The sequence below is a fragment of the Gracilinanus agilis genome, chromosome 4, assembly GCF_016433145.1.
Source record: "Gracilinanus agilis isolate LMUSP501 chromosome 4, AgileGrace, whole genome shotgun sequence".
Lineage (NCBI taxonomy): Eukaryota > Metazoa > Chordata > Mammalia > Didelphimorphia > Didelphidae > Gracilinanus > Gracilinanus agilis.
Genome location: NC_058133.1, coordinates 454,956,912 through 455,029,000, shown reverse-complemented (window position 1 = coordinate 455,029,000; position 72,089 = coordinate 454,956,912).

The following is a 72,089-nucleotide window of genomic DNA, read 5'->3' as shown; positions in this document are numbered from 1 at the left end:
ATGTAGGAGTGCCAATCATAATCTTAGAGAAAGCAAAAATAAAAAAGAGTTTTAATTAAAAGAGAGAAAGAAGGAAATTACATCTTAATAAAAAGTGTCATAGGTGATGAAGTAATATCAATGCTAAACATATTTACACTAAATGGTATAGCATCCGCATTTTTAAAATAAAAGGTAAATGAGCTACATGAGGAAATAGACAATAAAATTTAGTATGATTTTATCAACTTTCCCCTCTCAGACCTAGATAAATTTAATGAAAAAAATAAACCAGAAAGAAGTCAAAGGTATGAATAGAGTTTTAGAAAAGTTAGTTCAGTGGATTGAGAGCCAGGCCCAGAGATGGGAGGTCCTGGATTCAAATTTGACCTCAAACACTTCCTAGCTGTGTGACCCTGGGCAAGTCACTTAACCCCCATTGTAGCCCTTACCACTCTTCTGCCTTGGAACCAATACACAGTATTTATTCTAAGACAGAAGGTAAGGGTTTTTAAAAAAAAAAGAAAACAAAAGAAAAGTTAGACATAATAGATCTCCAGAGAAAGCTGAATGGTAATAGAGAAGAATATGCTTTTATCTGAGTGGTAGATGGCACCTACACAAAAATTAGGAAATGAAAAACTTCATAATTAAATGCAGAAAACCAGAAATATTTAAATGGATCTTTTTCAGAAAAAAATGAAGTCAAAATGGTATTAAAAAATACTGTAGAGAGATAGATTAAAAATTAATTTGAAAATAAACATTCTAAAGAATAAGTCAAAAACTAATCAAAGTCCTTTCTTGTAAATAGCAGGTCTAGAAGCACAGCACTAGAACCAGATAGCAGGCAGTGTACCTAGAAAGCATTCCCTGGAGCCCAGGAGGCTAGTCAAGGTCATGAGCCTCCTGGGCAGCTTTACTTCCTTTCCTCTGTCCCTTTGGAAAGGGAGGAAGCCTAGGATGAAAAATTGTCCCAAAAAGTGTCTGGAAGAGAAGTCCAGCTAGGGAATACAGCCAAGGCTATGATGTTTGAAAAATGTAGACATTTAGGATGAAATTACCTGACTTGAGGAGTTTATCAGAGGAAAATAAGAAAAAAAATTAGCTCCTGAAAAAGCTGCATCAGCTGCAAACTTTGACTGAAGGGAAGACTGAATGTAGCTACAACCCACAATTTTAACCTGACTTTGAGTTATGGTATGGCCACCGCTGTGGGTCTTATTCAAGGAGCCGGATCTGTTCCTGTATCCAGAACAGAAGTATTTCTATACCTGTAAAATCAAGGAAGGTGATATGCAGCCCCAATTTGAAATTATGCCTAAAATTACCCTAAGAATGCTATTGTGCATCGTTCTACAAATGCCTATGATACTGAGCTACTCAAGACTCATCAGTGCAGCTTGGGGAAGCTATTTGCCATTGTGTTTTAATGTGAGACTGATTTTTTTTGGATTTTCTCAAGCAGCCATTCACAAATGGATCCAGAGATGTACAGGAGCTCATGAATATGACAATTACCAATGGGTGAATTTTGATTTTTGCAAACCTTAGGATGGTCAAGTCCCCCAGGGGTTGACAGAGATGCTAGTATGAATTTTGGTGTCTTTCAGGGAAAGATTTTTAAAGATCACAATGATTCATTCTGTCAGGGTTCTGAATATTCTGAATATCCCAGAGTTCCCATGTACATCATTTGTGTCATTCTATCAGTCCATATTTCTGACACATAAGCCCCTGCCAGCCTTTAACCTATAGCACAGTAAGTCTCTATTCCAGAGCAGCCCAGGCCAGTTCTCAGACTGAACAAGGCAGCAGGGACTATACCAGGATTATTGCAGTGAAATTTTTAACTTAATATAAAACTAAGAACATATGAATGTAGCAGAACCCAGCTACAGTGGTAGAAGCACTGACATCCTTTATTAGTGTATTATAGAAAATCCTTGGTGAAGACTATCACAGCATTTATCTTGTGTAATAAACTGTTCTTGTCAAAAAAAAATCTTTAAAAATAATTTCATTAAAGAAAATGAGAACAATGAGACACCATATCAAAATTTATGGGATGTAGCCAAAGCAGTACTTAGAGGAAAATTTATTTCTCTACGTATTTACATGAAGAAAATAAAGTAGAAATAAATGAATTGGGCATGTTAAAAAAAGATTAAATAAAATTGGAAATCCTGAAAATCAAAGGAGGGATTAATAAAATTGAAAGTAAGAAAATCATTAAAACAATATAAGATGATGAGCTGGTTTTATGAAAGAAAAAAATTAAATGGATAGGTCATTGGTTAATTTGATTTTTTAAAAAACACAAAATTACCAGTATGAAAAATAAAGAGTGAATTCAAAACTGATAAAGATGAAATAAAAGCAATTGTTAGAAGCAATTTTCTGACCATATAAGTAAAACAGATGAATATTTACTGAAATATAAATTACATGGATTAACAAAAGAGGAAATAGAATATTTAAATTTTTATCATGTTAATGAATATATGAAATATTTGCATTTTGTACTGTCTTAAATAGCTTTGGTTATTGTTTCAAATAAATATAATAATCATTATTTTGATGAACATGTTATCAGTGTTATCTCTTAAAAGGTAATAGATTTTTGGTAAATTGGCCTTAACCCTAAAATTGTTCTTCATAGTTGACCTGAAGCAAGTAATTGAAAAATGACAAATAATTTGTAAAGACAATAGGCAATATGAAGGACCAAGTTTTTTTTTTGTTTTGTTTTGTTTTGTTTTGTTTTTCCTGGCTGGCTATCACTTTAACCAAGAAAATATTCTGAATGAAGTTAATATTTTTCACACTGCTTTTACCACCCTTTTTTTTAAAAAAATCTCTCTCATCTATCTGTCTGTCTGTCTGTCTAGCTGACTGTCTATGAACAGATAAATTGACAGCAAAACCTACAAGGAACTTTACCATGTATTTATTCTATCTTTATGTATTATCTCACCACATATGTAACTATTGTCTATTTTTCCCCTTTATAGAATGTAAACTTCTTGAGAGTAGATACTCTATCTGTATCACCTGAAAGGGTACTTGACAGATAGTAGGTACTGAGTGAATGCTTTTTGATTCATTTTGATGTTCAGTGAAATAAACCCGAATTGAAGACATCAAAGTGTTAAATTCTGTGAACTCTTTATTGTTATTAGTTAACAGCATCAGAAATTTAGAGTTGTAAAATTTTATAGTCCATTAAGTCCAAATTTCTCATTTTAAGGGTGAAAAACCTGAGGCCATATGAGATTATGAGACATGTCGAAAGTTTCATATGTGGTAGAACAATATTAAATGAAAGATCTCTCATTTCTCACTCTATTTCATTTTCCAGCCTTCCAAGGAACCTCAGAAATAAGTTCTCACAATAGTAAAAGTATAGTTCTGTAACCTGTTTCTTTTCTTAACTTTTCATTGTTGAAATTATCAGGTCAAAAACAATCTATTTTTTACATCCATTAAACTACAGTTCCATTATAGAACTAGTCAGAATATTTTTTTTAATGTACTACTGTCCTGATGTAATTCCTGAGTTGTTTTGTTTTTTCAAGATGCAAAACATCTTGAAACATTAGTTACATTGATAACCAGATATGGTCATTAAATATGAATGCCTTTTTCACACATGGAAACTAGCTGAAGAAGTGATAGATTTGGATTGAAAACACTAACACACACACACACACACACACACACACACACACACACACACACACAGACATGCTCAGAGCTTACACCGAAGCTAAGCCAGAACATTCTAGCCTTTGAAATTATTGTCATTATTATTTCTTATTAGATAACATTAAATTAAGAGCAAAACTAATATTTAGGAAGATAAACGATTTGTAGATCATTCAGTTGCAAATGGTTGCACGCATTGACTGAGAGTTTATTATATACCCTAAGAAGAGTGTGAAATCATGAGGGTTTGGAAGGTTTAGCAGGGGGAACACTGGACCAAGAAAGTGGAGAAATGACAGCCCTGTCACTGACATTAGGTAGGACCATTATCATTTGTTCTTTAGTGAGAATTAGGATTAATATAAATACTATTGAAAAAGAACCCCGCCCTCTAGTGGTGTTTATTAAACCTCAATTTATGTTTATATTTCTTTTACACTAAACCTTAAAATCAAATCAAATTAAGTTTTGACTCGCAAAATAGATTACAATACTACTGATTTGGTCTGATGAAGGCAGTATACTTATCAATAAACATATAATTTGTTTTAGATAATGTATTTCTATTAAAGTTCTAGGATCACATTAATTTGTTTTTACTGTTTTTCTTTTATCACAGTATTTACCCATATTGAGTTCTTCCCTCTAATTTACTTTTTAAAATTAATTTCTGTCAAATGGAATCTCCTCTATTTTATACTTATGCTTTTTTAATCCAAATGAAACATTTAATATTTCACTCTATTAAATTTTATGTAAGTAGATTTTGACCCATTCTTTTTAGTAATTTATTTTTAAAATTTAAAAAATATTTATTTTAGACCTTCATCTTCCATCTAGGTTCCAAGGTAGAAGAGAGTGGTAAGGGCTAGACAATGGAGCTTAAGTGACTTGCCCAGGATCACACAGTGAGGAAGTGTCTACTACCAGATGTGAACCCAGGACCTCCTCTTTCTAGAACTGACTCTCAATATTCTGATTCATCTAGCTGCCCACTTGTTATTTTTTTTAAAAAAAATCTTTATTACATTGGAAAGATTCTAGTGTTTACTTGGTCAAACCCCTTAATTTTATAGATGAGTAAATGAAAAACCCTTTAAAGTTAACTTGCCTGTAGTCACACATCCTTCCACTGGAAGGCTTGGTATTAGAAGGCATATTTCTTTGCTTCTAGTCCTGACTTTACTTTCTATAGCAGTAGTGTCAAATTCAAACTAAAACACAGATAGTAAAACACACATAAGGATCCTTATGGATCCACAAATGACCTAGAAAATGACATTGAACATTTTTATATATTTTGTTCAACATTTCCCAGTTACTTTTTTTTAAGCTGTTTTTTTAGCTACTGTTGCTGCTCTATTTCCCGGGTCCTGCTTCTTCTGCTGGCAACATTGCTGTGCCACTGCTCTCATTGCTGCTGATTTTGGAAAGATTCCCCATCACATAGCCCCAGCCTTAGCTTAGGTGGGGACAAGGTATAGAGAGAGGAGCAGCCAAGATTTGCCTAAACCCATCATCTTGATGCAGTCAGCTTGCTAAGGCAGCTTCCTGGTGAAGCAAAGCCCAGAGAGGGACGAGGGACTCCTGGCTTGTCAGGCCACTGTGCTTTGGGCTATGAGGGTTGTGCCTGGCGCCAGCTCACAATCCCACTAGGGAACCCCACCTGACCCAGTCCATGGGGCCTAGCCCACACCAAGGGTCCCTGTGCCTGGCTCCCAGTAGGCAGTCGAGGATTTTTGGTTTTGGTGTTATTTCTTTTTCCCAGCACTTACTTCTGCAAATGTACAATTACCTCCTCCTCCAAGGTGACCTCTTTTGCTCCACTCACTAGTTCTGGGATACTCTGAATCCTGGCATAACAGACAATACATGCCAGTGTAGCACTTGACCTATGAAAAAAAAGTAAAAGTGCAAGCAATTTAAAAATAAATTAAATATGATTGAATAGATCAAATTGAATAGAATAATTGAATAAAATATTGATAAAATGAAATTAATAATATTGAAGTAAATTGAAAAAAATCAAATTAAACCAAATTAATAAAATTGAATAAATCCAAATTAAGTCAAATTAATTCAATGCTATTTTAATTAATTGAATATGCTAATTCAGTGATTCATTATTTAAAAATAATAACTAAAACATATATGATCATTATTATTATAAATTTATATTGATTATTAGTACTATTGCCCTACATCAATTACTATTGTCTTGCATTGATTTTTTTATTCATCTAATTTATCTAATCTAGTTTGGTTGCTTTCTACAATAAAAATTAAAGGGTGCTGTATTTAAAAAAATTATTAGGGAATTGGAAAAGTTTTAGAATTCTTTAATTGTTTGAATTCCTTAGCAGCAATAGTCAGAATAGCTTCCTACTAAGCACTAGCAGAAAGAGACTATTATAAGGAATTACTGGGACAAAATGGAAATCATCTTGATTGACATCATTGGTTGTAGACCTCAGAATGCGCCCAGGTGGCGTGAGCCAAGGCCAAAAGACAGTTGGAACCAACTCTATAAATACCCATCATGCACAAAACAACTCAGCTCATTCTGGAGCCTTCTTTGGTGGAGGGAGGTTCAAGAGGGTGGGTAGGCATCTGTACCTGCAATCTTGCTTCCTTGCCTGAGAGACCTAGAGAACTATCATACTTGTTGTCAATAGAGCTGAGAGAGAACAATATTACAACCATCTAACAAGAACATCAATAGCCTTCCCTGCCCTTTGGTTTGGCTCTGGCCAGGTCAAGCCAGGGATAGTGAGAGGGTGAAGAAGATCCAGCCTACCATTGATCTAGCAGCATCTACAATTTCTGATCATCTACTTTCTATTAGCTTAGATTTAGCAACCCTAAAAACTCTTACCTCATTCCTTGTTCCTGACCCCTTGCTAAGTGCAAAATAAACCTTGTTAATAAGTTCAACCAAAGATTGGAGTACCTTTCCTAATTAGTGACCATCCCAGACTATTAAGAAGGGGAACCTTAATTCAAGCAGTCAGAATTTCAGCATTATCCATCTAGCATTAACACCAGCCCATGTCAACAACAAACCCAACCCCAAGTCAAGAGGCTAGAGGAGTTGTCAGCACACTCCCAACTCCTTCTTGGTTACTTGACTTGGGCAACTGTTAAGGGAGACAACTTGGCAGGCTCAGTCCTGCAAATCTGTCAGGCTGAGCGGAGCACAGCCCTCTTCTATTGTCCAGAGCTACAAAGCTGCTGTGGCCTTTTTGTGCTTCCCCCCTTGTTTCTCTCCCTTTATTTATCAAGACTAGTGCTACAGCTACTGCCGAACTCCTCAACAGCATCTGCTAGAGCAGAAGCCCCACTCAGATTGGGCAAAAAGATCCAGGAATTATTCCAAACTGAGTAAGACAGAAAGGCTAGAAATTTTTTTAAATTCATGGACAAAAGACCAGACACTATGGGAAATATTGCAACAAATCAGAGGAAATCAGGCAAGATTCCTCCAAATTCACCCCTGTGAAAATTATTGAGCTCTTTTTATGAACCAAACTTCCTAAAATAAGGTGGTATATCAAAGAAGGTAGCAAAGAGATTGTGTAAAGCATGGGCAATAAAATCCTTTAGCTAGCCAAGATTTGGTTCATTTGTTTCATTTTAAGTTTTGAAAGAATTAAAACTGGCCATTGACAAAACTTCAAAAGAATACAAAAGAATGCTTCTTTGAGCACACCTCCTTTTTAACCAACCCCACTACCCCAGCAAACAGCTTAATAGACTCACTGTCCCCCAGCTGTGAGACTATTCATTTTCTATATCCTGGCCATTCTGGCTTGACTCCTTTAGCTCCTCCTCTCTAAATCCTTAGTTGAATCCAACAAAAAAGACTCCCTGTCATCTTCCCAGACTGCCTATGAGGAGGTTTCTCCTCTTCCTCATGATCCAGACCAAGACTTGACTCCTTCAGGCCCTCCCTATAACATACTCCACTTGCCTCTTATCCCTCTTGTCTCCTTTCCTCCCAACCTACCTCTTTACCTTACCATCTGACTGTGACCTCACCTACCTTTGTTCTTGCTGTACCCAGTTATTGCCTTACCCTGACCACTTTCTCTCTTGCATTGCTCAATTTTTCCCTCTCCACTACCCAGCCACATTATGGTCTCCCTCTCTCTGTCCTCTTTCTTCCCACCTTCTCCCTCCTTCTCTTCCTCCTCCTTGATCTCTTTCTCCCCTCCCTTCTTCCCCTGACCAGCCCCTCTCAACCCATCCAGTGACCTCCTCTCCTCCTTACCCCTACCTCTGCTTGGTCTCCCTTGCCCTGCCTCTTCCCCTCCTGTTCAATCTCTCCCCCACTTCCCCACCCACTCAGCTCCAACCTGAACAACAAACCACACTCCAGTAACTCACAGACCACTTAAATACAGGCCTGTTCTCTCTAAGGGATGTTCCCATTTATGATAACTGAGGGAACTTAGTAAATATCAGACATCATACACAATTACTCCCAAAGATATTGAGAGATTTAAGGGAAAAGATCTCTGGAGGATTCTTTCCTAAATTCTTTTTATTTGGGTACTGAGTTAGCTGAAAATTGCACCCTAGTAAAGCCATTTGTTTGTGAGTTACAGAGAAAGTGATGAAATGGGAAAGTATAATACTGAAGATGCCTTCATTAATGGAGAATTTCAAATCACCACCTAACAAATCTGACTCTTACTATTCAGTACTCATTCTATAAACATACTAGGAATTTGCTTCCCTAAAACAGGAAAATTCATTAAAATCATAAGTTTAGAACTGGAAGGGACTTCAGTTGTAATGTATATAAACAACTTTCTTTTATAGATGAGGAAACTGAGGGCCAAATAGGCCCAGGAACTAGCCCAAGGACATATACCTTGTGAGTGGCAGAGGTAGAATTCAAATCAAGGTCAATTGAAAATAAATTTAGTGCTCTATCTACAGCACTAAACTGCTTCCCTTGATGCGGAGATTCTTTTCTGTGATGAGGGACCAAACAAAAGTGGACATTCAAGGGTAAAGGCAGAATAAAAATCTCCTGGAAGGCAGAAGATATTTCTCTGTACATTGTGGTTAAGGACTCTATTTGCTAAGTTTTCCAATTAATTTAAGAAAATAGTATCATCCTAGGCAGCAAAAGGGGAAAATTCAAAACAGAAATGATAAAGGGATACCACCTGAGGGTATTCAGAAGCTACAGTCTTTCAGGTAGGAAAAAAAAAACTAAAAAAGAATGGTTTTGATACCTGAAAATAATTCTAAACTCTAACGAGCAAATATTGTACATGTGAATCTCATTCAAACTTTGAAAAAGTTGGCCTGAGAAACAGTCAGCAGGATAGTCTCAGGAGTCAAAGCTTCCTCTTTAGAGAAACAGAAGAGCTTCGTGGAGCCTTGAAGTTGGGTGGCTTTTAACACAAAGATGAAACATAGGCTTTGATTCTCAAATCTGCCGACTGCATGGGTAGAAAATTAATGTATCAAGCTATTTGAGCAAATTTTCTTGGAATTTATTCAACTGAATGTAATACTATTGTCAGGAATCATTTTTATTTTTACTAGAAATAAGTATATGAAGTCCTTAAGGATTGTGTCTTTTGCATTTTGGGTATGCAGATGAATACATTATGGGAACTAATAATATTCTAATTGATGGTTATTCAGAAAACTAGAATTTCTATTTTTATTTAATCCCTGAAGGAAAATATTCCCTTGCAAAGGTGTGAAGGACAAACTTAATTATATGTGATATATACATATAGATATATATGTGTGTGTATGTATATATACATGTATGTGTGAGTGTATTCCTACTGTAATCTCAAACTAGTAAAGTCTTTCACTGATACAAAAATCAACTTCACAATTATAAATGAAAGAGGCATATATAAGACCAAAGTTTTCTGAAAGAGATCTGCTAGACTGCAAGCTTAGTATGAGGTATCAATGCATGTGGAAGCCAAAAAATTTAGGTAAATCTCAGACTGCATTAAGAAAGGCATTGCTTCCAGAAGCAGGAAGGATAGAATTGGACTTGATTGTATTCTCTTCAGACCTCACCTGGAACATTGTGTCTATAGTTTTGGGTGCCATGACTTAAAAAGGATGTCAATAAGCTTGAGAGTGTCCAGAGAAGGGCAATGTGAATAGTGAAGAGCCAAGAGTCCTTGTTATATGAAGACTGACAGAAAGAAATAGGGATATTCGCCTTGGATAACAGAAAACTGTCAGAGTAGGAAAGTTAACTTCAAAAAAATCAGAAATTCTTTTGTTTGGAACAGGTATTAAACAGATTGGTAAATTTAGAGATAGATGAAACCTTAAAAGATTATTGAGTATAGTCCCCTTCTTTTACAAATCAGTTATTTTGTTTTTATTTTAGCTCTGGTTAGGTTAAGTGACTTCCAGGCACTCACTGATAGAACTGGGATTAGAGCTTAAGTTTTCCGATTCCCAGTCTTGTAACACATCATCAGAGGGCAGAGCCAGGAAAAATAGGTAGAAGTTGCAGATGCAAATATAGGTTTTATGTTAAGGGAAAAATAAAACAAAGGTGGAAAAAACATATCCAGACCATTAAAGCAGATTCCTAATGTAGGATGGGAAAGAAGGAAACAAATATTTAATGTCTCCTTTCTGTTAAGCATTTATTTCATCCTTATACCAACCTCGAGAGGTAGTGCTGCTAAAGTATCCCAATTTTATAGTAAGGAAATTGAGACAAAGGTTACATGACTAACCCAAGGTCTTACACCTAATGGGTACATGAATTTAAACTCTGGTCTTCCTGTTTCAGAGTCCACTATTCTATCTGCTGCCCCACTTATTTGCCTCAAGAGGTAGTGAGTAGCCTAATTGGAAACCTTCATGAAATAAAGGTCACTGAGGTCCCTCCCAACTCTCAAATTCCATGATTTTATGATTATTCATGTAGAGAAAATCATTCGTCTTTCCCTCAAAAATCAGGCTGCTGCATCTTTCTCAAGGTTTTAGAATACTTTTAAAGTTTGGGATGTCTCTTCCTGAATACCACCCTGATGCACTTTATTTCCCTCACTGTTAGTAGTTCAGATTTACTTGAATTTGCTTCTTTGTAGGGTTACTTGCTTCAAAGATATAGAGGACTACTAAAAAAAGTTTAAATATTTCTCCCCCCCAAACTTGGGGACACATTCTCCCCCATCTCACCTTGAATTATCAGGAAAGTAGAAACAAATTAGCTTTTTCTAGGAAGAATTGATCCCACCAGTTTCAGATATATAGCAATTTCTGGATGTGTCCTTGTCTCAATTTCTCCTAGGCAGGGTCACAAATGTTATTCTTAAGGGTCCATACTGTTAAGAGCATCAATGCCTCAATCTACAAAACCAGACTCTGGCATGATGGGACAGAAGTCTCTAAAAACTGAAAATTGGGACTACAGGCTCCACATAAGCACCAGAGAGGTAAGGAACAGCGCGGAATGAGCCTCACCAATTTCATGCTTAGAAAACAGGGATACTGTCATCATTTGGCATCACGTTCCCTGGTGCTTCCTTTTATTTCACAAAAATCTTTTCCCTGAAATCCACTCTTACTTAATATAGCAGTGGCAATAGCAGCAGTGGTGGTAGAAGCAGCAACTCTGGGCTTTTCTCATAGGAAAGGAAATTACTTACTTTTTGCTTCTTGGGAGATTGCAGCTCTCCAGGAAAGATTGTTCTCTTTCAAGATGGACGAGGCTTCTAAAGTTCTTAGATTAGAATAGAGAGCAGATTTTTGTCCTGCTTTGTAGTCATCCATCTCGGCTTTTCTTCAACTGTTTAGGTCAAAGTGTAAAATAAGCAGATTGGTAACTAGATGATTTCTGGGATCCCTCCTAGCTATAGATCTATGATCTTATGTAATCTGTTGCTGAACTAATATTTCAACTGATAGATATCATTTGATGAATATTTCACTTTATTTTAGATTGTCATATAGGAATAAAGAAAGAAAATTTAACTTTAGCATGAATGTAGGGAGAAAAGTCAACTAAGTGAGTCTCATAATTCTCTGAGATTCAAATGCTTGGAGCTAACAACTTGGAATTACAAAGTATAGGATACCAATGTATTTTATTTACCCATACAGTTCCTTTTATCCATGAAAACATCATTTTCTAGAGACAGCAAATTTTGCTGCAAAGTCTCATTCTGCCTCAAATTCTTCCAAACTATGACCCTCGTCCTCTTTTAAAAAATCTAACTTTTTGTTGTTGTTGTTGATGTTGGAGTAGAAATACTCAGTTCTTTATATGTTATTTAATATCTAAAAAAATATAATTAGATTGTAAAGGGAAAGAGGAGAAAGAAACAAGCACTTATTTAATGCTTCCTATGGGCCACGTGTTTACAAATATCTTATTCAATCCTCACAACAACCCTGGGAGATATTATATATAAAAAGATATGCCTATATCTATATGCAGACATAAATATATTATACCTGTTTGACAGTTGGGGAAATTGAGGCAAATAGAGATTAAGAGTCTTGTTCAAGCTTAAACAGCTAATACATTTCTGAGATTGGGTTTGAATCCAATTCTTGATTCCAGGCCTGGTACTCTGTGTACTATGGTGCCACCTAGCAACTAGTCCATTTTTTCTTTCTTCAAAATCTCCTTTGACACAAATATCATGAAATTGCTGCTCATTAAAGATATTGAATGTTGGAAGAACGAAGGATATGTTTATATCCATCACTCCATTTTCCATTTGTAGTTCTGCTTGATTTCAACCCCATGAACAAAATCTCCCTCTTAAGGTAAGCTCGTCGCTCTAGATCACACCATTAAGCTGCAAACTCAAGTCTTGAATAACTCAATATCTTCCCGACACCTTCAGCTTCCTCTCCCCTCTTAGATGGGTAGATTGGAGGGATGAAGAGCAAATTGCTAAACTCTTTCTAACGCTTCCCTTTAAAGCAGAAACTGAACGTCTAGCTCAATCCATTCTCCATCTGTAGATCTACTTGCTGTCAGCTCTATGGAAATATTTCTTAATCCTCCATGCAGGGTACACATTGTTGTCACCCCCATCCTTTGCAGTTTCATTTTGTGTGTCATATTCCTCAATGGACTGTATGTTCATTGAGGACAGGGAATATATTTCTTTTTTCTTATCTGTATCTCTCATGCTTGATATAGTGTTGGGCACATAGTAGATGCTTAATATATATATATATATATATATATATATGTATATATATATATATACAAACTGTTTGATTGGTTTTTGTAGGGTGCCATGTTGTCTCCAGTGTATGTTTTAAAATATTTAAAACTTTAATATATACATTGGATGTTAACACATGTTTCTGAAGTACATTATGAACAAAGGACTTTGCTCCAATAATCCTGCAATTTAGGTATGCTATTAACTTCATTTCCCAGATAAAAGTCTAATGATCAAGTGAATATAGACTCTATCCACTGTGCCATCTAGCTGCCCAATACTGTGTTCGTATTGCTTGGTACAACTGACACTTGATCATGTTAACTGGACTTATGAAGACATGTTCCAGAAGTTAATGTCCAAAATACATTATTTGATCTTAATAACTGAGCATAAGTAGATTTTTCTTTTGTTCTCTCTTTTAAAATCTAAATTAAATTTAGCTTTTTTTAGCTTTTAATAACTATTTTTTAGATTGCTTATTAATATAATTTTTAATAATTAGACATTTTGGTATCCTTATTCTCTCCCTGCTCCCTTCTCTTCTCCTCAAGATGGTAAATAATATGATACAGGTTATACATATGTTATGATCCTACAATATATATTTCCATGTTTGCCATGTTTTGGAAGAAGAAACACAATACTTACACTAGAGAAAAATTAATGGAGGAGATAAAAGAATGATAATGCTTCAATTTGCATTCAGGCATAGTTCCTTCTTTGGAAGTGGTTAATCTTTTTTCATCATGAGTCCCTTGGAGTTTTACTGAATCCTTATGATGTTTATAACGGTTGCCATTCACAGTTGATCTTCATATATGAAGCCATCCAGAAGCTCCATGAAGATTCCTAATGGGTTGGACACTCAGAAAGGGGAACCAAGGACTGAGTGAAAATGGGTAGCAGGTTAAAAACTAATGGAAAGAGAACATAAGGCAAGAATAAAGACACGCAGACATAGAAAGTTTTGGGATAAGGTAGACAGACATGGAGTAAGCTCAGGTGGTCAAGAGCTTAGATGGTTCAGAGCTCTGATGGTCAAGAGCTTCTTTCTCAACTGTCATATAGTTACTTTTATTGGGGTTATAACTGTATATGGGGGGAAGGGGAGGGCCAAGTGGTCTGATACATACATAATCATCAGGAGATACAAACTGTTGGAACCTGAAATAACAGGTAGAGCAAACATCTAGATCAGGAATCCATGAGACCTAAGGTCTTAATACAAATGCTGATTGATTGAAGGTAAGGCAAGGAGACTGACATAACTGACCAGTCTTCCAGAGTGTAGCCTTAGGGAAGGGCTAGGAGTTTGGCAAGGTTGAGGTTCAGTTTAACTCAAGGTTACAGAAATCAATCATAAGCAATACAAGAGCTATTTTTGAGCACTCTTAAAATAATATCAAGATTAATGTAAACCTGGATTGCTACAATATACATTTAGCTTCAAAGGCATCGTTCTTCATTTATTTGACTACATTGGACAAAATTTTAAAATTATATCCTCAAAAAAGTATCTATTGAATGATTTTTTAAAAAAAGATTCCAAGAATATGTCCAAATTTTAATTTTATAACCTATTCCTACCTCTAACCTTGACTCTAACTCTAATACTAACCCTATTATGTATGTTATTCTTACTCTTTTCCTGGAGTTTATTGCACAAAAATAATCCTTAAATTTATAGTTTTTGATATAATAAAATGCAATACTTCAACATTTACAAAGTCCTTATTTTGTGCAAGGCATTATGCTAACTATAGGATAATAAAACCAAAAATAGATGTTGTCAGTCTTAAAGGAACTAATTTTGTATTGGAGGAATACAACATGTAAATAAATATGTAAGTACACACTAATTACAAAATAAAACAATTTCAAGAGGATGAGAACACTAGCTGTAGATCAGAAAATTTTCATGTAATTTGTAGTACTTGGCTTGTGTTTTGAGGAAAATCAATAATGAATTGAATTATTAGCAATATCTCTATATGAAATCATTCATTTTCTTAAACTGAGTTGACTTGAAACAGTCCATTTTCTAAAAATAAAATAATTTATTCCTAGACCTCAAGGCATGTCTTAGGACCTTTTGTTCTTTGTTAAAGGCTTTAAAAAGATTAAGTCTTTTATATATGTGTAAATAAGAACACTTTCTCTAACACATTTTAAAGCAAGGTTTGTACCCCAAGGTGAACTTCAGCCACCTCAAGTACAACCTGCCCTATTCCCTGTAATTAATTAATGAGGAGGATTTGAGATCCCTAAGTACACCTCCCCTTTCAAAATATTCACCAACTGGGACTGCCAGGGGTGGTCCAAATGTCCTGCCAGTCTGAAAGAGGGCACATCCCATTATAAGAGAAGGTCAAGGCTTAAGGAGCATTCTTAGTATAAGAGGCAGATGTAAAGGACCCATCCTTTGTTAATGGATTGCATGACCCTAATTGTAATCATTTTATTCTCACATTATTTATTTTTAAAATTCCAAGTGCTACAGTTTTTAAGAAAGCAATGAGTTTTTATCAAAGTTGGGAAAGGAGTACATTCTGAAGAAAGGGTTCATGCAAACAAAGGCACAGAGGTAGGAAATGGGAATTTTTATAAAAATCTTAAGAGCAGATTGACTTGAACAAAAGAGGAAATAATGTGATAAAAGATTGGTAGGACAGGTACATGTCATGTTGTAAAGGGTTATAAATATTGGGCTAAAGATTAGGCATTTGGTCTATGGGGCAAAAAGGAATAAATGAAGATTCTGAGCAGGTAAATGGCATAGTCAGACATATCTTAAAATATCTTTGTAGCAACTCTGTGGAGGATGAGTTGGATATAGGGAAAGACTATAAAGACACCACTGTGTTAGTTAAGAAAAGAGGTTATGAGGACCTAAAATAAAGCAGAAACATAGTAAAAGAGAGGGAAAAAAGACAAATGGAGGAAAAATTTGCAAGATATGAAAAATGATTGGTTGTAGGTAGCAGAATAAGACAGAAGGGAGAGTCAAAGATTTTTTTTGTCAACTTCTTTGCATTAAATTCAGTTCATTTTCATTTTCGGTTCATTTTTTTTCTATTTTCCATAATATATGTATCCATCATTATCCTCTTAGTGGTTCCATTTCTTGTAACTATCTTGAGGGACTATTTATTTAAATTTGGAATGTATTCAAATTTGATGCTACTTCAGTATTTGGAAAAATATTCCACTAATTATTCTTTCATTAATAATTTATATAGTGTCTTCTACATGAATAATATTGCTTCTAGGCACCTCAGGAAATAGAAGGCCTATGAGATCCCTACTTAGCTTTTGAAAATCTTAAGATCTCATTGAGGGAGACAAAACATACTAAGTCTAAGTGGACATGAATACATGTCAACGTGATTATAGTCTCCATTCTCTGACTTCTCACGATAGGGTAAAGGCAACTTTGGGTTCTTAAAAGCATTATTAATGAGGCACAATTTCTGACATGTTTCGCCAAGCAGAGAAGACTTTGCATTCCAGTCTGGGCAGTGGATGATGTTGGTTATTAGATTTAGACCAGTCTATATAAATAACAAAAATCCACAATCTGATTATGTTTTGGATTAGGTGGATACCATTTTATATAGCCATCTATTAATGAAGTTAGGGATTGTAATCTATTTCAATGTAAAGAGGTGAAGTTACGGATCATTGGGGCATTGGATTAGGAACAGTATAGAACAGTACAGAATAAAAGGCATAAGGGAAGATGAGGAAAATAATAATAAATTGAAATTATTAAATTCAATATGTTCACAGTAACTTTTAGAATATGTCTAATGGTTTATCAATGAGTCTATTTTGAACACTTCTGGTATGGAAGGTTCATTGTTTCAAAAGGTAATATATTCCAGAATTAGCTAGTACTGATGAAAATTTGTTCCTCATCTTATGATGAAATCTGTTTCCCATCAATATTCCCTCATTCATCATGCTCTCTGGAGTTTTATAAAATAAATGAAAAAGTTTTTTTAATATAAAAATTCTTCAAATATTTGATTACAACTCATGTTCCTGGTATTCTTTTTCTCAATCTAAATATCTTGATTTCCTTTTAAAAAACTTATATAATATGATTTTGATTGCAGTTCCATGTCCTTGTTATCTTCTTCTGAATATGTTCAAATTTTATGTCTTTTTTTAAGTATGCACAGAATTGGATGTACTATGGTTGTGGCCTGAAGAGTTCAGACTATAGAGCAATTATTCTGGATTTTTCTATTATATGCCACATTTTAAATGAGTTAAATGATGCCTGACCTTGGAATCTTAAGATACTAGGGCACATATTGTTGTTATGGGACAATGGCTGCTTACCTTGCAGGATTTTCTTATTCCTCCTAACTATTTGTGTAAGGATGGGACTCCATTGATTATCCTACCTTCTTAATAATTACTTTGGCCCATAAATACTCTTTCTAATTAAGTCAATTATCTAGAACCAAATGTAAACATGACTTGTACCTTTTAACATTCAAAGTTATTGTATGAGAGTTCCTCCTATACTAAAGCAGATTTATAGGGGTCTAGAAGTAAAACAAAGTTATATAGAGTTGAGCCAAGAACCTATAAAGAAAGAAGAACACAGACCTGATCTGGGACAGAGAAGGGAGATATGGAAGAGACCCAGTGATTTAACATGCCTCTAAAGAGAAGACCTGAGGTAGTTAAGAAAAAAAAAATTAGCTTTTTCCCCAGGCCCAATCCTAGTGCCTCCCTATCTTTTAAATATTATAATAAAAATTTCAGTCTTATGATCACATATTTCTACTTAACTAAATTTTGCCTCAACTACAAATATAATAGGGGATAATTAGAGCTAAATAATTCTATAGAGAGAATAACCTTTGCCTAAATATTTTAGAGTAAGAGTGACTACAATTAAACTCATATTTTTCTAATCTCATTTTCCTCCTTACTCCTATTTGTGAGTGCATCTATTTGTGAGAGGAGCCCAGGTTAATTCCCCTTCATTTCTTTGCCCAACTATTTCTGGCTTTCCTGACAACCATTGTGATTTAGCTGCCTTCTAATTCTGGAATCTGCCTCAATAGTCGAAACCTTCTTAGATTAGAACATTTCTTTATAATATTGGCCTCATCCTTCCATTAGTGACTTTTCCCAGGACCTTCACTTTGCTAAGTAGTGCAAGATACCATCTTGTGTAATTAGAAATCTTGAACCTTTGGACTCCACCTCCCGGAATTCTTTTTCATCTCCCAGAATCCTTTTTCCTTCATCCATGCAGTGTCCTTACATATTGTAAATAAGGTCGCCCCTCCCTCTCACTCTCTTCTCTCATTACTGAGGCTTGGTTAGCTTCCTATTTACTCTAGCTTTTTATTTTCTTTTACTTCAAGTTATTGTTAATAAATCTTATTAAATATAATACTTGGAGATATCGTATATTAATTTTAAGCTTACAGTCTTTCATTCCCTTCATGCTGATCTTCTGATTTGAATTACTTCATTATCAAGACTCATCTGCCTTCTAATTCTAGAACTTCTCTCACTGAATGCAGCTTTCTTAATATGAAATATTCCTCTACAATTCCACCCCAATGGTGAATTCTACTTGGGGTCTCCATTATTGGAACTGGTTATGCTGGGTGGTGATAATCAAGATAGGTATTGTTTAGGAGGTAGAATTTTAGTCAAGCCTTTTAGGAAGGATTTTAAATGATAGAAGTGGGGAGGAAATGGATTCTAAATATGAGTCAGCCCATTCAAAGGCCTGGGGATGGGAGACATAATATAAAATTTAGGATTCAGAAGTTAGCCTAATTTGACCAAAATATAGATAATAAAATGGAGAGTAAGATGCAATGATTAGAGAAAGGTAGAATGATGCCAGATGATAGAAGTATTAAAATTCCAAATGGAAGAATTTTCATTCTATTCTAGACATAAGGAGTCACTAAAGCTTTTGGAACAGAGGAGTGACTTGTATAAATAATAAGTTATAGGTTATATAACATATGTTTTCATAAATATCAGTTCTGTAGCTATATGAAGGGTAGTTTAGAAAGAGGAGATACATGTATCTCATGGTGAGTAGAGCTGGTTTTATTTTTGGCATTTCTACATTTAATACCTCGAACAGTCCTTTTTACAAGAAAAAGACCAAAAATATCATTAAAATGAATGGCTGAAAATAGAAATTATTTGGCCAATGAAGACACTAACAGATGACAGTTTTTAGAAAAGTCCCTGAGTTTCATTGGTATTCTCAATCGGTCAAGAAAAAACAAGGGCAGTCTCCAGAATGTTGGGTAGACAGTCTGTAATAATCTTTGGAAACTCTTGGATCAGAGTCCCACAGGATGAACATTCATGGGCAAAAATCTGTATATAAATATGACTCTTTAAAATGTATTCATACATTTCACATACACACATATATTATTAGGGATTGGATCTGTGAGTTTGGTGTAAGGAGTCCCCATTGAGGAACTTTCTCTGTAACTTATAGCTTTAGAGAATTGTTAAAGGCACTATAAGTTTAAGTGACTGGTGATGCTTCTTATGGATCAAAGTTCTTTGTCAAAGACACTTTAATCCAAATCCTTCTAGTTATTTGTCTATATTTACATTCATTATGCCACATTGTCTCTCAATGTAAGAGATTTAAATGATTTGAAATTTTACACACACACACACACACACACGTATTTCATATACAAATATAATATACACATATATTATATACGTATATATGTTCTGATGGTACTCCACATATATGTATACATGTATAAATGCATGCTTGTACATATATTTACATACATGTGAGAGAGAATGACAGAGATAAAATACTCAAGGAAAGCATAAAGGGATGCGAATCTTCACGAACTGTTCTGAACATGTTAGCAAGCTCCATTAATGGCAAATATTTACTTTGCTTTGAGGAAGGAAACACACACTGCCATTTGAAAACCTTTACAAGTGAAATAAGCACTTATCTGAAATCTGTATTTGGGTCATTAGGATGCTGCCAAATAAAACACTTGCTTTCAGAAACATGTTTAATCTGGGAAAAAATTTTCTTCCTTGTAGACATTCCCTAAGACTCAGTTGTGAAAGGAAGGGAAATGATCAATACTCTGATAATCTCCCAAGAATATTTTTTCTGCTTGTTCTACTAAAGATTAAACTAGATTAGAATTTAGGAGATGGAGACTTGAAACTCACTTCTACCACTCACTACTTTTATGAAGTTCACCTTTTCTCTGAATGTCCACTTCTTTAATAGTTGATTTTTTTAGGTCACTTTATAGTAGTAACATAAGCATGGAATTAGGTAGCACCTTCTACATAAGGCTTTTCTTTATTCCTTAGCATTTTTTCCTTCTTAGATTTTTTTCCCAAATGTCTAGAAAATAGTTGTGTGGTTTTCCGTTTTTTTCATTCCTGTCTGACTCTTCAAGACTACTTTTTGAAGTTTTCTTGTCAAAAATATTGGAGTGGTTTGCCATTTCTTATCCCAGATCATTTTACAGATGAGGAAACTGAGACAAAATTGCCCAGAGTCATACAGCTAGCAAATATTTGAGGCCAGATTTGAGCTCAAGATGATGTCTTCCTCAATCCAGGCCCAAAAATCTATCTCCTGCATCACCCGACTGTCATAATAAATGCTTGTTGACTTACTGATTTGCTAAGTGATAACTTCTATTCTCTTGTTGATATTCATATACCACCACAGCTTTAATTGTCCCTATTCATGCTGGAACCTTTAAAACCTTTTTGAGAGTGGAGCGATTGGCACATATAGTACCTATAAAAATGAAGGAGAATAAGGTGTAAAGAGACTGGAAAAGTAGGAAGAGAATAGTTTATGAATGATTTTAAAAGCCAGAGAGTTTTCTTTTTATTCTTGGAGGCAATAGAGAGCCAGGAGAGATTAGACTTGCACTTTATGAAGATCACTTTTACAGGCAATTGGAGAACTGACTGTATATTACATCTTTATCCTTATTTTTCTACCACCAGTCAATTTTATTGAAACAAAGATTGACCAAGGGTATTCATGATAAATTTTTTGTTACTCCTAGTCAACTTTATGACATTACAAGATATGAGTCCTGCTGTCTGATTGAAAGAGAACTTCCCAAAGAGAGAGGAAAACCACACCTTAAATAGCTAGATTTGTTTCCTCTTAACTTCACTGCTTGGATTTTATTATATGAATATTATGCATGCTCCAGAATAAGCCTTTTTCTAGAAATCTCATCATTATAGAGATTGCTTCAGTTTTGCCACCCATCAGTTCCTCATTATCCCCAGTTTCTTCTCTCCTTTGGAAAAAACAAACAAACAAAAAACAACAACAAATCTCTTCAAAATGTCTACCTTTAGAGGTGGTCCTCCAAATACATGTGATGGTACTCTTCTTTCCTTAAAATGTTTTGTCAAGGAAACCTTTGTAGACTAGTGCCCTCACATTAGGAACTCTCTGTTGTTCCATTATTTCAGTTTCCTTTTGTGTATGGATTGTCTTTTCTAATTAGATAGTAAACTAGTTGAGGTCAGAGAATGCCTTTCTTTTTCTTATTTGAATCCCCCCTCTTTAGAGCAGTAAGTGGCACATATTAGACACTTAATAAATCTTAAATTTAAATACATTTTATTTTTTCTAAACTACATGTCAATATAATTTCTTAAGGTTTGTTTTCTCACACTTTGCAATCCATATTTTCTCTCTCCCTCTTCCCTTCCCAAGAATACAGGTAATATGACATATGTTCCATATATACATTATCATATAATACATATTTTCTTATTAGTTATGTTGTGAAAGAAGACACATATTGCTTACACTGGACAAAAATTTTTGGAGGAAATAAAGAATGGTAAATGTCAATTTGCATTTTGACTCCTCCCTCTGTTCCCTCTATGACAGTAGATATCCGTTTTTTTTTTTGTTTTGTTTTGTTTTGGTTTTGGTTTTTTTTGGTGCTGAATAGCTTGGAGTTGTTCTGAATCCTTGTCTTGTTGATAATAATATTTGTTCACATTTGATCATCATATGTTATTGTTACCACTGGGTACAATGTTTTCCTGGTTCTGCTCACTTCACTTTGCATTACTTCGTATAAATCTTTCCTGTTTTTATTTTGTGCAATCATTGTGTTTGTCATTTCTTATGGCATGATAGTATTCTATTTTTATAAGCATATACTACAACTTGTTCAGGCATTTCCCAGCTGATGGACACACTTTCAGCGTCCAGTCTTTTGCCACTACAAAAAGAATATATATGTAAATATGTATATATTTGTGTGTGTGTATACAGTTAGATTCTTTTCCACTATCTTTAATCTCTTTGAGATATAGACCTAACAGAAGTATTGCTGAGTCAAAGTGTATGCATAATTTTATGGCTCTTTGAACATGGTTCCAAATTGTTCTCTAGAAGGGTCTTTTATCAGTTCAGAGGTAAACTAATAGGATCATTATATCTCAATATTTCCACTTCCCTTCCAATGTTTATTACTTTCCTTTTCTGTCATGTTAGCTAGTCTGATGAGTGTGAGGAAGTACCTCGGAGTTGTTTTAATTTGAATTTCTCTTATCAATAGTGATTTAGAACATTTTTATATGACTAAAGATAGTTTAAATATCCTCATCTGAGATTATGAGATTTGGCTGTTCATATCCTTTGACCATTTGTCAATTGAGAAATGTTTTATATTTTTATAGATTTGCCTGTTCTCTCTATATTTGAGAAATGAAGCCTTTGTCATAGAGACTTGTTATGAAGATTTTTCCCCTCAATATGTTTAATAAATCTTTATTGACTCTTGACTACTGAGATTTGGATTTTGCAAACCCTTCAAAACATTGTTTTAAGATGCTCAAATGATTGAAACCCAAGGTAAAAGGGAAATACTCTTCCAGTACTTCCATAAAGTATCTCAAATGTTCAAAACAAATCTAATGAATATATTTTTGCATGTTCTATTTTTAGAGAAATTTTATGATTTTCTGTGAATTTTTGGAGTCACACATTTTCTGTAATACATGGGATAAAGAGCTCAAATCTAAAATTGAATTGTGTGTTGAATACTTTCGATGATGGGAATTTATTATCCATATTAATGGAGACCTAGACACTAACTATGCCTATTCTTCATTTAAGAACTTTACTCAGAATTTTCAAGGGTTAAAGAGTGAAATATGCTGAACTCTTCAATTGAGGATCTATTGTTTGAATGATTCATTTGGAAGACCAAAGAGGGAGGAATTTATCTGTGTGTGTTTGATTATGTAGACTGTGTCTGTATAGACTGTCCATGTAGACTGAAAATTGATTGGAGTATTATTTGTTATATTAAAAGAGCATTTTGACTTTTACCATTCTATCAACTGCTTGTTTTCTCAAGTATGACCTTGTATAAGTGTTTGACTCAATTTTCAGGATCTAGAAAAGAACAGAGAGTGGCTGGTAGTTGGCAATAAGACACTAATGAAAAATTAACTATAGCTAAAACATCTAGGTGATAAATAAACATATATTCCATAAAAAAATTCTGCCTGCGAGATGATCAAACTGTGTGTTTATGAAAGAGACAGACAGAAATCAGAGACAGATAAACAGAAAGAGAATGAGAGAAAAACAGAGAAACTGGCCAAATCAGAGACAGAAGGGGACAAAGAGAAACAGAGAGAGTGAGACTGATAGACTTTATATATATATATATATGTATTATGCATATATATGTGCATCTATCTATAGATTGATAGGTACATACTTAATGCAGGGTATTTTGGAATTTTCATGTACAAATTATTTTTTTTACTATTGTTATTTTACTATTACTACTACAACCCAAGTCTCAAAGGACATTGGTATGAGAATCTCTCCTAATTGGAGGATGCCTTTCTCTGGGTGAGGGGTAGAGGCAAGAATGGGAGTTTCATTCTTCTCAGTCTTTTTTCAGTCATCATTAAAACTGCTTTGGACTTCCAGCTCTCGAGAATAGAAGGACAACCCTACTTCAGTTTGCTGACAAGAAAGATTCTGAGAAGACATGAATAACTGGCAGTCTCCATCTTGTCCCTGTGCCCAGCTTGCTAAATAGTAGAGACTTCAGATAATTTACTCTTTGGTGAGATCTGGAACTCTTTGTTTTGGTTAAGTTGTTATTTCTCCCTTAATGGGAGAATTTCTCTATTTTGTATTATCTGGTATATTTTCTCCAATGTAGAATTTCTCTGATTTGTGTGTGTGTGTGTGTTTTTTACTGACTTGAATAAATGATTTAAAAAAATTGCCTTGTACATGTTCATTGTTGCCCTGGTATTTGATGTGAAAGGGGTTAAGTCATGTATATACAGTTGGGGTCTTGCTTCCCTCCAATAATGAAACAACAATCAAAGTTATCATGTACCCAATCACATCTCTTGGTACTCACAATATTTAAGGGAACAGATAGATAACATTCTAGTTTGGTGGCCTCTCTCTCTAAGGATGACAGAAGGGTGACCTCCTGCTCCAACTTCTTCCTACCTTTCTTAGCAAAAATTAAAGTCTCCCTTGGGGAAGCATGTAGGGAAAGGAAGCTGAAGATGTTTAATCTGCCTTTCTTTGAGCCACAAATTGATGGACCCCTGCTAAATTTAGATAATGTCCCTTGCTTCACATGGGAGACTAATACACCTGGGTCCCCAATATCACTGCTGCTATTACAATAACTACTAATGCTGCTGCTCCTTCTCTTCTTTCTTCTACAATTTATAATAATTCTCACTTGGCCTTGATCCAGCATCTGTGTCATCTGTCTCCTAAAATTCCTTGAGAAATAGAAGAAATTTAGTTGAAGCATTCATTGAGCTTTAAACTTCCTTAGTAATATTTCTCAAAGGGAAACACCATACTGAAAAACTGTTACAGGTCTGTTTTTGGTTATTTCTTCCCAACCCAGACACCAACCTCTTTACCCAGCATAGTATCATGAATATGTGCATTTGATCACAGAAAATGTACTCTTTTTCTCCAGAGAAATCAGTTCTTCAAGGCAAATATTTCAATTGGCATAGAACTGTCATTAAAAAAAGAGAGTTCTCTTGAGAAATATTAAGCTAAAAGAGATTTTTATATCAGTTCATTTTCTAAAGAAGTTGTTCATGACTGACCTGTACTCTGGGATATCCTCTGTGGGAATGGAGCACTTTGCATATTAATATGTTAAGAAGACACTGTTAATTAATCATCCCACCCCCTTCTACTCCCATCCCCAGCCCCAGAAAATCTCATAGCATCAACACCACATTTCATCAAAGGCAGTTTCACTCATTTTAAAGTATGACAAGTGAAATTATTACATTAAATTACTTCCTATACAGTGATGAACTTTTCTCTTGGGTGGCTTACAGAAAGAGTGATGAATTTGGAGCTACATAAATTGAGTTTTGAATCACACTTCTATTATTTGCCACTTGTATGACTTTGTAAAAATCTATTTACTTCTCTGGTCTTCAGTTTCCTGCTCAGCCTTCCATTATATAACCTCTACATTACTTCTTGGATAGTTAGGTGAGGCCTGGAGTCAGAAAGACCTGAGTTCAAATGTGGCCTCAAACACTAGCTATGTGACCCTGTTCAAGTCATTTAACTCTGCTTACCTTAGTTTCCTCATCTGTAAAATGAGCTGGAGAAGGAAGTGGGAAACTACTTTCATACCTTTGCCAAGAAAACCCCCAATATGATGATAAAGAGTCAAACAGAAATGACTGAAAACAACTGAACAATATCAATAACATATCTTGCTCTAGATCTATGATACTATAAATGCTTCTTTTTAAAAAATGAAATGATTTTGGTAATTAAGGAGACTATATGCATTAAAAAAGTATGAGAAAATCTGGAGAGAAAAGAATTAACAGCTTGATAGGGAAAAAAAGGTTAGAAAAAAGCTGATGGAAATAGAAGAGAGGAAGCTTAGAAAAAACAGGCATTTTATAATTCTGTAATTCTGATGTCTTCTTTTGAATAGTTTTACTATATTCTTTTTGCTATCATAGATTTTATAGTTGATCTGCATTGTAATTTGTTCATTTCAGTAATTGCAATGTAAAGAAGTCTAAATCCATTTACCATATAGTACAATTATTTTTTTTTTTTTGGTTTTGGTTTTGAAGGGGAAAGGATTGGGAAATCTGGGCCTGTGTTTCCTTGATGAAGGGAATCTCTTCGTATGAGTGGATGAATTCCTGTTGTGCAAAAGATTTTCTCCATTATAGATCTCCTCTTCTTTGTAAAATATAGTCTTACAGAGTTCTGGGGGGCACTGAGAACTTAAGGTATTTGCCCATCACAGTCAAGATGTGTCAGAGGTGAGATTTGAATTGAGTTCTTTATTGAATAATACTATCTGTGCTAAACAATTTATAACTAAGCAATTATAAATACACAAGCCAAACTGGTAAATAAATATAATACTATATCAAACAAATAATTTTGATACTTTTGTTAAAAATGCCTCAGTTAACAAACAATGGAAGAGGATGAAGACAATGATTGCAATGATAGCCACCTCAAATGATTTTGTGCCTTTTAAATTTTGCATTCCTTCAAATGAAAGAAAACAACCAAGATGAAAAACATTCCACTTCTACTTGTGCTTATTTATTTATTTGTTTGTTTGTTTGTTTGTTTAGTTATTTAGTTATTTATTTATTTTGTGGGGCATTTTCTCAAAAATACATCTTCCTTCTCACTCTTCCTGTTTATAACTGTCCTTACGGAGCTTTGTAAAATCTCTTGGATGTGATCAGGAAATCATTTATACTGAGCTCCCAATGAGACATCAAATATTAACAAAGTCTGTATTGAAGGCTTGCAACTACATGCATACAGTAAAGTGAGTTTGGTTATACTTTTCCCTTCAATACCTTAAAATAGAAAAAAAAAAATAAAATGGGGACCTGAGTGAAACATTTTACTTTCATTTATTTTGTTTGTTTATTCTCTCTGTTCTTAGAGACTCCCTATTCTTTCTATTCCATTTAATTTTCCACTGTCTGTGTTTATATGAGAAAGGTTCATATAGGAAATCAGTTTCCCAAAAGGAAAGGACATAATTTTATTCATATGAAATTTCACTACAACTACCCTGAAAGTTAGCTTAATGTTTCATTTCCTTATAACCCATGCTGAAGCAGGAGCCCCTTGGTCACTCAGTACCTCAGGGGAGATGGAATTAAAAGCCCACTGCTAGGGATGAAATTGCCAGCACACTGTTTAGCCCCTAGCATATTATTTCATATTCCTGTCATTCGCCTATATTCAGTCTATTTAATTTTTGCTCTATCTTTTTTCTCCCTCTCTCTCAGACACCCAGCACAATTCTGCTTTCCCCTTCCTCCCCTGCTATTCCTTCCCGAAAGCATTGCTGAAATGTCATGTCAGTGCAATTTGATAACCTGAAACACCACAGGACCGAAGTGCCTCACCAGATTTGGAGCAAACACAGGCTAAAAATATGACCAGAATGGCAGGCATCTGAATTTTCAATTTTTTTCATATTGGGGAAAGAATATACATTCAAATCTATGTACCTTTCCAAGACTATTCAGACAAAGAAGAGCCGGAAGGATGGGAAGGGACTGGCCCCACTTCTGATTGTTTTCATTCAGGAGAGTTTGCAAAGATGCCATAGCAATACATGCAATTACCTTCCCTCAGTGACTACAACTATGGGGGAAATTATTTAGAAATATCACTGTGCCCAGATGGCTTGTATTTACATCTCACTCTCCTCGGTGGTTTCCGCCTTGTTAAATGTGTTAACACAAAGTGAATTTCACTTTACTAATGGAATCAAATGGGGAGGAATCAGAAATAATGGCCCCAAAATGTGCCAAAAAGACATCCCTGAATTTTTCTACATCCCAAATAGGCATCTACTTCAGTTTCATATTCAGATGCCTATGGGTCGTAAATCACTCCTATTGCCCTGTGAATTGTATTACTTATATTTTCTGTAAAATATTGGTCGACTTGCCCAAATGCAACTCTTTCTTTGTCTATCTGTAGTCATATAATTAAAATGCATATTTTGTGGAGATTTTAAAAAATTAAATCTTTCAAATATATCTTTTTTTAAATGTGGGAGTACTCAATATTTTGTATTAATCTTAAAAAATCAAAATGCCCCCTTTGGTAAAAACAGGACTTAAATTAACAAAGTAATTTTTTTATTAGACCTTTAGACCAAAACACAAACTAAACACACTAAGGTCTATTTTTATCTTAAGAACTGAATATATTATTTTTCCACTTTAAGTCAGAATTTAGTATATTAGCTTCAAGATTCAAAGGAACATAGAAAATTCTATACTCAAAAAGCATAGGGCACATTGTTGATTTTCAAACCTTTTTTTTTTTTAAACCCATAGGATAAATAAAAAGATATGTATGTCCCTGCCTCATTGCTATGACAGGTCACTTCTTTACTCTGATTCTAGGAAATTAAGTAATATATATTGCTGAATCTCAAACTGACCCCTAAAAACAGGCTGCAAACTCCTTCAAGATAACTTGTAGGAATTAGGGGATAACAGAGTTTTATGCTGAGACAAAGGATGCTCTAATCTTGGGTATGTAAACTTCATTTACCTTTGAATGTTGCAGTCATGAGAAATTAAGCTAAATAAAGGGGATGATAGGATTCCTTTGGAGTTAGAACCTATTCACGTAGATATTTATTTATCAATTTAATCATCTAACTATGCATGTTCCCTCTCCTCCCCTGGAGAAAGGAGCTCTACTTTGAATAATAATCATCCTGGAGAGAAAGACATCAGACACCTTATGAGAGCCTGACATTTTGAAAATCACTGTGAGGAAAGGTAGAAATCCTATAAATTTTTTAAATTTAGAATTTTTCCATTTAAAAAATTATCAGTTCAACAAGAACGAGTCTGTGAATAACCATATAACCTCATTTTTTTTTATTTTTGTCTAGAGAATTAGATAGTCTTTGGCATGTTTTATATTTCACAATGAGAGAAGGGCATATGGGTGCTTGCTTGTGCATGGATATGACTGTATTCTCATTTAAAGGAATTAGTAGAATGATTGAATCTATTTTTTCACAGAACTCTAACAATTATAGAATGTTCAGATGCTGTTCAATCAGAAATTTTCAGAGTTAAAAGGGACCTGAGAAACCAGGTGGTCAAAATCCTACCTGCACACCAGTGTCTTGTACTCCGTTGACAAGTGATCAATGCATATTTCTAATTACTATAAGTCCTTGACTTTCGACTCAGAAATTAGGGGTGAAATGTATTAAAGTAAAGGCAAGTAAAATTACCTATAAATTTTTTACTCAGTCTCTGGAAAATAATTTTTAATAGAAACCTATTTATTAGGCCTAGTTTTTTTCATTTTAAATTTTCATTAGAACAATTAATTGTAAAATATACTTAGCTTGAGGGTTGTACATCCAAAGAAACACTAAAATTCAGATTTTGAAAAATGAGGAACATGATTCTCCAGCCCCATACAATATAAGATCCTTGAGGGCAATGATTGTTCTGTTTTTGTCATTGTATCTCTAGTGGCTAATAGAGGGCACTTTAGTAAATGTGGAAATATGTTTGCTAAGTGAGTGAATGAACACTTAGATGAATAAATGAATACAGGACTAGAAAAGGAGAGGAAATTATCACTCAAGAAAACCAAGAGGTGTAGGTGGCTCAGTGCTTAGAGGATGAGGATTGGAGTTAGGAGGACCTGGGTTAAAACCTGCTCTCATACAATTCCTAGTTCTATAACCCTGGGCAAGTCACTTAGCTCCAATTGCTTAGCCCTTACTACTCTATCAATACTTAGTATTGATTTGAAGATACAAAGTAAAGGTTAAAAAAAAAAGAATAACCAAAAGCTACTCTGAGACAGGTAGGTGGTTCAGTGGATAGAGTACCAGGCTAGAGACAAGATCCTAGGTTTACATCTAAGCTCAGACACTTCCTAACTATGTGACCCTGAGCAACTCAGGTAACGCCAATCACCTAGCCCTTACTGCTCTTTGCTTTGGAACTAATACTTAGTATTGATTCTGAGAAAGAAGTTAAGGTTTTTTTTTTATTTTGTTTTGTTTTTTAAAGGAAAGAAAGGCAAGGGATAAAAGGCACACATAATAGATTCTGCTTTGCATTAAATAGTAAAAGAAAAATCAATGACAAATGACCAATTGTAAGAGCAAACATGAATAGCTGATACAATCTGCACTACTGGAGGTGGAATCTGTGAGATCAAATTATTATCAAAGAAGAAAAGAGAGGTAATAACAATTTCACTATGTATTATTCAGTAAAAGTAATAAAATAATTATTTACATCTGATGTTGTTTGTGTAGTATTTTTTTTGTAGATGTGAATAAATGAAATTAATCTTTTATTAAGAAGTAGCCCTTATAGAGGCACCTAGGTGGTTTAGTGGACAGAGAACTAGATCTGGACAAGTCCTAGGTTCAAATCTTTCCTTGGATAATTTCTAGTTGTGTTACCCTGAGCAGGATACTTGCCCCTAAATGCCTAGCCCTCTGTTCTTCTGTCTTGGAACCAATGTTTATTATTGATTCAATTACAAAAGGTAAGGGTTTTAATTTTTTAAAAAGTAGTACATGTGATAAACCTTTAATTATTATCAAGTCCTTGTCACCTGGTTCATTGCAGTAACCTGCTAGCTGTTTTCCCTACCTCAAATATCTTTCCTTTCTAGTCTACCTTTCTCTAATTCACTTATCAAATTAGACTTCCTAAAACAGATGTCTGATCATATCCCTCATTTCTCAATATTAATGAATTCTAGCAGTTTCTTATAGCCTTTAAAATAAATAGTAGATCTCAATTTTTGGCATTTAAAGTATTTCCTAACCTAGACACTTCCTTACTTGCCAGGCTTCTTACATCTTACTCTCCTCTCATACTCTGATGTGGTCTGTTGACATTTGTCTTCATGCTGCCCCTCATACAAAATACTCTATATCCTTATTTCTGACAGAGAGAGAAGGGAGAGAAATTAAATTTTAAAAAGTTTAGTTGAGCTGAGTCTTAAGTACCACTTGTTGGATAAGACAGATTTCTATGCCCAACTGAGTGTACTATGTATAACCTGCTCTCTTCAAATCAATTCCAATTCCAATAAAGTGGAAGATTTACTTGCAATACCCTCCTCCTATTTTCCTCTCCAATTTAAAAGATCTTTTTTTACGTGTCTCTTTTATGTGAGACAATTTTCCCCATTCTACCTTTCCCTTCTCCCTTCTCCTAATGCATGCCTCTTTCTCATTTCATCTTGCTTTAAAGATCATTCCAATATAATCCATTCACACCTATGTCCTATGGCTATGTAAACTCCTTTTAAAAGCCCCCATAATGTTAGAGGTCTTAGTAGTTACATAAGTCATCTTATATAGGAATATAAACAGGTTATCCTTATTGAGTCCTTTATAATTTCTCTTTCATGTTTACTTTTTATGCTTTTCTTGAATCGTGTTCGAATGCAAAATTCTAATCTACTCTCTTTTTATTAGGGATACTAGAAAATCTTTTATTTGATTAAATATCCATTTTTTCTACTAAAGGATTATACTTAGTTTTGCTCGATATATGGTTCTTGGTTATAATCCTAGCTTCCTTTGCCTCCTAGAATATTGTATAAGAAACTTTATGCCACTTTTATATGGAAGCTGCTAAATCTGAGTGATTCCAACTATGATCCACAATATTTGAATTGTTTCTTTCTGGTTGCTTATAATATTCTCATCTTGATCTTTGAGACCTGGAATTTGGCTATAATATATTTTTTATTCTTTTTCAAGAGGTGATCAGTGGATTATTTTAATTTCTATATTATCCTTTAGATATAATATATTGGAGTAGTTTCCCTTGATAATTTCTTGAAAGATGATGTCTAGTGTGAAAGGTAATTTTTAACTCCTTTTGTTTATCTTAACTTAATCAATCAAATACTTGGAGTGCCCCTCCTTTTTCACTTAGTCAAGTACTTGAAGAACCTTTTATTGGAAAAGAAAGTTCACACCCTCAAAGACCAGAAGTGGATCCCACAAGCACTGAGCAGTGCTAGACAAATTAAAGAACCATGATTGGTTCATGAGATGTGACTTGGGAGAACTGTTGGGTGGAGAAAAGTGCTTATAAATTTAGACACAACAGGAAGTTTTATATGATTGTTTTCAGATCTAGTTCTGGGGCTCTGCCATTTTTCAGTGATTCCTAGGTAGTATGGTCCAGAGGCATTCTCATTTTGGATTCTCATTTTGGATTAGGCTTCTGAGTTGCCTCCTTGGCATTAAGAGACTCATTTTTGTGGTTCTGCCTCTCTGGCATCAGGCTTTTGATTGGTGAAACACTTGCCTGGAGACACTTTGGGCTGGTGACATTCACACTCATATTCACACTCATGGTCTAGAGGCACTCAGATCTGGACTTAGGGTATTTAGCTAGGCAATATTTTCTACATCCTTCCAACATTTTCCCCCTTTTTTATCTCTACTCTGTTGTAATAAAGCTTCTAAAACTATCAACAGCATCGTGACTTAAGAGTTAATTTTTATAAATGGTGACCACAATTTTTAAAAACTTTTATATTTGGCCAAAACCCATTTTAACTCTTACACTAGGCTTTTTCTTTGATCATGGCATTCTAGTAGTCCAATATTTTTTTAAATGCTACCTTCCATTTTATTTCAATATTGCGTATTGGTTTCATGGCAGAGCAGTGGTAAGATCTAGGCAATGGGAGTTAAATAATTTTCCCATGGTCTCACAGCTAGAAAGTGTCCGAAGCAAAATTTGAACCCAGGACCTGGACTGGCTTTCAATGGACTGAGCAACATAGTTGTCCTCTAGTCCAATAATTCTTAAATTACCTTTCCTCACTTCATCTTCCAAGTCCATTTTTTCTAATAAGATATTTGATATTTTATTTTTTTCATTCTTTTGACTTAAAATAATTTTTGAGGTCTCATGGAGTTTAGCTTACACTTGTCAAGTTGTGAGTTTAAATTTTTTTTTTCATCAGTGACTTTTTGTACCACTTTTTCCATTTGGCATATTCTACTTTTTAAACAGTTCTTTTCTTCACTAAAATGTTTTGCTTCTTTTACCAGTTTGTCAATTCTGTTTTTAAGATGTTGTTTTCTTCAATATTTTGTGTCTTTTTTAACAGCTGTTAATTCTCTTTTCAATATTTTCTTCCATCATTATAATTTCTTTTCCCAAGTATTTTCTCTACCACTCTTATCTATTTATTTAACTCTTCTGGGAATTCTTATTGAGCTTGCATTGAAGCAATATTATTTTTTCTTTGAGTCTTTGGTTTTAGAAGTTTTGTTCTATTTTCTTCTTCTAAGTTTGTGTATTGGTCTTTCTTGATACTACAGACTCGTGATGGTAAACCTTTTAGAGACTAAGTGCTCCACCTGCAACCCTTATACTGCATGTGAGTCTCCTCCTTACCCCAATCAGGGTGGGGAAGGGCTGCTGGGCAGAAGGGTGGGTTATGTGAGCAATATCCTGAAACATGTATGGAGGGGTAGGGCAGCCCTTTCTGACATGCATGGCATAAATTCACCAACATGGCTATAGACACTTTTTCTGGTCTAGTTATTTTTTATTGTTTGTTCATTTTCCAGCCAACGTCTTGAGTATGAATTTTATGTTAAAGTTGGATTTTATTCACCTAGGGTGAGCAGGTACTGTCCTAAGCCTAAGGATTTTTATGTTATTATTTTTAGAACTAGTTCTAGGGCTCTGCCATCTTTCAGTGATTCCTAGGTAGTATGGTCCAGAGATAGGCGTGGTCACTGATCTCTTAGCATGTATTCTTCCCTTTGCCCAAGAAAGTCCCCTGATCCCCTGTAACTAAAAGCAGTAGTGTTTCTCATGGCCCCAGAACTTTGACTAGGGACTATGTTCCTTTTTTATTGACCACAAGTATTATTCTCTACTTTGGAGCTGCAACCCCAAACTGTGTATTTGCATTAGAGTTGCCAATAGCAACAACTATACACAAGACCATCAAAGAATTCTTTCTAAGCTCCTTATAAGTTATTCAACCCCATTCCTTTCTCTGGGAAGAGAACTTCTGAAGTTGCTACGGTTGTTTCTATAGCTGCTTGTGTGCTATGATAGGATAGAAAAAAAAAATCTCTCCTTGTCCTTTTTTTTTTTGGTGCTGCCACTCCAAATTATTGATTGTAGGTATTATTTCAAAGTTTTTGAAGGGGGATGTTGAAAGAGTTCAGCAGTGTTGCTGCTTCTAATTTTTCACCTTTTTAGTCAAGGGAAGAAAATAATAAAGCAAGACATGATTTGGACATTTTGATGCTTTCCCAAGATATAAATGCTCATCCTGAAAATTTAATTATTATCTGTTATGAAAAGATTTGAACTGATTCTTGCACACACCCCAGTTTAAGCCATCATACCTGCTTATCTAGATTATTTTCATCTACTCTTAAAGGTTATCCTGCCTTAAGATTCTCCCTACTTCATTCTTTCCTATACACAGCTGGCAAAGTAAGTTTTATTAAATATAAATATGACCAGGTGACTGCCCTATATATTCAGTTCCAGTGGCTTTTTATTTCCATTAAGGAAAAATACAAATGCCTCTATTTATTATGTTTTTAAATTCCTAATCAACATGGTTTCAGCATGTGTCTAGACTAACTACTCATTATCTCTCATCTGCATTATGTAGTCCAGACATATTGTATACATCTCTCTTTCGCAAATGACGATCAATCTCCTGTCCCTATTAATTTATAGTAGTTATTCTTTTTATCCTCATTCCTATATTGTACATTCTTTTATTCTCTTTACTTTTGCCTTATATAGAAGGGCACAGTCAAAATGGTAGAGTGAAGAATCACAACTGCAAACTTCCCCAAAAAACTGTCCTACATAGTAAACACAGAAAATACCAGATTCAATAAAGAAGAGAAAAATCAACAAAAACCAGTCGTTGTATCATCACAGGCAGCTTAAAGGAGACTGTGAAAATGGAGATGTGAACTCTTCTGGCAAAGCAGAAGTAGCCATGGTGAGGTTGAAGTGGAAGTGAACCATCTGTGGGCTTTGAAGACCAGAAATAATTCCTACAAGTACTAAAGAAAAAGATTAACAGGAACAAAAATGATTTAAGAAATCAAATAACAATGTTAGAGAAAAATTTTGGAAAAGAAATGTGAGTATGTAAAAATATTTTGAAAAGAAAATTAACAACTAGTTAAAGAAATATAAAACATCACCAGTGAATATAATCCCTTAAAAATAAAAGTTGGTCAAGTGGAAGCTGGTAATGTCCTTTGTACCTGAGGATAACCAAAATGAAATCACTACATCAGGGTCAATGTATAGTGTGTTAAATTATGGCTTTTTAGACCAATGTAAGCTTGACAGGCTATACCACAAGTTGGGCACAAATAGCCTATATGAACATTTGGGATGGCAAATGAAAGCTAATGACTCCACAGGACAGTAAGAAACAATGAAAAAAGTCAAAAGAAATAAAATAGAATAAAATATGAAATAATATATAGAAAAAATCTTAACTGGGAAATATATAAAAGAGAAATACTTTGTAAGATTTTTTGGACTGGAAAGCCACAATAATAATCATCATAATAATGATAATGAAAAGAGATTAGAAATTAATTCTTTACTATTACATGAAAATAGTAAAGTCAAAGACTACATAGGAGTTGTCAATGATTAAAGGCAACAAAAAAGAAATTTGTAGAATAGAATCTGAGAAATGAAAATAAATCAATATTTTTTAATATTCTTTAACAATTAAAAACAATATTTTAAACAGAAAAGGCAACTATATAAGGTAACAGGAGCCAAAGTCACACACAGAACAAAATGTATAATTTTATATAAATTAAAATATGAAATTAAGATGAGAAAGTGACTAAGATATTCATACAATAGAATCAATTTTTCACTGCTAGGCATATGGTCCAAGAAGTAAATTATAAAAAGAAAACTTCATATTCACCAATACGTACAAAGTAATTGGTGATGTACTAGAGCCAGATTGTGTTGACTTGTAAGAACCAATTGTTAAATTTTAACAATTTAGTGATCTGGTTGTAAACACAGTCATAGGTAGTTTAATTAGCTTCTATGCTACATATTCTAAAAGTATTAATTTTAACCATAACAGAGTATACTTTTACTATACTATTATCGGTTGTCAATGATTGTGGTTTTAATAATGAATATTTTAAAGAAGACTTAATTGCATTTCATTTTTATGGTGTTAAAACAATTCTGGGAAGAAAATTTAAAGAACCTATTATTTTTCATTGATGACAATTTTCATAAAAACATAATTTGACAATTTAAATAATCAATTACAAATATCTCTTTTTCTCTTCTGAAATGTTTGATTTTTCTCAATTGCATGTACAAATGATTTTTCACATTTGTTTTTTTTTTAATTCTGACTTTCAAATTATCTCTTTCCCTCTTTACCCTTCATGTAGTTATCTTTTGATGATTCAATAGCTTATTGAAATGAAACACATGAATCAGTGAAAAATATTTATGTATAAAAAGTATTCTTTATTGTCATCAATCCAATAAAAATGAAATCTAGGAAGAAACTTTTATCAAAGAATTTAAAACTAAAATGATTAAAATTAGATTAGTACAAGGATGAAGATTAGTACAAGGATGTCAATATGCAGTTTTAAGAATTGATACTGCATTCTGGCACACATATTTAGAATTATATATGTATTTTTCCCATTCTTATTCTAGCTTGGTACTTCAATTAGCTAATGTTAATTTGTCACAAGAACTTGCTTTAATTACTGACATTCTTAAAGAATTTTAGCTATGTTCAATTACATAGCAGTCAGGATAAACTAACATGCAAACAGCATAGAAATTAATCAAATGTATCATGAGAACTTTGGAAAATTTAGATTGGTACAAAAAAGTATGAATATTGAATTGAAGTTTTAATTGTTTCCTATTTGAAGACTTTTCTTTATGTGTGTGTGTGTGTGTGTGTGTGTGTACATATAAAGCTCTTCCTAGGAATATGTTATTAGAAAATATCATTCAGTATAAGAACATAAAACTTTTGTGGGTTAGAAACAACAATGAAAACATTTTAATGTTTTTGATTTACTAATAGCTTATACTTGGCCTCATGAAGGACTATCTTCACCATAAATAGCTGAGGAAAAAATATCATTTACATGAAATTTAAAAACAAAATTGATTTGAAAAATTTGGGAGATTTTATAGCTAATGTAAAATTAAGCAATGTTTAGAACTCTGAATCTATATGAAAAGATAAAAAGATAGCACTTTTGCAAACTATACTACTGAAATTGAAAGAGGTTTCAAGTTTGTAAATTTATATAAGGATGGAACATAGCTTAAAAGTAAATCACACCAAATATCACGATAAGAATTTTGTTGGAAAAAGAGTTAGAGGTTTGTGATGTAACTCCATTTGTCAAATCATAGTTGAATAACAACCAAAGATTTACTTAAAGTATAAGGGTTGTTTAAATATCAGTGAAAGCATTCTATAAGAATCATTCAACTAAATGAAATTTCAATAATGGTATTTTATTTTTAAATTGTGTGTTACATATCTTTTATATAAAATAAATTTATAATAAATATAAGTGTGTACAGCAGTGATGGTGAATCTTTTAGGAACCGAGTGCCAAAACTGCAACCCTCATTGCATATGTGAGTTGCTACCTTACTCCAGACAGGGGATGGAAGAAGTGCTCCCATTGGGTTGCTGGACAAAGGGACAAGTGAAGTAAAAAATGTCCTCAGGCACAGTGGAGAGGAGAAGGGAAGAAAACCCCTCAGGAATGTGTGCCATAGGTTTGACAACACACACACACACACATACACACATACACACACACACACACACACACATACACATCTTTACTTCTTTCTTTCCTTCTTTCTTTATTTTCTTAAAGATTATCAACTTTTAATTTTGTTAATCAATTCTATATTCTTTTGATTTTAAATATAGTCATTTCAGTTATGATTTTCAAGATTTACTCATATATGCATTTTGAGGGTATCTTTATCTGTATATCAGGTTATTGATTTTTGTCTTTGCATTGCTAACATGTTGTGTTAGTGCTTTTTCTTTTCTTTTCCCCTTCTGATGACTTATTTTATATGTATTTTAAAATTTTTGATATTCTGTCTCATGAACTATTTTTTAAAAATAAGAGCTTTTTTTCCTTCCCCTCTCTTTCTTATTTACCTTTTCGTGTTTCTCTTCATTTTTGTGTTTGGATATCAAACTTTCCATTTAGTCCTGGTCTTTTTCTCTCTATTTCTACCTAATTTTAATACCTCTCTAAGAGTTTTAATTATTTCTGGTGTCCACATAATCTCTTACTATACTGAGAGGTTTTGAAAATATTACTAATGAAATTGAAGTTGTAGAAGTTAATACCAACCTTTAAAGTATTCATGTGCTAGCCCAATGACTGTCTGTATTTCTGTTGTTCAAGAGTCAGCCTCCTTGTGTTTATAGATTATTATACTCATATTTACTTCAAGGTAAAGAATTTTCCAGTCATATTAATTCTGATATGTAGAATTGAACAAGTTCTAAAGGAATTAACAAAGGATAAGGAAGGGGGCAGCACAAGCTAGATATAAATACATGATAAGGATATCAGAATTTTAAAGGATTACTATTTATATTGCATAAGTTATTCTTGAAAAGAAAAACAAAATAAAACTCTAAGTCTTAGAGTAGTTCTCATTGATGTAAATGACAGGATAAAGAAAAGACTGATAAAAAGTCAGGAATCTTTGAAGCCTAGTGGTAATATTTAATCTTTCCATTAATGAAAATATGATTCCTTAAGTTCCTTCTGTATCCAGATTTGTAATTTATAAATTTATTAAATGATGTTATAGATTACTTACAGTGTTAAAAAGTTTCTCCCTAATTAAGTGATGCATTACAACTTGAAATAGCATGCTATATTGTATTAACTTAGTTTCATCTTAAGCTTTTTTAGTAAGAAGAAAATGCCTCCTTGAATATTATTTAAAGATGATCATAAATATCAATTCATGAAATGTGTTATACCTCTAAAGCTATAGATACAAAGTATTAGTAATAATAGAATAGAGGTTATGAGCAGAAATTATCATTTTGAGAAAAATTTACCTACATGATCAGATGAGTGTTTTTTCTCCCATTAGAACTGCTAAATGAATATAATTTGTTCATTTAACCCAGTTTCAGTTTAGTGTAATATCCAAGGACTTAAATGTGTTGCTGTTTATCATTTCCATTTCTACTATAAGCTTCATTGCTTGGCTATTAGTATGGAATACTTACCCTTTCCCAATAGATCACCGAGGTTTGAATATGAATGAAGTCCTAGAGCATTCCCTTTCAAGTACAGGATCACTGGGTTAATCTCTACATGAAACAATTTGGTTCCAGAATGGAAAAGCTGCCATGTGCACTAAGGCTGGCAAAGTCAATATATTTTAGGGGATTTAGTATGACACTGTCTTCAGAAAGAACTTCATAAGAACACTGTGTGGTCTACAATAATCTAATGACTTTGAATTACTTTGATATCTAATTGAAACATAACTGTATCTTGTAGCCTTATGTTTTCTCGCAAACAAAGGCCTGAAGAAACCAGTCCCTTTGGACTCCTGCTTTTGGTAACAGACAGATCGGAAGAGAAGCATGAGCTCCACTTCATTGCTACAGTCCATTTCTAAAAGGTAACAATTGATAAAAAAGAGCCTTAATGAATTCACTTTACCATTTTTTTGCTAAGAAGACTCAACAAATGGTCAAACAAATTGTTGATCTCCTCTTTCCCAGCTGGGTGAAATTGGAGAATTGGACCCAACAAATATTGTAATCTTTTAAAAAATTCATTGGTCATGTAATTTTGACATTAAAATGAATTTTTGAGGCGGCTAGATGGCTCAATGGATTGAGAGCCAGGCCCAGACATGAGAGGTCCAGGGTTCAAATGTGGTCTCAGACACTTCTAAGCTTGTGACCCTGGTCAAGTCTTTTAACCCCTATTGCCTAGCCCTTACCTCTCTTTTGCCTTGGAACTAATACACAGAATTGATTCCAAGATGGAAGGTAAGGATTTTTAAAAAATGAATTCTTATAAACAAATATATCTTTAATTTGTATCCCAGAATAAACTATGGCTTTTTTCTCCCAATGATAAATATATGGATGATGGGATATTTTCATCTAAAGTCCTTGACACCTTCCTCAGTGTGACAGAAAGTCTGCTAAGATTAGTTAATGGAAATTGGAAAGACTTATGTGAAGTGATACAAAGTGAATTGAGCAGAATCAAGAAAATGTTGTGCACAATAACAACAATAAAGTACTGTGATCCACTGTAAATGATTTAACTATTATAGCAATGCCAGAAACCAGGACAACTCCAAGGGACTCATGGCAAAAACAGCTGTCGACAAATATATTTTAATCCAACTCCAGTTTAGTATGATCTCTGAATACTTACATATGTTGCTTTATTAAATTTTATCATTTTCATTTCTACTGTAGCCTTCATTACTTGGCTCTTAGTACGCAATGTTTCCTCTTTTCCAATAGAGCATCCTGCCTTTGTACTGGCTGTTTCTCATGCCACGAATGCTTTTCTACTAACCTCTGATACTGTGAATCCACACTTGATTTTCTTTAATGTTCAGCTCAAATCCCACTTTTTGTGGTATGTGTTAATGGATCATGGTTACAGAGAGGAGCTTTGTGTGTTAAATGGACCCTGGTTGCATTTTGGAACAAGAAACAAAAATATTCTCCCTGGGTCAAGAATGACGTGTGCCTGGCAGTCAACTCCATCTTGGTTGCACATTTACACATCCTGTTATTTCTTCCCTAAATCTTTTTTTTCAACCTGCTGCCTCCTTTTACAGTTCACAAAAATAAAAACAAAAACAAATAAATATATAAACCCCATGCTTGCTTGTAGTCTGTTATCAAGCACTAACTTCAGGGAATTCCTATAAAGCCATTGATAGAGATTGGGCTGATCACCCTGGCAATTTATGCCTCATTCCTTGGGATTCTTGCATCACAAAAGGCCAGTTTCTAAGATGTGGAAGGGGGTTACTCATGTTTTCTCCTCAGATGAATTTCCATTTATTTTGAATATATGTATATGTACATATGTCATATAAATACACACATACATATAAATGCAACTATTTAATTATATATTTTCCCCACCACCATTAAAATGTGAACTCTTTGAGAATAAGGAGTGTTTTTGCCTTTCATTGTATTTCTGGCATTTAATAGAATGCCTGGCAAATAGTAAAAATGTAAAAAATGCTTGCTGATTGAATGACTGACATACTTTGTTTCTCTACTTTTCATTTACACTTTCTTCATTTCTCTGTCTTTTTTCTTTGGACTATGTGTTTTGATTATGTATTTCTCTGAAGTTTACAAAAGTTTATTTTTGAAGTTATGACTGTATAAAGGAACAGGAAATGAAGCATCTGCTTGACACAATTCTTCATGGGTCTTATAACTAGTTTGTAGTTTAAGAAATGGTCCCTACCTCTCTTTTCCCCATTTGCTCCTTTCCTAGAGTATAACATGGCATTTAAGTATTTTAAACACTTCCTCCAGTAACTGAATTAATAACATTTTGTGGTCCTTGTCCTTTTAAAATAAAGAACCACCTGTTTTACCTTATGTTTCTCTCTTCCAAAAAATGCATTAACAAACTAAATAGAAATTCAAAATATCTTTTCATGAAATCTCAGCTTTAGATCACACAGTCCAAAATTTTCTTTTTAAAATCTGATTCAAAGTTACATTCATAAATGAAGGAAAATTCTAAAAATTCAACTTAACACCTGCTAAATGTTTATTAATTTTTACACAAGTGTGTGTGGGATAGTTGGTAGGTAGTTCAGTGGATAGAGTGCCAGTCCTGGAGTCAGAAAGACTCATCTCCCTGAGTTCAAATATGGCCTTGATACTTACTAGTCACCTTACTTGTGACCCTAGACAAGTCATAACTTTATTTCTCTTATTTTTGCCCACCTGTAAAATGAGCCAGTAAAAGAAATGGAAAACCACTCCAGTATCTTTTCCAAGAACTTATATTTTTGGAGATTCAAACCTATAACTGAATTTAAAAATCTGTATCTGTGAGGTACCTACAAAAAAAGAGTCACCTAAAAAGTTTTTTCTTTTCCTTTGGTTTTCTTAGCACAAAACATTAATTGATTTCTCTTTGTGGGAAAGAGATCTTTGAAAAAGACAGCTGCTATTGATGAACATGAAAGAAAAGAAAAAAAAAACAGGTGACAAAAGAACTATCAAAATACAACTCTTGTTTTCCCCTACAAAGTAGAAGGGAAATCATCTCCAGAGTCAGAGGATCTGAGTTCAATGCCGCTCTGATACTTAATACCCATGTCACTTGGCAAGGCTCTTAATTGCAATTCAGTCTTTTAAAAACTTATTAAGTCTCTACTATGTGAAAGGCAGTGAGCTAAGTCCATGTCTTAAGAAGCTTACAATATAATAATAATAATAATAATATAATCTCTCTGGATTCTAGTTTTCTCTTCTGTAAAATTAAAGGTTGTGAGTCAATGGCCTCTAAGATCCCTTCCTACTCTAGATCCTGATCCAATGAGCCAATCCTGTGCTTTCATTATGGTAGGGAATTACCACCAAAGAAAATTCTTCTGCCAGTAAAGATCAGCACATATTCTGCCATTTTTAGGCTTAGTTACCTGGGATAATGGGAGATGAAGCCATTTATACAGGGTTGCACAGCCAGTATATATCAGTGACAGGTTAGAAACGAAGTCTTCCTGACTTTACTGCCATTATCTCTCAACTCTTTTATTGCAACGAAAAATTACTCTGGGATATCCCCAACTCTAAATTTTTGCACCATAGACCTAGAGAGCCTTTGATAAACAAGGGCAAAAAGGAAGAGGTATTCAATCTAAAGGTAATTAAGACAAAATCCTATATTGTCCAAAATTTTCCATTTGTATAATATGGCACAGTGAATTATGCTCTCTGAGCCTCAGTTTACCTATCTATAAAAATAAAATTATAATATCTACCATTTTGGGTTGTTTTAAGGCTTTGACTCAAATAAGATAAAGAGTTATGGGGGCAGCTGGGTAGCTCAGTGGATTGAGAGCCAAGCCTAGAGATGGGAGGTCCTAGGTTCAAATCTGACCTTAGACACTTCCCAGCTGTGTGACCCTGGGCAAGTCACTTGACCCCCATTCCCTACCCTTACCACTCTTCTGCCTTGGAGCCAATACAACAAGATGGAAGGTGAGGGTTTAAAAAAAACAGATAAAGAGCTATGTGTTAGTTTCAGGAATCAATGTAATAAGTACTTGTATATAAAGAAAATTAGAAGGATATTTATTTATTTATTTTAAAAAACCTTATTTGGTAGCAATTAGGTGGTTCAGTGGATGTGAGATTCAGGCCTAGAGACAGGAAATCCTAGGTTCAAATCTGACTTCAGACACTTTCTAGCTATATTACTAAACCCCCATTGCCTAGTACTTACTGGTCTTCTACCTTGGAACCAATATAGAGTATCAATTCTAAATGGAAGGTAAGGGTTTTCTTTTTTAAGTTTATTTTTATTTAAATATTTAGATTTCTTAAAAAATTAATAATGATAACAAATTTACATTAATATCATGCTTTAATTTTTTTAAACCTTTACCTTCCATCTTAGAATCAATAATGGCTATTGGTTCTAAGGCAGAAGAACAATAAGGGCTAGGCAATGAGGGTTAAGTGACTTGCCCAGGGTCACACATCTAGGAAGTGTCTGAGGTCAGATTTGAACCCAGGACCTCCCATCTCTGCTGACTCTCAATCCACTGAGCCACCCAGCTGCCCCCTCATGCTTTAATTTTTACAAAGCACTTTATAAATATTCTCTCATTCGATCATCTCAACAACCCTGGGAGAAAGGTGCTCTAATTATCCCAATTTTAGAGATATGAAAACTGAGTCAGACAGAAGCTAAGTGGCCTGACAAGGGTCACATAGCTACAAAGTATCTGAGGTCAGATTTGAACTAAGGGCTTGTGTTATATTCACTTCACCACTCTGCTGGCAATAATTTCTAGAGCAGCGGTTGGCAACCTATGGCTCTTGAGCTATATCTGGCTCCACCTCCCAAGGGGCCAGTCGGGGGAGAGCCCCAGGATGTGCCCCAGGGGGGCCCTTCAGCCCCTGCCCCATATCCAGCAATTTCTGCCTCCATCCTCCTTCCGCAGGCGTTTATGGCTCTCATGGCCAAAAAGGTTGCCAACCGTTGCTCTAGAGTTTTAGTTCTGTGATGATTATGTGTTGATGTGTGCTTCTGTGTGTGTGTTTCTGAGTGTGAGAGAGACATGGAGAGATTAAGCAGATAATGACAACAAAATTTTATTAACTTTTGACTATTGTTACCAGATCATTTCCCTAATCTTAGTACTTATATTAAATATCTTCTTATTGTTACCAAATGAGTTAGTTATTAAACATTATATCTAGTCAATAGAGTAGGGAGATTATTCTGTTGCAGTCTTTAATTATTTTAAGTAACCAGGCCTAAAATTCAATAAGCATATCAAGAAAATTTGAAATCAAAATTTGAGACTGATGGCAGGATTAAAAAAAAAATTCTCCTTTTATCAAAAGTCCTTGCTTACAGTCGGAATTTAGTAAATTTTTGTTAGATACTACACAAGTGTGTGGGGTAACTGTTAGCTCAGCAGATAGAATGCCAGTCCTAGAGTAAAGAAGATGCATCTGCCTGAGTTCAAATCTGATCTCAGATACTTACTAGCTGTGTGAACCTAGTGTTAACTTAGAAAAAACGTAGAACTATTAAATAGTTACAAAACCACTCTTTAATCAAGGGAAAGGGGGATGAGGGCTACTTGGCCTCTTATGCAGAGCTGGGCCTTGTGCAGAGTCTAAAGGAATACTGCTTCGCTCTGCTCCCTGATCCCCCTGGGAGTGACACCACGCTAGATGACCACTCCTAGGGACAAAGGAAATTGGGGAATTTATATACCATTTGGGAAGATCCAGGGACTGGGAGAGATGATTGACATTATACTGACAGGATACAATCAAGCTAGAGAAAGGGATCATAGCTAGAGGCTAGGGTATAGGGGAAAGGGGCTGCTTACACAATGGATACTAAAGGATGGTCCCTGCCCAGGTGTGTCCTCCTGGGTAAGGGTCTCAGATACAAAGGGGAAGACTACCTAGGACAAAAGGGTATTTAGCATTTACCCTGGGGTCCATTATTCAGTCTGAGACTGCTAGCCTGAGATTCCCTTTAGGGTAGATTCTCAGGGGAACAGGGAACAAGCACAAGCTTTTGGGGTCTCAAACCTACAAACTATTTCTAAACTTGGGGTTCATCATACCTCACTAAGCTACAAGTTTGGGAACTCTAGATTCCATGTTGACACACCCCCCTTTTGCTCAAGACTAAACATTGCTGACCAACAATGGAACTCTCACTAATGGTGGGGAAATCTTAGGGTAGAGGTATTGGCACATGGGGGCACTCCCCAGTGCCCAGCACATTGACAATTGTGCCAGAGAAAGGTAGGCAGTCTACCCTTGGCCTATTTTTACAAACACAACATTAGCCCACTTCCCAAGTCTTTTAAGTCTTTCAAATCCTGGGGTCCTGATGTAATGCCTTTGGCCTCCTCTCTCCTGCAGACTTCTTTCTCTGTACAAGAAGAGCTTCATTGCTGCAAGAGAAACTTGGAGATCTATAAACACATTCCTTAACAGACCTTGATCAACTCCCAAGATACTTACTATAAAGATTATTCTAACCTTACTCTTGACATCCTATATAATTAATTCTATTAGTGTTCATTCTACACCCATTTTAAGATTATTTAAATTACACACCCAATCAAAAATTTCCTTACTTTACCAAAATATTATATAAAAATCAACCCTACAAACTACAGAAATATAAAAGCAAAAATAAATCCATCACAGGTTAATCAGGGCTTGTAAATTTGAAAGTAGTCTCTCCTCCGTTCAGTGACCAAAAATTAAATTATCATCTAATACCAAAAAATTTCTAATAAATATTCTATAACAGCAATCTTAAAATCATATGAAAAACTATGACAGTTTCAACTTCAAAACAATTTTAAAGTCTCAAATTAAAATCAACTCCAAAAATTCTCAAGATTGAAAATGCTTCTAAATTTTCCTAATTTCAAAAACTCTCACACACCCCACTTTGGGGAGGTTGAGATGCTGGGGATTTAAAAAATTTTTCATTCACCTTTTAACTACTTAAATTATCATGCCTATTACTTTGTAGGAAAAAAATTTTGTAACTGAGTCAGCTAATGTAAAGTCTGTAGATAAAAAATTCTTGTGAAAATAATTCTCTTGCTTAGGCAGTTAACTTGAGATCTCCTTAACCAAATTAGTTTTGGGTACACTTTTCGATTTCCTTAAGTATCTATTCATTGGCAATAAAGCTCCTTTACTATTGAACTTAGACCTAGTCAGTAGGTGATTTCAGTAGCATTCCCTAGTCACAAAAGTTTCCTCATCTTATTTGTTTTCTGCCTTTAGTCTTCTAGATGTATAAACTTTACTGGTACTGGGGAGAAAGTCAGTGAACCCTGTTTATAAATGCTGCTTAGAATCTACTATTTTTATGTATTGCTTCCCTCCTTTTTGACACTAATATTTTGACAGATTTTCCTTATGACCTAAATTCTTCCTCCTTTTAGGAAAAGGGACCTCTAATCTGCTAACCTCATTCACAATGTCTAAAAATTTCTATTTGCCTTCACGATTTCCATATTCTAGGCCTTGCCTTTCTAAAGCTTCCTTCATCCTATGATTACAGAGAATTGCTAAAACAGGAGAAATGTGGGAAGTAACTTAAAATGAGGGAGAGGCTCCCATAATTTGGAATATTAATGCCATGCATAAGTTGGTCATGATTGGCAGTCAGTCACCTGTAGAACTTGGCAGAAACTTAGCTTAGCCATTTCTCAGCCCTTCCATTCACCTTGTGACTGCATCCATAGCCAATTTCCTCCATAGCATTTCGGTACCCAATTATCTTCCTTCCAATACAATTCTCCTTAGAAGGAGATTCTCTCAGGCCATGCTCAGGGTTTAAAATGAACTTTCTTTGCTTATTAACAAATTTCTAGGCTCCATCATTTCTTTCCTGAATTCTTCTGATACTACTTTGAGTCAAACCTGTTCTGTATATTGAACTAGCACTCTGGAATCTGCTGTGAATTCTCAAATCTAGCAGTTATTACTTCTCTCAAGCCTCTTAAAGTAAAATGCAACTATTTTAAATTTTACCTGCTTTAGTTAAATTTGGGGCATAACTCTTCTCTCTAGGTTCCCTACTTAAGAGTCTTTGCTCAGGGTAAGTATAATTCTTAGGGTAAATAAAATGGCAAAGTTTTTGACTGCTACAGAAATTTGAAAGGCCAAATGAGAGCAATTAAGAAAGGCGATACTTATCGGTTTCAGTGACATCTTGGGGCTCCTTTGGATTTCTTATAGGTGTCTTCTTCAGAGAATCTTTCAGGTGCAGATTCTGAGTCTTGTCCATGCTTTTGGCTCCTAAATACCTAGTTGGTTCTAGTCTTTAGATAAAAGTGCTCCAGGGGTTGTTAATAAAATCCCTTTAACAAGCCATATAGCAAACTTGACCTTAATAAGTTTTAATCACTTCATCCACACTACCGAACTGGGGTAGTAAAATGCAGGGCATTCCTAGAAATTTCTTAAGAATTTTCCCAGGTGAGAAATTCCTTTCTCTAATATCAGTCATGTGCCAATAATCATCTATCAGAAAAATAATGCTCACAAAATAAATAAATGCCAAATCAGATTAGTTCTCTCCACTTAAAAAGGAAAACTCAATTCCCTATATATAGGAACCAGGATTCCCTGGACTTTTTAAAACAAAAACTAATCTATTGTAATGGTTGCACTCTGGAAATTTACCTAAAAAAAAAAAAAACCTCCAAAAATCAGATTATATTTAATGACTCCTTTTAAAACCCATAAAACTTCTCTCGACCCAAAACTTTGGATTACTAAGGAAAAGCTAAAAAAAATTACCTTTAAATCAGAATACCCATCCAATTCCCTTCTATCTTCTTACTCGGTCCTTGGTTCCAAATTAGCTTTCTCTCAGCCTGGCCTCAAAAAGCTTTCCTTTTGGCCTAAGGCTAAAGCGGCTCCTTCAGAGGAAAATTGTTAGTCAGTTTAAAATCCTTCAGTTTCTTTCCCATTCAAAGCCAAGCCTTTCCTCAACCATGTCTAGTCATTCTGCAATGACCAAAAATGAACTGTCTTTACTTCTGAACACACGCTAATCAGAAAAACCTCGCTCTCTGGAAACAAATAACAGCTTGAAAAAAATGTGAACTTACAGCATTCAAATAACAAATTTAACATCTAGAACAAATGCATCCCATTACCAACATTATTAAAACATTAAGTGCACTTGGTATACAATATTTCGCACATTATACCAAAACTGGGAAGAAAAGATTACAATTTTAAAGTTAGGAATTTCTAGACCTCCTTTTGCCTTTTGCTGGATCTCCTCCTATCCAGATCTCCAGCTCCAGTCCTGTCTCTTCAGCTTTTGGGAGGAATTAATTGTTAACACAACTTCAGACATTTAAATCACAAACTTTAAGATTAAAGCACAGCACAAATACAATATAAGCAAAACTTCAGAGAATTGAGAAGAACTCCAGAACTTAAGTTCTTTAAGCTTCTGTGAGAAGCTCTTTTGTAAAAATTTACAACCATTTAACTTTAAACCCTTAAACCTTGGCTTTTCAGTTCATGAAGCAACTTTCTCCATTTAATCCACTTAAATAATGTACCTTCAGGCTCCCCCACTCCAGCTCAGTTTCCCATTCAAAACTTTCAGCCCACCATCCACACCTCTGAACTCCTCTCCTTGCTTTTCTACTCCAGACATGCTTCACCCACTTTCTTTCACATGCAACAACGCACCCTCACTCTAGTCACACTCCGAGCTTGTAGTGGGTTGAACTAGACTCCATTTTGGCCCGCTTACCTTGGGATTTGACTTTGTTGCCCTTTTGCCATTTATCTATATTTGCATGCATTAGGCCCATACTTTGAAAACATATCTCTTGCCCCCATATTGGTAGGTGGTTCTTCGGACTGTTGGTTATTTCCACCTCTTGGGCCTACAGATTTACTGTTTCCCATAATTCCAGACAACCCCCGGGCTGGTTCTGGTTCTGCAACTCTCCCTGGGTCCACGGACCTTTGCTTACAACCCCCTTAATTAAAAAGTGGATAGCCCCGAAATATGCGCGACCCAGTCCTTTGGTCCTAGAGCCACTTGCCTGGCCCCTCCGCTAAGCGGACTACTGACTTAACCCCAAGTGGGCTGTGTGGGTACCTCACGTCTTGGAGTCCTTGTTAGCAGGCAGCTCAGGCTGCCCAGACTTCGGATCTCGCTGGGGAACCTCCATTTGTTAACTTAGAAAAAACGCAGAACTATTAAATAGTCACAAAACCACTCTTTAATCAAGGGAAAGGGGGATGAGGGCTACTTGGCCTCTTATGCAGAGCTGGGCCTTGTGCAGAGTCTAAATGAACACTGCTTCGCTCTGCTCCCTGATCCCCCTGGCAGTGCCACTGTGGTAGATGACGACTCCCAGGAACAAAGGAAATTGGGGAACTTATATACCATTTGGGAAGATCCTGGGGCTGGGAAAGATGGCTGAAGTTGTACTGACAGGATACAATCAAGCTTGAGAAAGGAATCATAGCTAGAGGCTAGGGTGTAAGGGAAGGAACTGCTTACACAATGGATACTAAAGGAATGGTCCCTGCCCAGGTAGTCTTCCTGGGAAGGGTCTTTGATACAATGGGGAAGACTACCTAGGACAAAAGGGTATTTAGCATTTACCCCAGGGTCCATTATTCAGTCTGCCACTGCCAGTCTGAGATTCCCTTCAGGGTGGATTCTCATGGGATCAGGGAACAAGCACAAGCTTTTGGGGTCTCCAACCTACAAACTATTTCAAAATCACCCTAGACAATGTAAAATACTTAGGAATCTATCTACCAAAACAAACAGAGGAATTATATGAAAACAACTACAAAACACTTTCCAAACAATTAAAACTAGATCTGAAAAACATTGATTGCTCATGGGTAGGACAAACTAACATAATAAAAATGACAATTCTGCCCAAATTAATTTACATATTTAATGCCATACCTATCAAACTACCAAAGAACTTTTTTACTGAATTAGAAAAAACTATAACAAAGTTCATTTGGAATAACAAAAGATCAAGAATATCAAGAGAAATAATGAAAAATAATGTAAAGGAAGGTGGCCTAGCAGTACCAGATATTTAAACTATACTATAAAGCAGCAGTCATCAAAACAATATGGTATTGGCTAAGAGACAGATGGGAAGATCAGTGGAATAGACTTGGGGTAAATTACCTTAGCAAGACAGTGTATGATAAACACAATGAGCCCAACTTTTGGGACAAGAATCCATTGTTTGACAAAAACTGCTGGGAAATTTGGAAAACAATATGGGGAAGATTAGGTGTAGATCAACATCTCACACCCTACACCAAGATAAATTCATAATGGGTGAATGACTTGAATATAAAGAGGGAAACTATAAATAAGTTAAGTAAACACAAAGTAGTATACTTATTAGATCTCTGGGAAAGGAAAGATTTTAAAACCAAGCAAGAGTTAGAGAAAATTACAAAATGTAAATTAAATGGTTTTGATTATATTAAACTAAAAAGTTTTTGTACAAACAAAAACCATGTAGTCAAAATCAGGAGGGAAACAACAGATTGGGAAAAAAATCTTTATAACAAAAACTCTGACAGGGGTCTAATTACTGAAATATACAAGGACCTAAATCAATTTTATTAAAAAAATAAAGCCATTCCCCAATTGATAAATGGGCAAGGGTAATGAATAGGCAATTTTCAGGTAAAGAAATCAAAAGTATCAATAAGCATATGAGAATGTGTCCTAAATCTCTAATAATTAGAGAAATGCAAATGGAAACAGCTCTGAGGTGTCACCTCACACCTAGCAGATTGGGTAAAATGATAGAAGGGAACAGTAATGAATGTTGGAGGGGATGTGGCAAAATTGGGACATTAATGCATTGCAGGTGGAGTTGTGAACTGATCAAACCATTCTGGCTGGCAATTTGGAACTATGCTCAAAGGGCTATAAAAGAATGCCTGCCCTTTGATACAGCCATACCATTGTTGGGTTTGTACTCCAAAGAGATTATAGATAAACAGACTTGTACACAAATATTTATAGCCATGCTTTTTGTGGTGGCAAAAAATGGGAAAATTAGGGTATGCCCTTCAAATGGGGAATGGCTTAACAAATTGTGGTATATGCTGGTGATGGAATACTATTGTGCTCAAACGAATAGTAAACTGGAGGAATTCTATGTGAATTGGAAAAACCCCCAGGAATTGATGCAGAGTGAAAGGAGCAGAGCCAGAAGCACATTGTATACAGAGACCAATACACTGTGGTAAAATAGAATGTAATGGACTTCTGTACTAGCAGTAATGCAATTACTCAGGACAATTCTCAGGGACTTATGATAAAGAACGTCACCCACATTCAAGGGAAGAACTGCAGGAGTGAAAACACAGAAGAGAAACAACTGCTTGAACGCATTGGTTGAGGAGGACATGATTGGGGATGTAGACTTGAAACTACTACACCAATGTAACTTTAAACAATTTGGAAATAGTTCTTTATCAATGAGACATGTTAAAACCAGTGGAAATGGATATCAGCTAATCAGCTATGGGGGGAATCGGGGGGTGAAAGGGAAAGTAAGAGCATGAATCATGTTACCATGTTAACTTTTCTAAAAAATAAATATTATTAAATGTTAAAAAAATAAAAAATAAAATAAAATTATATATATATGTATATGTACATATATATATATAACTTAGAACTAGTGAAAGATTTTTTTTCACCCCAAAATGAGATTCATTTCCTTAAAGCTTTTGCATGAATTGTGAGTGTAAATGAGTTTTACAAAGTAGCAGATTCATAATGCACATTCAAATAATGTACCATAATTTCTAATAACACATTTAAAGGTAACAGTCCATTATTATAATCACTTGCTATGATGTTTAAAAAAATTCTATACTTGTCACAAATTCAACAGGTGTAGTGAATCTTGGCTAAGATATTTTCTCAACAAACTCTGTTACTGACTCCATAGCAATTGTGGGGCAAGGTCTAAAAAAAAAAATCTCATTAAAAAAAAAAAAAACCCTTCTGGGTCTAAATTATCCTCAGGAATTCTAGATCCTTCTGATGAAAAAAAAAAAAAACAAAAACCTAAAACATAGAGACTAACATCAAGCATACAGGAGCTCTCCTGGCTTCCTGTTTAAAAAAAAAAATAAGACAACAATTCTTCACAATAAAATATATAAAACCTCATTCTTTAAGACAACAATTCTTCAAAATAAATATATAAAACCATATCATTTATACAGAAGGGTACTAGGCATCTAAAATTAAATTAAAGACCTCTTACAAAATTATAATTTAAATTCTAAAGGCATCAAAATCTCCAAGGTTGTACACAATTATCAAGATAGAATAAAAACTTAAGACATGTGCTCCTTTAGTTGAGGTGGCAAATCCAGTGGCTTATGGGCTATTTACAACTTTAAAATGTGTAAGGTGTTCATAAATGGTACACATAACAGAATTGTATTGATACAGGTAAACTTAAAAATGAAACCTTAAATAAATCAGGAAATACAATACGAGGAACAGATTACAAGCTATACGGTCAAAAAACCTTTTGTAACAGTTCTAATAGATTTGTTCACTATTTTGGAGTTACAATAAAATCATAAACAGAATTAATCTAGCAGCCAAAACTTCATTAGCTTAAAATGATTCAGTGCAATAGAAAAATCAACAAAAAACAAAATTAATTCATGAAATTAATCAACAAAATACAGTAAGATACAGAGACTTTTTAAAACAGAAATAAAACCCATTCGGTTTTGAGGTTTTAAAATCCACCTCTGGTCCAATTCAATGTCCTTCTAAACGAGCTCTGCTCTGAGCATAAGGGATATATAGTTCAAGTCTTGAGCAGGCTTAGTGTGTGTACAGGGTGAATTTCTCCCCTGAGTTTCAGGCAAGACAATCGCAAGAAATAGTTTGAAATAGACCATGTGGCCCTTGCTTGCCATTTTACTTCCTATTTGAAGAGTAAACGCTAGCCAGTCTAGAGAAAAGCTTAGGTCATGAGATCCCACGTGGAGGGCTTGTGGGGGGTTGCCTAGGTCAGGCTTTAAAAGAACCACATAGAGGGCGATAGTGGAGTAAAAGCTTCTTTCAGGTTAAAAGTCATTAATGTGTAAGAGAAGGGGGTGCGTACTTCCCAAATCTTAAAGGGGCAGCAGAAGCAGTCTCTACGTGGAGGCTGGGGCAGGAATCAAACTTTGAGGCAGGAAATCTCAGGAGTCAGCAGGCAAGATCAGCAGTAAGCATAGGGATTGCAGCAACGTTAGAGGCAGGAGCAGGAAAGGCAGTATTCGAACAGTATAATAGGTCAGTATCTGCAGGAGCAATTAGCAAAAGTTAAGACTGGGGACTGTAGCAGCCCAGGGAGGTTCTGGCGGAAGTGACTCAAACTGGCTGAAGCAGCTTCCGAGATAATAGGCAGGCAAGAACAAAATGCTGCTAGCAAAAACATGACATTTAAAATCATTTTCCCCTTTCAAAATATTTCTCAAAAGAACTGAGCAAAGTGGCCAGAAATAGCACAAGAGCAGGGCTGAAGCTCCTGGGAGGATCTGGAGGTGTCTCAGAGTTGTGTGACTTGGTAGGCTATCTGAAAAATTGAGAGTTATGTTTCCAATGTGGTGGTTGCCATAACTGTAATAATTAAAATAAGTAAAGACTGATATTAAAAGGAGAAGTAATATTTTAATCAAGGCCATTTTGGTAGAATAAAATTGACCACGTGCCTAGCTAAGATCTATTCAAATTGCCGCCATTAGCCATTTTCTTCTCTCACCTCTCCTATGTACCAAAGAGCCAGTCTCAAGCCTGACCTCCCAATTTAAGCTACACTTTACGTTAGCTCACATCAAATCACGTCAAAAAATGGAAGCCTGTTGAATCATGGAAAATGTAGTTTCCAAGTCCCCTAAACATCCAGAGGAAGTTTGTCATATATCTAGATATTTTAAGGCTCAAATGAGCCCTAAATACCTCTCAATGGAACCCCCAAAATTCCAAATAACACAAAACCCAATAGTGGTATAGCTGGATCAAAGGGTATGCATTCTTTTAAAGCCCTTTGGACATAATTCCAAATTGCCTTCCAGAATGGTTGGATCAATTCACAACTCCACCAATATGGTATGTGTCCCAATTTTGCCACATTCTAGGTGTGAGGTGCTACCTCAGAATTATTTTCATTTGCATTTCTCTAATTAGGAGAGATTTAGAACACTTTTTCATGTGGTTATTGATAGTTTTGATTTCTTCATCTGAAAACTACCTATTCCTATCTTTTGACAATTTGTCAATTGTGGAAATGCTTGGTTTCTTCTACATTTGACTTAGTTCTTTATATATTTGGGAAATTTGACATTTGTCAGAGAATTTTGGTGTAAAAAATTTCCCCCAGTTTGTTGCTTCCCTTCTAATTTTGGTTGCTTTGGTTTTGTTTGTACAAAACCTTTTCAATTTAATGTAATCAAAATTATTAATTTTACATTTTGTAATCTTCTCTACCTCTTGCTTGGTCTTAAATTCCTTCCTTTCCCATAGATATGACAAGTATACTTTTCTATGTTCACCTAATTTTTTTTATGATTTCACTCTTCATATTTAAATCATTTACCCATTTTGAGTTTATCTTGGTATAAGCTGTGAGATGTTCTTCTAAACCTGATTTTTCCCACACTGTGGGGTTATACTTTTAAAGAAAATTGGAAGAGAAGTAATGTTTTTCCAGTGGTCTATAACCTTCTGTTTAGATCAGAAATTGACACCTCAAGGAAGAAAAATAGCAGTGGACTTGTAATCAGATAGGCTTCATCCCTACACTGCTGACTACGTCTTGGATTTTAACTAAATTTCCTCACTTTTGTGATCCTCTGTCTTAATCTCTAAAATGATGGTTTTAGATGAGATGTTTCCTAGTATAAGTTCTAACAATATCACAAAAAGTAGTTTCCAAATTCTTATAATATTACGATATATATGTACATAACTAGAATTAATCTACAAGCTTACCATTCAGATTGCAGTTCCACAATAGGCACATAAATACTTTTTTTTCCCCTTTCAAATGTTTCAGATTAGTGGAAAAATGAAAACAAAACAAAACTGCATAATAGTGTAAAGGCCTACTTTGTCTTTTCTATTTTCTAAAAATATCCCTGCCATATTTACTAAATATTTAAAATATTTATATTCCAATGAGATTCACATTTTCCCAATCCCATCTGTCTTTCCATTTGATTTGACATCAATGTCACAATGCTGAAATTGTGACATCATAACAGATGGCATTCATTTATTATGTCACTCTAATCTTTAACGTATTATAAAGGCAAGAGTTAAGGCTCAATATGAATGAAATGTCGACAGTTCAAATTATGAAACACGTTTCCTTTCATCTTTTTATCTTCAATAATTTATCTATGAATGTATTACTTCTTTGCTTATTTGTTTTAATAAAAGGATAGGGACAAGAACTAGAATTTTCATTGCTAAGGGAAATCAGTTGAAAAAGATCCCTCTACCAAATGTAGTTGTTCACCTCTTCTGAAATTTATACTCTGAAAGAGTTGTATAGAAATTTGAGGCAAAGTGACTTGCAGAGCATTAGATATTCAGTATATGTCAAATGTCTATCTTAAACCTTTATTTCCTTGGTTTTGAGGCCAGTCTTCTGTGTGATATCATGTTATCTGCTAAATATTTTTATTAATTGAAAGGCATGGTCATGAGAATATCAATTGTAATCATATACTTTCTGGAAAGCAACAAATAGAGGAAACTGGTCTTTGAATTAGGAAGATCTATATGCACAAAGACCATACACTTATTATCTATGTAAACCTGGGCAAGTCACTTAATTTCCATATAACTCAATTTCTTCAACTTTAAAATGGATATTGTGAAGATTAAATTAATATACAAAAGCTAAGTATTATATTTTATAAAGTTTTAATAATAATAAGCTAACTAACAAAAAAACTAGAGTGAAAAAGTGCTAAACTAACTTTAGTCACTGATGGGAAAGAGAGGAAGAAGGAGGAGTTTCAGAACTTATAAACCAATATGTGAAGATGCAAACGTACACAAAGGGAAAAGCATTTTAGTTAATACAGAAAGGAATTTTGGGTAATGTAGTTTTAGGGGTTCAAGATATTTCTAATTATATAATATAATGATAGAATCTACATCACAGAGTTTTGTGAGAATTAAATGAGTATTATTTGTAATGCTCAGCACAGTGTAGACACATGCTCAGGCACATGATAGAGATAATTAAAATGTTTATTTCACTTCATTCCAAAGTCTTAAATGAATGGAATATCCTTGTAGAACTTAAAAGTTTAAACATTTAGGTTGCTCATATCAATTACTTCACTATTTAAAAGGTCATATATGAATTGCCTACTAAGTCCTTGTTGACTGATTTAAAAAAAATAAATTCTTCATGCACTTAAGGGAAAGAGTTCAATGATGATTTAGTGTTTTGAAATAAAGATGTCACACTTGGGATATTGAGTCACCTTATGTGGATCTACAGTTAACTTAATAATATTGTATCTTTACACATTCACAAATTTTATTAACAATTATGTGTGTGTGTGTAATTTTACTATACTCCTTAGGAGATTTTGGTGGTGCGTATATAAACAAATCTTAACAAAAATGACCAAAACAAAGCTCATTAACTTAATGAAGCTCAAAAAGTATCTATTATTTGCACTAATATATTAGATGATAGTAGTAGTCTTCCATTAAATAGTATTTTAGTTGAGAACAGATACTAGTTTTAAGAACATTCAAAGACTATTTATGGTCTGTATCTCTCCTTTCAATTATGGGGGTTTCTTTATCTCTATATTCTTTGGCTCTCCTTCATTCTTGTCTTGCTTTTCTCACTCACTTGAACAATTTATAAAAAGAACCCCAAAACTCTGATGATACTTACAGTTTAGCAAAACAAATTTAGATATTGACCATGTTCAAAAAGTCTGTCTCATTTTGCATTCTATAGCCATCAGTAATCTGACAGGAGGTAGATTGAATGCTTCATCATCAGGACTCTTGCATTTCATTACATTAATCAAATATTAAGTCTTTCAAAGTTGTTTTTTCTTTATAATGTTGTCATCATCATATAAGTCATTCCCCTAGTTCTGATTATTTCACTCTACATCAGTTAATTTTTTGAGGTTTTATGTACTTCAAGGATAACCGCTAAAATATTTTTGTGCTTATTGAAGCTTTTCCCTAGACATGCACAATTAAATAACTTTTTTTATAGATTTCTTCAAATAGTTTTTCATAATATCTCGACCAATCCATACTTCCACCAATAGTTCACTACGGTTCCATTTTCATTCAGCCACTTCGACATTTGTCATTTTCCTTTTTCCTTCATTTCTGACAATCTGTGGGTATGAAGTAGAACCTCAGAACTGGATTAATTTGAATTTCTTTAATTATTATTGATTTGGAAGTTTTTTAAATGGTTATTTGATAATTAGTATTTCTTCTCTGGAGAATTAATGTTATACTTCCTTTGACTTCCATTTTATCTATTGAGGAATGACACTTGTTCTTATAAATTTGAATCATTTCTCAATGTATTCTAGAAATGTATTCTACCCATCCACGTAATAGATTTCCTATTATATCTATACATACACACATATACAGGCAAACACGCATATGTAATCTAATTGTGAATCTGACTGTCTTTTACTCAACAATTATTATTTGGGACCTAATTTGACCTTCAATATATTCAAATCATTATTATAGTATGAAAAGTAATACAATGTATTTTAGATTGTGAACTAGTATACTAAATTAGTGCCATTCAATAAACTTTTATTTAACACCTATATATGCAGAGTATTATTCCATTCAGTGGTGGAGAAAGAAATTTTAAATAAGTCTCTACCCTATGGAATTATATTCCAGTCAAAGGAAAATGATATGTATTCATGTAGCTCTGTTATAAAGTAGATTATGGAAACCAATGAAAACATTTCACACTTGGCTTTTAGTCTGCATGTCATATAACTGCAACATCCAATATCCATGCTGATTCTAAACTTTTTTTTTTCTCTTTCATCTCTGAATTCATTAGCTTCTATAGCCCTAGAGTCACACAATACACATATATAGATGACAGAACTAGAAAATATTCAAGAGTCTTGTAATCTGAACACTATTAGAAACCCAAAATACTTTCTATAACATCTCCATCATTCAAACAGGAGAAGTCTCATGGTATAATGATTAGCATTCTGTACAATTCTCAGTAGTACCTTAATTTGTAAATTTGTGACTATACTCAAAAAACAATACCAGGATCAATGGATGGATTTGCAATAAAGAGAATTTGAGATTTATACATGAAAAACAAAATCTTAACAATGAGTTCAAAATAGAGGAGTTCCTTCATAACAATGTACTCTTCCTCACTGGAGGTCTTCAAGCGAAGATAAGATGGCTAATTATTGGGTATTCTGTGGAGAATATTCTTATTGAGTATGATGGTATTGGTGTCATCAGGAGTTCCTTTCAAATTTGCACTTCTATCAATCTCTTCTCATATTGATGCACTATTGGAAAATCCTCCATTTCATCCATTTTTAATATCTCCTATTGTTAAGAAGTTGTTTTTTTTTTTAGTGATAAACCAAAATCCATCTTTGTGTCATGATTATTTACTCATTCTGGTTCTGTCAAATTTTGCTTTCTCTTAATACACTTTTTCCACTAAAGGTCAGTATAAATTCTGCAGTTGTCTAAATTTGGCCTAATATAATATTAGATGTTTATGTTTTTGCTTTCTTTTAAAAACCACAATATGCACTGGCAAACTGTGATATCCAAAATTAAAATAATTTTAATAAATGAAATTTTATATAATATAGAAATAAATCTGATATAAAATGTACCTCATCCTCAGCCATCAATGACTGGCAAGACTTAAGGAAGAGAAATGCTGATCATTTGAACTCAGAAAAAAGTTCTGTCAATTTTTGCTCCCTCATACTAATCATTTTATAACTGAAATCATCTAGTGAATAACCCTGATGGCCTAGCCAAAGGACTAGGAAGAGGTATCTGCTTGGTCTCAAAAGTTATAGCATCTCTTAGAACTCTTTTAATTCTTCCTCCCTCTCTTCACTAACCTCCCACTTTTATAAGCCATACTGGAGTGTAGCCTTTCTTTGTTATTTGCATTACCTGATTTAAGTCTTCTCTCTGTGAAATCAAAATGTTGTTCTTATAGGGTAATCATTTAATTTTAATTCTTTAACATTATGAAGAGAAGCTATCATGAAAATTCAGTCACTGCCAGTAGGTGTATCAAGTAGTTTGCAAAACTCTTCCTCATGGAATTGTATGCTAATAAACTGAAGAGTCAGAAAATCTGTGTAGAGCAGTTACCATATTTAAAAATTGTTCTCATGCTTATTCATTAGAGATCTAGGAATTCAGTTAAAAAAGCAAAAGCAAATAAAAATATTTTAATACAAAAATGCTCATACATTTTGGTTCATATGGACAATATATTATCTATAATGGTTTTAAAGCATTAATTTGGGAAAGAAGATTAATTTTTATAAACTCAAATAATTAGACTTTAATTTTTTTCTGCTTAAGTTATTTAAAAGTAAATAATTTTATCAAATGATATGACAGCAGGACGAAGCAGATCAAGTACTGAAATCCAGAAGACCTGAGGTTGAATTCTACTTCTAACATTTGTTATCTCTATAAGTAATGGAGTTATTTAAACAACAATTATAATAGTATTTATACAATGCTCAAAGATTTATGTATATATATGTCATTTAATTTAATAATCACTGAATATCAGTTTTCTTGTCAATCAAAAAAATTTGTCTTGTTAAAAAAGAGGAACAATAATTCCTATAGTATTTCCTTCATTAGAACTATGTCTAGGTTCAATTGAGAAAATGTATGTAAAGTACTTAAATAACTATATAAATATCTGTAATTTTTGTTTCAATCTATCAGAAAGCCTGATTTAGAAAAATGTGATTCTATGGTTCCTAACTGATATATTTGTGCTTCTGAAATAATATACTCAAATGGAAATAAATTAATTTGACACATATATAGGCAAATAAAATACTATGGTTTGATATTAGTGGAGGATTTTAGTTGTCTCTTAAAAAAAAAGTATGGCCAAAGCAGATACCATGTGTTTTGGGATTGATTGAATGTTTTAGTTGTCAAGGGAGACAAAACGGCACCCCAAACTGATATGATATTAAACTCCATTAGTTGAAGGTTAGAAAGTAGAATAGGGGTAGTAATAGGCATCTTGGATTATATTTGTGCTAATCAGATTAAATATAGTATAGGGATTTAGTTATAGAAGCCACATTTTAGTAAACATATTAGTGACCTGGAGCATCTAAAGGAATCTTCTCCTTTATGGTTCAGACAGAAACTTAAGAAAATTTCTAAAAGTGTAAATTTCAAATGAGTTGTCTGTTATATTAATGGGAAAAAATTACCACTATAATTATATCACTAGTGAAATAAAAGATTTAGACAAAAATATTTACACTCTATACCTTTATAGGATTACTATGAGATATATATTTTGTAAAATTTAAGTCTAGAATAGAAGAATTAGACAAGATGGAGAGAAATTGAAACAGTCAAAGCAGAGAGACATGAAGATAGAGAAATAGATAGAAACAATGGCAGAGAAAGAGAAATATAGAGAAAGGAAAAAAATTAAATCTCTGAAAATCATTGACTTCATAAGATTTTAACCACAAATTCACTGCAAACTAAAAAGAAAATCGACTTTTAATTTCCCTCCAATTCTCAACTTCTATTGTTTACCATGGAGTTTTGAATTGATTTTTTTTTTAAATCCTTACCTTCTGTCTTAGAATCAATACTAAGTATCAGTTCCAGGATAGAAGAGTGGTAAAGGCTAGGCAACTGGGGTGAAGGGACTTGCCCAGGAAGTGTCTGAGGCCAGATTTAAACTCAGCATATCCCAACTTCGGGCTTGTCTCTCTATTCGTTGAAGTATTTGGTGTAATGCGAGGTGGCTAACATAAATTTTTGCTTCTGTAATTTCTAGCGGTCACAGAAAGTCAGTTAAACATCTTAGAATCTTCAGAAAGTCAGTTAGAACTTAAAGCGATAAATAGAGGTGAAGTTCCAACTGAGGGGGCTTTTGCCTTCTGGCTTTCACTGTGGCTGGAGGCTTTTGCTTTGGCCTTTCAGCTTGGCTTTGCTTCGGCCTTGGCCTGTGCTTATCTTGTCTTGGGTAAATTTAAACCTATCTGATTTCTCTGGACCTCTCCCTGATCTCCCATCTCCGTCCCTCCCCTTCCCTGAATTTCCTTTGGGTCCTGGTGGAAGGGAGGGCTTGGTGATTAGACATTGTGGGTTTAGTTTCTATAGGCTAGTAGAGTATCCTCAAATAAGTTACCCCTAGTTTTAATGATTTGATAGAGACTTTACTTAAAAGGCAGTCAAATCTTCCTGACTGGGAGAGCCGGACTCTCTCTGTCTAAACCTCTCCGCGACCCATCCCCCACCCTCACCCTCTCCCTAGCAGCAGTTAGAAAACCCCTCCCCCCTACCCCCTCCTGACTGACCCTGGTATTAATAAATCCCCTTGTTACCTATTCAAACCCTGTGGTGAGTCATTGTGTCAAAAATTAAGACAAGGGCTCAAGGGGAAGGAATCATTTTTCTTCTATTTCCTTGAGGGGACCTGGGGGCATCCATCTTGGCAGGAAGTACCCACCCAAGACTTCCTCCAGCCATCAGTTTGACTGGCAGGGAGGGGCCCTCTCGACCCCTCCCTCAAGAGACTTTGAAACTAACAAGAGAAACCCTCCAGCCAAACCTAAACATTTCTTACTGGCCCTAATTTCCTCCCTGTATCCTCTGTCTCAAGCCTCTGGGAATAAACCTGTTTCAGCTGCCCTCTCCTACATACCCCATTTTCTTTATCTCCTATATACCTTCCCATACCTTCATTCCTCCTCCAATCACCTTATAATCACCTAATATCCCCTTTTATCCTTCCTCACACCCAAATTGCATTTGTTGACGCACTCAGATTACTTACTTTTTTATAACATTAGTTGCCCCCCTTTAATTGATTTCTAATGTATTGCAATAAAATTGATGAAAAATTAAGAAGAGAGTACTTTATTAGAAGTAAAACTAAATCCTTTGAATGCTCAGAGGCATAGACTTCCCCTATGAATAGACTTGCCTACAAAGTATTTTATTTTTTTACCTTTTAAATCATTCATATTCTATAGCTACAGTCGGCAATCTTTTTGGCCGTGAGAGCCATAAATGCCTGTGGAAGGAGGAGGATGGAGGCAGAAGGTGCTAGAATATGGGGCAGGGGGTGAAGGGTCCTCTGGGGCACATCCTGGGGCTCTGCCCGGACTGGCTGGTCGGGAGGTGGAGCCAGATATGGCTCAAGAGCCATATGTTGCTGACCCCTGTTCTATGGTATAGAGCAGTGATGGGCAAACTTTTTATAGAGGGGCCTAAGGAAAGGAAATTGTTATCTGTCAGTCTGTTTCTAAGGCAACTCTTTCAAAGTTTCATTGTATTGTATCCTACTCATTGTATTTGGCAGATTAGGAATAATGCCGCTGAAGGGATAGAACATTTCAGGGGGCCACATCTGGCTCACAGGCTGTAGTTTGCCCATCACTGGTATAGAGCATAGAGTTTGCCTTCAAATATTTAGCATATTTTAATAAGACAAAAAGCCAAACTGACTTATTGGGATACTGCTTTGATTTGTAAAGATACCTCTTTTATATAGCACAAATAATGTGATTGTTTCCCTATTTGAACAACATTCTTGACAAGACTTTGCCAGACTTTCTCATTATTGGGAATGGTTTGAAAGAGTCAGTCTGCCAACACAGTCTGGTATTCATATTATTATATGTTTGATGGCATTTGGTGAATGGATTGGAGGGGGAGGGTTATTTCTTATGATAAAATCAGGATTTTTAATGTAAAGATCTACCTTTTATCTACAATTCAAAAAGGACAGGAACTAGTATTTTGCTGTCAGTTTCTGACATACTTTAAAAATACAATTGATAGACATACTAATAATAAGAGTGTTCTCTTTACAGATGGACAATGGATAATTGGTGCTGATACAGAAATATACTCTTTGGTTTTGGGATCGTGGCGGAGTAATATTTGGCTATTGTCAGATAATAAGTCTTTTTTTCATAATAGAGAATCACATGGGAAGAAACAGGTGTAAGAAAACCAAATGCTACTTTGATTAATCATATATTCTTAAAGGAACATCAATCAATTGGAAACCAATGTCTAGGAACGTTAACTTTATCTAAAGTGTCTATTGTGATTAGGGAAACATTGGCATACATTTTGTATTTTAATTTGGTGGTATTAATTTGCTTCTTAAATATTTAGACTTATGTACGTGTGGAGCAAATGTGATTTGAGAAGCCAGAGACAGGATTATTTTACTAAAAAGCTTTCTATTATTCACTGAGCAGATTATTTCCCTTCTCCAGTGATCTCTATTGACTTCTGAATGATGCTTGATTATGCTGTAGAGGTACTTGTACAGAATTAGTTTTGTTAGGTTTTACCAAGTTGAAAAATCTTTGAATGTGGACCCAGTGACAGATTGAGTATCCAAAGTTTGTGAACTAGTCCCCGTACGTTCAGGGAGGTCTCAGGGTATGACAAATCTTTTAGTGACAGCATCTCTCAAAGAAAGTACATACTAAGTTTTAAAGGAGGTACCATATAATATGGTAAAAAAAGAACCTCACAACCAAATATCAAAAAGCAGGAATAGTAATTGCTTCCTTTTAAAAATAAAATGCAATAAAATACATTCAACAAAGGGCCACAGAAAGAATAAAATTTAATTGCAAACTAAATAATTTTGTCCTTAATGATGAATGAACAACAAATCATAGAAATAACCCTTGATTGTCATTAAAGAGAATGACAATGAGTAAACAACATACCAAAATTCATGAGATGTAGCCAAAGTTTTACTTAAGGAGAAATTTACCTACCTAATTGCTTAAATCAATAAAACAGAAAAATTGAACATGCAACTGAAAAACATCTAGAAAAAGAACAAATTAACAAATTATAAATCCTAAACATTAAATCTCAGATAAAGTTGAAAGTAAAGCCAATGAACTAACAAATAACACAATAAACTGTTTTTATGAAGAAATATTGATAATCAATTGGTTAATTTGATTTAAGAAAGGAAACCAAATCACCAGCATTAAAAATTTGTAGTTTAAAATACTCGTATTCTGAATTAAGTCACCTGAGATAGGGAGAAGAGCAAAGAAAGATGGGAAGAAAGTGGAGAGGAAATGAGAAGAAAGAGTGCCACAGAAAGAAGTAGAAAGGTATCAGAGTCTTTATATCTTAGAAAATCTCTGCCAAGATTGGGATGTGTATAATTGCCAGATATAAGCATCAGGAAAGTAGGACAGAACCATCAATGAGAGATACAAAGTTTCGACTATGACTTTTATGTTTTTGATCAGATATATATGCTATAAGGAACGGGAAGCTGATATGAGTAATATAGTAAGGACAGGGCAAAATGCTTTGTCTCTTTATGAGCACTTCTTCTCTTAACATTTTGAGTAGGCTGACTCCCTCTTTGACATATGAAAGGACTTGTGATCTCACCTCTTTACACTGGAGTATGGATTGTGAAATAGACACATAATGTCATTGGGAAAAAGTGTACAGTATGCTTCAGAATAATCAGTTTCATTTAAAAATGTAGGTTGTATCTTTGAAATTTCTCAGTATTCTCTACTTTTCAGTAAGAGGTAAGCCATCATATATTGAATTTTAAGGATGTCAGTATGTCATGCACTGTCCTCTACCTCTTTCTTCTCCTTTGAACTCTCTCTCTCTCTCTTTCTCTCTCTCTCTTTTTCTCCTTCTCCCCCTCTGCTTCTGTTCACTCTCATCCCTGCCTCTGCCTATTTCTCTATCTCTTCCTCTGTTTCTATTTCTGTCTCTTTCTCTATCTCTCTCCCTCCTCTTCTATCCTCTGTCTATGTAACAATTGAAATTCCAAAGAGGCAGTATTTCTTAATTTTAAGTTTATTTATTATAGACCATTCAGGATAATCTAAATGGATCAGTTGACTCCCTTAACAATGTAAATGGGAGGCCAAAGAGTGAACAGGGCAAAAAAGAGAGAGAATTCCCCCTGTGCAGGTCATTATATACCCCTTGTGACTTCACAACTCAGCCCCTTCCCATGACATCTCAAGACATCTTTGAATGATAATACCACCAAGGAAATAGACCTAGTGACCTCATCTCCTTCCTCATTACTTCATTATAGGAAGAGGTTGGCATTTGTCCATAAAATGAAAATGCTAGCACACATGTTCCTCCTTGCCACAAGATTGGGTCAGTCCAACATGGCTACAATGCACATTCTTAGTCAGGATTCACCATGGCTCCTGGCCCTGCCTGACTCCTTTTACCCTTTTAAGATCTAAACCAGTGATTCCCAAAGTGGGTGCTACTGCCCTCTGGTGAGTGCTGCAGCTATCCAGAGGTGTGGTGATGGCCACAGGTGCATTTATCTTTCCTATTAATTGCTATTAAAATTTTTTTAAAGATTAATTTCCAGTGGGCTAAGTAATATTTTTTTCTGGAAAGGGGGCAGTAGGCCAAAAAAATTTGGGAACCACTGATCTAAACAAAAGAAATAAGGGCCCAACCCAGTTTCAAAGGCTGGGAGAGAAACTGTCAACTTCACCTTAGAATTAGACTATTTCAGTCTTTCCTTGAAGGGGACCATGAGGGAAAATTGTTTTGCACTTCAATATTAATTTTCTAAACTCCATCTTTGTCTCTGCCTTTTTCTCTCTTTATAGCTCTGTCTTTCTCTCATTACCTTTTCCCCTTCCCCCACTCTCTCCCTTGGTTCTCTTTTTCATTTGTGAGTTTGACTATTTTGTGTATGTCAAAGTTCCCTGATATTCAGAATGTTTCTCTTTCCTAAATCCTTTTCCCATTTTTCCAATCACATTCTGGTTCTTCTATAGATATCTCAGATTCAAAATATTCTAAAATTTAATTATTTTTCTCCATAAACCCACCCCTCCTTTTTACTTCTCTATTCCGCCCCCCCTACATTGTTCCAGTTATCCAGGTTCACAACCCAGGAGTCATCCTCAACTATTCACTTTAACTTATTGCATGCCTCCAATTTATTGACAATTCTTAGCAATTCCATCATCCCAACATAAATTGCATTTAGTTTCTTCTCTCCATTCATAGCATAACCACTCTGATTCATGCTTTCATCACATCTCTCCTGAATTATTTATTATTAAATTATTATTTATTATTAATATTAAACTATTATGATTGTTTCTTAATTTTTCTCTCTGCATATAATTTCTTACTTCTCCAGTTTATATTCTCAGGTCTCCACATATCTACTAAACTAATATTTCTAAAGCACTGCTTTGGTTTCATTTTCTATTGACTCTAGGATAAATATAAAATCCTTTGTTATTTAATGTTCTTAAAATTCTAATTCCAACCTATTTTTTCCAATATAACTAAATGTCACATTTTCTTGCATATGCTATATTATAGTCAAGTTTATCTATTTTTGTTGCCTCTACACAACATTCCTTCTCAATCATAATCAACTAACCAACAAAACTTTTTAAGTAAAAATAGTTCTTACCCTAAAGGAGATTAGACAACACTATGGATCAGAACATATGTGATAAATGCAGATTCAATGGAAGATTACCTAAAAGAGAATGACAATAGCATCTGGGACCCCCAGGAGAGGCCTCACATAGGAGATGATTCCCAGAGATTGGGAGTGAGAGCAGTATTGGGATAAAGAATTGCTAATGAAAAAGGAAAGGAGATGGAAAGTTACTGTATTGTATATGAATAACCACAAGTAGACCAATATGGCTGGATTACAGAATACATAAAGATCAATAAGATATTTTCTGTTCTTTCTCATCTTCTGTTTTTGAAGAGGGCCAGTTATATGATTGGGCAATGCCTTAACTTACATATGAATTTGATTTCTGTGAGACAGAGTTGCACAAAGTCATCACCCTCACTCTTTTCTAGTCATAGAAGTCTAGCAACAAAAGTCAGTGTGAGTTAAGATGGCCTAGGATGCAGTGGATGGCCTTGATTTGTTTGATGTCTGATCAAGCTCTATGCAGCCCACAGTATCTACTTCAGCTGCTTTCCCGACCATTGGAAGAAATTGTTTTTCTGCCTATTCTGCTGAGGAAGTCAACCTAGAAGTTATAGGCAACACTTGGATTTTATTGAATGGGGGTTAACATGGTCAGATCTATGTTTCATAAAGAATTATTTAATGGCTAAGTTAAGGATGTACTACAGAGAGGAAAGCACAAAGCAAGGAGAACTTTGATCAGTCTCCTATAATAATTCAGGTATGAGTTGATGAAGGTCTGCATCATCAATATCACACAGTAAGAGGAGAAAAAGGAGTTTTATAAAAAAATTTTATAAATGTTAAATCGATAGAACTTGGGGGAGAGGGGGAGAGAAAGAACAGTAAAGGATGATTGGGGATAGTGATATCCTTGTTAGTGTTAGGTAAGCTTATGAGAGGAGAGCATTTGAGGAGAAAAATAATGAGTTTTTTAAACATGTTAATTTTAGTATAACTATGGGATACTCATTTTGAGACATCTAATAGGCAATTGGATAATAGATTCTGGAAGTTAGAGAGAGAGGTTAAGGTTGCATAAATAGATTGGAGAATCATCAATATAGAAATGGTAATTGAGATTACAGGAGCTAAAGACACCATCAGCTGGACTAGCATAGAGGGAGAAGAGAAGAGGGTGCAGGACAGAGTGTTAGGGTACACTCTCCTTTATCAGGAATAAACTGGATAAAGATGTAGAAAAGAAGACTCAGAAAGAGACCTTAGAGAAACAGGGAAAAAAAAATCAGGCTGCATAGTGTCAAGGAAACCTTGAGAAGAGGGTTTTTAAGTCTCTACCTATACTTTATGCATGTTCATAGGCATGCATTTATTCATATACATATGCATATACTTTTTGGCATATTTAGCTCTTTAAGTATACATTAATGAAGAAGGTGGTGAAGTTTATAGGAGTCACTTTGTATCCTAAATCATGAGGTCCACACCTATCTACAATTGTTTTTTCTCATCCTATCTCCATAAGGCAAGTATATTATGACTCTGTTACCATCTGCCTTCTTAATTATATAAGAATAAACAGAGCCAATAACTAATGTAAGGGATGGAGGGAGAGAGAGAGTCTATTGGGTGAGACTCTCTTTCAGCTCTCCCCTCCTGCCAAATATACAATGCCGAGACTTCAAGAGGGCATCTCCCCGAAACTGGGTGACCTGGATGGTTGTACCACCCCACAGGACTTGGGGGCAAGGCTTCCCTATAACATGAGGTCTGTGGTACCTCAATCCAATTCTGAATTAGGGCACGGCTCACACAAACCTCCCTCGAGGTCAATCAACTTCACAGTGGGTGGTCTGGCTTCAAGATGGAGGCAGCCAGACCAAATTGTGGTTCCCCTCTCCCTTGTTGTCTCTCAGGCGCTCTGGAATGCTATCTGACTAATCATTGGCTTTTATTACTCACAATTCAGGGATTGGGGAAAGGGGTGAAGGGCAGAGGGATTTTTGTGGTGCCCTCTTCTCTATTTCTATTGGGTCTTTCACTCAGGAGGGAACCTTTGGGGTTCCCACTCCTAAGCGTCTTCCCCCTTGTCCCTTCTCCTCCTGTTTCTATTTCTATCCTTTTCTATAATTGTAAGTCAGACAGGAAAGGGTCTCTCAGCAAGTTTGGGTAATGGGGGAAGGAACCTAAGAGATCAATCCCAAAATGGAGTCCTAAAACACTTAGCTGACCCTATGGTTGAAGTCTTGATGGGTGAGAAGCAATGGGATGCCTTTGACCAGGGAATTGGGTTTCAATGTCCCAAGAAAGATCCTCAGGAAGCCCTCAGGACTGGATTCAAGCTGAGATGGTCTCCTCCTCTCTCTCTCAGTCCCCTGCCAGAAGTCCTCCTTCTCCCATCCTCCTCTGGAAAAATTCCCAGAATCCTCTCTGGTCCCAACTGCCAGTAACTGTCACCAACAGCCTTCTTCTTGCTCTTTTTGTCCATCTCTCATCCTTACACTTACTATATTGGGTACTAGTTACCTCTAGGTTCAAGTACTTTTTTTTTCCTTTTCTGCAATGGGATAAAATCTTAGAAAGCATATCTGAGTAACCTCAGAGAAGGTGGCCTCCTAAGGTGCTTAACCTTGGCTGAAACCCATTTCAATGCACATCAGGAATATTTTTAATGACATTCTTTCATTTACCTTTCTTATTTCAGAATAATCTCCCATTTAGAGTTAGTCCATCCTCATCATTGCTTTTACCCTGCTTTCCTACTTCTAAGTTTGTTGAATGAATGAAAAAAAGAGTTTCCCTTTTCTGCTCCATTCCAGATCAGTTGTTGTTCAGTTATGTCCAACTCTTTGTGAATCTATTTGTGATTTTCTTGGCAGGAATTCTAGAGCTGATTGCCATTTCCTTCTTTATCTCATTTTAATGATAAGGAAATGATAAGCAAATCAGGTTAAATGCCTTGCCCAAGTTTATTCAGCTAATAAATATCTGAGGTAGGATTTGGACTCAGGTCTTCCTAACTCTAAGTCCTACAATTTATGCACTGAGCTACCTAACTATCTTAATGCCAGATCTTGTGGGAGTATATTTCCATCTTCCCTCTGTACTCTATTTCCTCCCCATACTGACTTTCCACTGTGTTGTACCTCCTAAAAATATGTTGTTGTATAATATGGTTAATTAGTCCATTAGATAGTAATGCAGTATGCTTCTTTCTTCCTTTCTGATTTTGACTTTACATTCTTTATATGTATTCAAGGTGGGGGGGGAATTTCAAGACACTGGCAATATATGACCATGTGTAAGAGTTAAAAATTTAGGATTTTGACTAAATATGAGAATCATAAAATAATATTGTGGTTGCCAAATTTAAAATATTATAGCTTAGGTCAAAATGGCTTTTAGCAGCTTGGTGGAAAGAGTGAAAGTGGAAAAACATAGCTAAAGAGACAAATTTTAACAAGCCTATTATTCCTTCTCTGGGGAAGTGAGACTCAGTCCTGCAGGGATTTCCCCACATCCCTTTTCCCCACGTGGATTAAGCTACAAGTCCCAGTGGTGTCTTCAGCCAGAGTTTCACTCACCCAGCAACCCCACCCAGGAACCAGGGAAAAGGTCTCCTCCAAAACCAATCAGGGATCTCTGGAACCAATCTCTCTAGAACCCAGGAATTATTTCATAAAGGTAGAAAGGCCATATGTCTTTGTATCAGTAGTAATTGTTACATCTTAGTGCTCAATAACTTTCCATTACATTCACATATCACACTTCTTTAGTTGTTTCCCAATGGATGCATATTATTTTCTGTTCACAAGGAAACTGCTGCTATTAATATTATTGTAGCTATAGATATTACCCTTCTGTTTCTGATGTCAAGGTTTATAACTTGCCATATCACCTAATAAAGTATATGTGCAGATTAGTGACATTTTGTGTGTAGCTGCAAATTATTCTCCAGAAGAGTTGAACAAATTCTCAAATTCACACATAGTCTTTCCAAATATTGAGATTTTCCTCTTGATGGGTGGGAAGTGAATCCTCAGTATTATTTTATCTGCATTTCTCTTATTAATGACTTGGAACACATTTTTATATGATGGCTGATTTTTTAAAATTTCTTCATTTGAAAACTTTTTTTTTCATATTTCTTGATCTCTTTAGGATGGGGATAGTGACTATATCTATGATTCCTTTGGGATAGTGAATTCTCAAGTGAGAAAACTTCATGTATCAATGTAAGCACCTCTGTGCAATATAGAGTTGTAGAAAGCCACACAACACACTAGAACATGAAGCAATTTGCTCAGGTGGTCACATAGTTAACATGAGTCTGATATTCTGAATAGAAATATTATTTTGGAAGCTAGGTCTCTATTCTAACAAGATGCCTTTCATCGAGTAGAGCATGATTTTACATTATAACTTCATCAGAGAAATGTTCTCTGAAGATTTCCCCAAACATTTACTTTCTCATTCTAATATACTTTCTTGGAGCACAGATTTTTAAAATTTTGTGAGATATTTAGGTGATAATTCTACCTTTGGCATGATTATAAAAGAAAACTCTGTCCTTTTTCTTCCAAATATTTTTATGATATGCCCTTTTTGTTTGTGTCATTTATCCAATTGAGTTTATTTTAGAAAATGGAGTAAGCTGTTGGTCTAAGCATAATTTTTGTTAGACGATGTTCCAGCTTTCCCTAGAAACTCTGGTCAAATATAGAATCCTTATCTAAGTACTTATTGTCCCTGAATTTATTGAAACTCATATTACTATGTTTCATTTAATTCATTTCTCCTTTTATCTTTATGAGTTTAAGCACTGACATCTCTTTAGAGGTAGATTTAGATAAATCCAGACTTTTTACCTTGAGCTTTCTGTCTTTTGGTGTTTTGTTGATATTACCAACATCTTGCCTCTGGTTTTCCTGCTCGATATTTGATCTTTCTTTCTCTCACATCTTTTCCCCCCTACTTTTC